The 70,236-nt window shown below is 49.0% G+C and overlaps 3 protein-coding genes and 1 non-coding gene across 4 annotated transcripts in view; 2 read left to right on the top strand and 2 right to left on the bottom strand.

Moving 5' to 3' along the window:
• The window catches only part of CUNH6orf52 (chromosome unknown C6orf52 homolog), a 4,725-nt gene extending 2,653 nt beyond the window's left edge, over positions 1-2,072 (top strand). The window contains exon 3 of the mRNA XM_040983993.1: positions 1,770-2,072. Coding sequence (XP_040839927.1) covers positions 1,770-1,912 — 143 coding nt within the window. The 3' untranslated portion in view covers positions 1,913-2,072. The remainder of the gene's footprint in view (positions 1-1,769) is intronic.
• A 9,098-nt stretch (positions 2,073-11,170) lies between these two features.
• LOC121158983 (N-acetyllactosaminide beta-1,6-N-acetylglucosaminyl-transferase-like) lies at positions 11,171-26,381 on the bottom strand. The gene is made up of 3 exons (XM_040983967.1): positions 25,508-26,381; positions 13,811-13,903; positions 11,171-11,901 (listed from the first exon to the last, which is right to left on the bottom strand). The coding sequence occupies exons 1-3, from the start codon at positions 26,379-26,381 to the stop codon at positions 11,702-11,704; spliced, it is 1,167 nt and encodes a 388-aa protein (XP_040839901.1). The 3' UTR covers positions 11,171-11,701.
• Positions 26,382-28,187: 1,806 nt separating this feature from the next.
• LOC121159111 lies at positions 28,188-28,320 on the top strand. Its single transcript, XR_005884315.1, has one exon. It is a non-coding gene; the product is annotated as a U11 spliceosomal RNA (small nuclear RNA).
• A 10,425-nt stretch (positions 28,321-38,745) lies between these two features.
• On the bottom strand, positions 38,746-68,831 carry LOC121159085 (N-acetyllactosaminide beta-1,6-N-acetylglucosaminyl-transferase-like). Its single transcript, XM_040984133.1, has 3 exons — positions 67,703-68,831; positions 46,777-46,869; positions 38,746-41,037 (listed from the first exon to the last, which is right to left on the bottom strand). The coding sequence occupies exons 1-3, from the start codon at positions 68,625-68,627 to the stop codon at positions 40,847-40,849; spliced, it is 1,209 nt and encodes a 402-aa protein (XP_040840067.1). The 5' UTR covers positions 68,628-68,831; the 3' UTR covers positions 38,746-40,846.
• Between the last annotated feature and the right edge of the window lie 1,405 nt (positions 68,832-70,236).

Below are 70,236 nucleotides of genomic sequence, written 5' to 3'. Positions count from 1 at the left end.
CACTAGGAAGCCACCCACACAAGGAATGTTATACCTTCTAGTAGGCCAGTTCTAAAGAAGAGAAAAATCCAAGAGACAAGTACAATTTTAATACTTCATCTAATCCATCCATTACCAACTAAATGTTTGTGTCCCCTAAATTCGTGCTGGCCCGAAGCCCCCAAGGTGAAGGTTTTGGGAGATGAGTTTTCTGGAGCTGAGCAGGGTAAGATGAGGTGGTGAGGCTGGAGCCCTCGGGAATGGGATTGGTGCCTGCATAGAAGCCACGAGTGTGCTGTATACTTTCAGAGGGCTCCATCTGGGGAGGGCGCAGCATCCAGCCTGTTTGTACCCAAAAGGCCTTCACCAAAGCCTAACCATGCTGGCACCCTGACCTTGGCAACTGTGGAAAGACTGTGTCCTGTTACTACTTTTTTTTTAAGGTTTATTTAATCTTATTGGAAAGGCGGATTTACAGAGAAAAGGAGAACACAGGTCTTCCATCCACTGATTTACTCCCTCAATGACTGCAACGGCCAGAACTGAGCCAGTCCAAAGCCAGAAGCCAGGAGCTTCTTCTGGGTCTCCCACGTGGGTGCAGGGTCCCAAGGCTTTGGGCCGTCCTCCACTGCTTTCCCAGGCCACAAGCAGGGAGCTGGATGGGAAGTGGAGCAGCTGGAACATGAACTGGCACCTCTTTGGGATGCTGGCATCCCAGATGGTGCTCAACCCACCGCATTGCCGGCCCCGTTGTCTCAATTCTCAAGAGGAAATACAGAAGGCTCCTGCACACTTGGCTGGGCCTACTGTGGCTCACACAGTCTGTTTTCTCACAGTTCTTGGGGGCTGGAAATCTCCATTGACCCAATTTCTGGTAGATTTGGTGAGGCCCCTTCTGGGCTGAGAGCCCCACCTTGCTGGGCCCCCTGGGGACTTCTTGGTATGTGTAGGCTGGAAAAGAGAACTGAGTTTCCTCATGGAATTCCATCATGACCCACCCTTATGAAGGCCCCCTTCACATTGGAGGGCAGGGCTTCCACTGGGGAGTGGGTGGCAGTGGGGGGCTTGGGACACACACATGTGCACCCCGAGAGGCATGCAGATAAACAGCATGAATCCTCCACAGTGTTAGGAAGCAAATTGTCATCCCAAGTGGATTAAGGCTCACCGAAGATGTGGCTTTTTCAGTTATGTCCAGATCTAGGAGATGAAAAGGTAGATTAAATACTTTAAAAAAAAAAAAAAAAGACCTGGGGACCTTTGGAAATCTGCCAGCTTGAACTGACAGTCACCTCTACTGCCTTCTTGGTAACTGCACACCAGCCCCTGTCACAGGGCTTCAAGTTCAAGTTTCAAAGATAAGAGGCCAGGTCCTCCTGTTTCTCAATTACAACAGGTGTGTGAACCAAGCAGCTAGTCTTCCAACGGCCAGCCCTAAGACCCCTGGTGTGGGCTCAGTGTTTGGACCAACAGATGCCCCGAACTTGAAGCTCATCACCAGCTCTCCCCTTCATTTTGTGTTTTCCCTACATTGATTTCATCTCCAAGGCCTCTCTTGGATCTGCTTGCTTTTCTCCCTCCCTGTCAGCACCTCTGTGCTTCTGGGGCCGTGATGCCACTTCCTTCACGGCTTAAGTCTCTCTTTTCAAGAAGCCTTTTGGAAACACAACATTTACACATGTTAAATGCCTCATATTTCCTGCTAAGGCTAGTCCAAAAGTCTCGCGTTTGGCCCATTCCAGATGGCCAAATTCTGGTTTCAAATTCATGTTGGTCATTGGCTTCTACAGATCCCAACCTTCATTTGAATGTGGAAGCATTAAACAAAGAATTTATGGCCAAAAGTGAAGAACTCTACGATCTCCTCATGAACTGTCACTGGCAGCCTCTGGACTCGGTTGAGTCGAACATCCCGGACAACAGCCTGGAGTGAATTCGGGCATTCATTAAACTCCCCAGTGGTTGGATTCTTTTTTTTTTTTTTTTTTTTTTGAGGGGGAGGGAGTTGTCCCAGGAATATTCTGGATTCTGCAAATAAATATAAACTTCCTAGACTCAAATGTGATTGACATGATAAAATAGTATGTGAAATATATTTTGTCACTTTTTTTTTAAGATTTTTTTTTATTACAAAGTCAGATATACAGAGAGGAGGAGAGACAGAGAGGAAGATCTTCCGTCCGATGATTCACTCCCCAAGTGACCGCAACAGCCGGTACTGATCTGAAGCCGGGAACCAGGAACCTCTTCTGGGTCTCCCACATGGATGCAGGGTCCCAAGGCTTTGGGCCATCCTCGACTGCCTTCCCAGGCCACAGGCAGGGATCTGGATGGGAAGTGGAGCTGCCGGGATTAGAACCGGCGCCCATATGGGATCCTGGGGCATTCAAGGCAAGGACCTTAGCTGCTAAGCCACGCCACCAGGTCCAGTAATTTTTTTTTTAAAGATTTATTTTATTGCAAAGTCTGATATACAGAGAGGAAGATCTTCTGTCCAATGATTCACTCCCTAAGGGGCCACAACGGCTGGACTTTAACCACTAGGCCGCCACGCTGTTTCACTGTTAGAAGTGTATTAAGTCAGTTCCAGAGCTCCTGTGACTCATGGGGAATGTGCTGGGCTGTAAGACATTAGAGGATATGTTGAGTGAGTTGGGTTTGAGCTGAGTCCACTCGGGCCTGAGCTACCCTGGTGTTCCTGTGGTCGGGTGACACAAGCTCGCACGTGTCCTATCTGGAAGATCCGAGAGCTTTCAAAGTTGAGAGCTGTAGTGCTCTCCTCTGTTTGCTCACTCCCCCAGTTGTCTCTAGGGACTGGAACTGGAGTCGGCCAAAGCTGGGAGCCAAGGCTACAGTCTCTCTCCCATGTGTGCATCAGGGCCAGGGACCTGAGCCATTGTTGCCTCCCAGGGTCCACATTAGCAGGAATCGGGAATTGAGCCGGGATTTGAACCCAGGTTTTCCAAGTGTGGATGGTGAGTGGTCCAAGTGGAAAATATTTGCCTGTTTTACATTTTGAAAAGACAGAGATGTTGATTTCCTGTCAGCTATAGCACTCTCCAGTTGCCGGCAACAGGTAGGGCTAGGCCAGGTCAAAGACAGAAGCTGAAAACTCCATCCATGTTCCCCTCATCCCCCCGGTGGCAGGAACTCAAGTGCTTGGACCATCCCTGGCTAGCTTCTACAGTGCCCGTTAGCAGAAAGCAGGACTGGAAGCAGGATACTTAGAACTTGAGCTAGCACCCAATATGGGATGTAGGTTCCCCAAGCGAGAACCCGACTCTTATACCAAATGTTTACCCTTGAACTGGAAGTTTGAGCTCCATTTTCTGACCCTCCAGTATGCTCTGTGAAGTAGCTCTGCAGGAGGGAAGAAGGGACAGTGAAGATGAATTGTCTGTACTGAATGTGAATCTTGTGACTTGAAGTCTAGAAGACCAGAAGTAGAGTTGATCGGACTGTGTACACTGAGAAAGCCAGCCTTCTCTTCTGAAGGTTGCCTGACCGATACTAACCCTTGGGCTAATGGGGCTCGAGCACCCACATTCCATGTCGAGGGCTAGGTGGCCTACGGCTGCCAGAAAGTGGCTTCCTCTGCCTGATGGCATGGACCAGGTCTCTGCCAGAAAGTGGCTTCCTCTGCCTGATGGCATGGACCAGGTCTCTGCTAGAAAGTGGCTTCCTCTGCCTGATGGCATGGACCAGGTCTCTGCCAGAAAGTGGCTTCCTCTGCCTGATGGCATGGACTAGGTCTCTGCCAGAAAGTGGCTTCCTCTGCCTGATGGCATGGACCAGGTCTCTGCCAGAAAGTGGCTTCCTCTGCCTGATGGCATGGACCAGGTCTCTGCCAGAAAGTGGCTTCCTTTGCCTGATGGCATGGACCAGGTCTCCCAGTCCCGGCACTAGTTGCTTTTTGGGGCCCAGCCAATGCCTTCCTCCCAGGACTGTCTTGAGCATGGTCCTGCTCTCTACCCACTAGATGTCAGTAGCATCCTTGTACCCCTGATGTGACAACTAGAATGTCTGTGGACAGTGCCCAGGTCCCCCGGAACCACTGGAGTAGGGTTAGATGTTTGGATGTTTTTCAAACTGGATCAGAATCTTTCGGAAACCTTGTGATGTGTATGTTTATTATACATTATAAATATATAAATAAACTTGTGTGTATGTGTGAGTATATGTGTATACCTATAGCTAGTTAGGGAAAGGCTGAGTTAGAGATCTTCCGACCACTGACTGACCTGCCTTGCATGACCACAGCAGCCAGAGCTGGGCCAGGCTGAAGGCAGGAAAGCCAGGAACACCGTGCAGGTTTCCTAATTGGGTGCCAGGTCCTAAGCCCTTAGGCCATCTTACCCTGCTTTCCCAGAAACAGATTCTTAAGCATCTTCCTGAAAATTAGATTCAACCGATGTGGGGTAGCACCCAAAGATTTTCAGTTCTCTAAAATGTTTCTGAGCAGTGATGCCGCTGTTGGTGTAGATACCGCACTGTGAAAACCACAGGCCCAGGGAAATCTTCGACTAGCTTCGTTTCGCTCTATCTAGGGCAGCAAGATGAACTTCCTGTTTCATGTTGCCATCCCTGACGTACAGTGTGCAAGCACCCCCTTTCCCCAACAGCACCCCAAAGCTCTGACTTACCAGGGATCCACCCCCCTGCTCCAGCCATGTGTGTGCTTGGAACCCAGGCCCAGCCCAGGCTGTTCCTCTTCGCAGGGTCTGAGCTCTGCTGCTGGTGATCAACATAGAGAAAAGATACTGGCTATGAACTTGGAGGAGAAATTTTCCCCCTTGGCTTTCAAGGAAGAAACGAGACAGTTGTGTTCTATTCTGAGGATTGAGTTTAAATGTGAAACCTGGCGATGTGGTGGCTAGTTTATGATTTTAAAATGCCAGCGCTGCAGGTGTGGCAGGAGAGAAAGGTGGAAAGGACCTGAATTTACCACATCGGCGTTGAGCTGTGGAATTAGCCAACTTTGGGGGCTTTCTGCATCTCGACTTGTTAACACACAGATGTTCCTCAATTCACAACAGGGTTCCATCTCCAAAAACCCTTCGGTACATTAAAAATACAAGTTGGGAAGGAGCTCCATGTAGCTGACTTACAGACCACCACAGCTCAGCAGGTCCCACACATGCTCAGATCTCCTAGCCTGCCCATGGGAGAACTTGTTGAGTAGTTCACTGACACACAGATGGGCAGACATGGGCAAGAGTTTGCAGGGCAGGACTGTTTTCAGAAAAACAGCGGCAGCACCACATGCTGCAGAGCAGGGGTTGTTGCTATCCCTGGTGACCCTGGGGACTGACTGGGAGCCATGGTCACTGCCACTGCCCCACGGGGTTACGGAGGGTCAGACTGCCTGGCGCTGACAGCCCTGGGAAAGATCGCAAGTCTGACCTAGCTGGGCTGGGCTGGGCTGGGCCTAGCAGTTGAAATTCCTGCATTGTACATCAGAGTGCCAGCGGTCCATGCCCGCCTCTGGCTCCTGACTCCAGCTTCCTGCTAATTCAGACCCCAGGGAAGCAACAATTGACAGCTCAAGTGACTGAGGCCCCCCCACCCCCCCATGTGGGATGCCTGGACTGAGTTTCTGCCTCCCAGCTTTGACTAGCGCAGGCCTGCTTGCACGGAGGGCAGGGGGAGGCATCAGTGGATAGGAACTCTGTCTCTTTGCTTCCCAATAAATAAAGCTTTAAATTCAACATTCTAAGCCTAGCTTCTACATCCTAGTCAAGCGGAAAGATTGTAAGTCAGATCATCCTCATTTGGGCACGGTTTCTATTACCTTTTTAAACTCTTAATTTTTGTTCCTGGTAGCAAAAACGTCCCAACAGACATACATAGCATGTGTACAAAGGGGTTCGTGCCCTTAAGAGAGCTGTCTCTGTCTGGGGCTGTGAATGAATTAAGCCTTTTTTAAGTTACTTCCTGTCTTACATCAGACACATTTCAAACGCTTAATCCCAGAAGCAAAAAGGAACTACCAAATTAGGACACACGCTGCACCAGTATTTCTGTTGTAGCAGCCTTGAGTCGCACTAATAGATCAGGACATGGGGTCAGGTTAGTTTCTTATCCTTTACCCAGTCACTTTTTCCCCCATCCTCTCCTCCATGACCTTTTAAAGTTCATTTGCATCTATCTGAAGTGCAGAATGCGGGGGAGAGAGAGATCTTCCATTTTGCGTTTCACTCCTCAAATGGCCACAACACTCAGGCATGAATTAGGCGGGAGCCATGGGCTTCATCGGGGTCTGCATGTGGGACGCAAGTCCTTGGGTCACCTCGTGCTGCCCGCCAGGGTGCATGTCGGTAGGGAGCTGGACCAGAGGTAGTGGAGCTAGGCAGCTGCTTAACCCACACGCCTGCACTGCCCATACATAAATATATAGATGCTTATATATTTATTTGTATAAATATATATTTATGTAAGTAGATATTGTATAATCTGTATGAGTATACTTGTATGAATATATACATATATACTTATGCAAATATACACACTTATTGAAATTATGCTATACCTTCCCTGTCCGCTCCGACTCAGCTGAGTAGCTGGGCTGTTGAACCACGTTCCAATACGGTCCCATATGGGATGCTGGGTGTGCAAGTGGCAGCCTCGCCTACTGTGCCACAACGCGTTACTCTGTCACAAGCCCACCCTCACCCTCACCAGGCTTTTCTGCTGTCTGATCGGACCCCCAGGCTCTCTTGTTGATATTACCCTTTCCATTAGCCCTGCCCCCTCACCTCACCAAAAAAGAAGAAATTCTCTAACTGCCGTGGCCTGAGTGCGCCCGAATGAATCGCCTGAGCGGCCACGTCCTTGCACAGCCCGCTGGTGCCAGGGCTGAGGCTGGCTCCCGCAGCTGGGAGGCCAGCAGAAGCCCACGCAGGAGTTTTGCCATGGGCTGAGTGGCTCATCACAGCATTTCCAAAGTCAGTGATGTTCTCAGAGCGAGAGGGAAGCTGAGGCAGGGCACTGTAGGAGATCAGCGTGGTCGCCTCCCCCAGGGGCTCCAGAAGTTCATGGAAAACTATGAGAAACCAACAAAACCTCTGTGGAGCTCCTTCCGTTTCTTTTCTCCCGAAGCTGCTGAAGTCCCCTTGTATTTTTCAGTTTTGCCAGCTGAAACTTGCAAACTTGTGGCAATAGCAGACCCAGGGGGCGCTCTGCCGTACTTCACTGTTGTTGGTTTTTCATAGTACTCAGTGACTGTGCCTTTCAGATAGACACCGTCAAAGCTTAAGTGAAGTTCTGCTTTTCTCTTTCCTCAGAGGCGGTAAAGGGATAGCAATCTTTCCTGCCCTGCGGAACTGTCGGGGGGCCTCTAGACCTCACAGGGATCCCAGGAGAAACCTGCCACTGCCCAGGCTCACCCCGAGCGTGTTGCCGATCCTACTGAACCCATCTTCAACATGGTTACGCTAGGATTTGGCAGTCAAATGGAGGCAGCAGAACCAAAGCAGCAGGGAAAACATTTGAATCTAGTAAAGCAAATATTAGAGAAATGTTTTCTTGCGTACTTAAACAGCCAGTGTAATGTGCGTTAACGTTCTCAGCTCTTCTCCTAGCGTGCAGAAACAGCCATAGGCAATGGAGAAATGAATGAACTTCACTGAGTTCGAACAAATTTTTATTTACAATAATAAGAAACAGATTTGGCCTGGACGGTCTTTTTTTTTTTTTTTTTTTTTTTGCCGATCCTTGGTCTACTGGGATGCCCTTGAAAAGTTTCAAATAAAAATTGTAGTTGTAGAAAAACTTAGTCAAAACTTAGCCAAATTATGAGTATTTCTTAGTGCACAAAAAACCTAGAGGGCACGGTCAGTGGTCTTTCTAGAGTCAATAAAATATATAGATTTATAAGGGACATGCATTCTGAATGAATACTTACAAGTTGGTTGATGAGTGATGGTGCTTCCAAAATTTTAGGCAATATTGTAATTTAAGTTTGGTGAGGCAGCAGTATACAGGAATGCTTTCAGAAGTTCATGGAAAAGGGAGATAAAGGATAAATTTACAAGCCAGTGTGGTGGTGCCCCCGGCTGCAGCACTGGCTGTTCCACTTTCAACCCAGCTTCCTGCTGATACCTGGGATGGCAACAGTGGGTGACCCAAGTCCTTGTGCCTCTGCCACTCACGCGGGAGACTAGAATGCAGTTTCAGGCTCCTGGTCTGGCTGATTGAGAAGCAAACCAACAGACAAAAGTTCAATCTCTCTCTCTTTCTCGCTTCCTCTCTCTTTCCACTCCTTCCCTCCCTCTGCTCTCTGTCCCTCTGTCTTTCAAACAAATAAATAGATCTTTTGTTTAAAATATCTGAATGGGTCAGACTCATGCACCAGCCCACATGGCAATCTGGAGTTAGATTTGTTAGCATGGAACATGGCTGACCACCTCACGCCAGTCCTAGACCTTATGGAGCTGTACCATAAAATTCAAATAAATAAATAAAGAAAGAAGGGTAGGGAAATCCCAAATACTATAGAATTATACCATAAAATTCAAAATAAAATAGAAAAACCTTATATATACTAAAAAAAAAAAAAAAAAAAACCCTGCCTTTGCTTCTAATCCAACTTCCTGCAAATGCACCAGGCAGGAGCAGGTGGTGCCTAACTGCCTGGGTTCCTGCTCCCCATGGGAGAGGCCCAGGTGGAGCTCTAGGTTCTTGGCTTTGGCTGGCATAGACCCAACTGTTGCATAGACCCAACTGTTGGGAAGTGAGCCAGCAGAGAGAAGACTCTTTCTCTGTGTGTCACTTTGCCCTTCAGATATGTACATATATAACTACATATTTCTAAATGCAAAAGCAACCTTGTATTCATCACAATGGATGACTTATGCCCAGAAAAATGTATTTCTGGTGGAGATCAATTTTACTGTATTAAGAATGAGAAAAACCATTGAGCCAATAGGATTCAATCCCACTTCTTAGGAGGTGAATTTAGGATTGTGTGAACCAGTAGTTAATAGACACTTGCTTATGGCTGAGTAACCATTGGAGAGGCGGCTGGGAGGATTAAGCTGTTATGATTAAAGAGATCGAGCAGATGCTGGGGTGTAGCCGGTTAAACCCTAACCGTAACCCTATAGCACCAACAGCCCATTTGAGTCCTGAGTTTGAGCACTACTGCTGTACTTCCAATCCAGCTCCCTGCTGGTGTACCTGGGAAAGCAGTAGAGCATGACCCAAGTGCTTGAGCCCCTGTACCTACGTGGGAAATCCAGGCCAAGTTCCAGGTTCCTGGCTTCGACTTGGCCCAGAACCAGCCATTGTGGAGTGAACCAGCAGATGGAAGATTTCTCTCTGTGCATAACTCTTTCAAATCCATGAATAAATCATTTAAAAATAAGAAGAAAAAGTGCCGAGAACGAATCCACTGCGTCCTTCAGGCAGTGCGCTGTAGTGTACGCACACTGACGATGCAGGATGTTTTGGGATCCATCGATGATATACTTCTGGTCCTGCCTGGATTTTAGCTGGCATCTGAGCAGCATCCATCCTGGCCTAGCAGGAGCCCTGAGATGGGATCAGGTTTAGAGACAGAGTAGGGGGGTGTGTGCGTGAGACATGGTATCATGGGTTAAGCTGTTGTCTGCAATGCCAGCATCCCATATGAGCACCAGTTCAAGTCCCAGCTGCTCCACTTCTGATCCCACTCCCTGCTGATGTGCCTGGGAAAATAGCAGAAGATTGCCCGAGGGCTTGGGTCCCACTCCTATGTGGAAGATAAAGAATGGAGCTACAAGGTGGTGAAAGCAGCTGCTCTCTACAGAGAAGGTCTAGTCCAGGTAGGGTGTCGTAGGCCCACCCTGCCCCCTGCTGTGGTTACCCATATCGGGCTTGGAAAAGCACGCTTTTGAAGCAACTTGATCGTTTACATTTCTTGTGTTGGTAAAATAACATGAAACTGGTCATTCCGACTGCCACCGAGTGTACGGTTGCGTGGCTTGCTGTGTTTTCACGTGACCGTGCATCCTTCGTCACCATCCCATCTCCCCAACTCTGTCCCCTTCACATGGTGACACCGCATTCTCGTTCCCCCAACCTCAGTAAGTTTGAGTAAGCATTCCATAGACGCAGAACCTTGTATCATTTACCTGACTGTGAGGGGCTTATTTCACTTAGCACCACATTGTGGAGGTTCATCCGTGTTAGATTATGTGTAAGCTCCCTTCATCTTTCAGGATCAATCGTCTTGCCTTGAACGCATCTACCACATTGCGTGCATTCATTCATCTGATGGTGGAGGCTGGGGTGATGGCAACCTCATGATTATTGCAAGAAAGGATGCTGGGCTCGAGCCCCAAGCACTCTAAGCCATTACTGCTGTCACTCATCAAGGTGCCAGTTGGTCATGCGCAAGGCCAGACCTTCACCAGCCCAGAAGCCAGCTCCTCTGTTTCTTTCTACTCTGGTGACCACAAAGCCAGACTTATTTCCAGAGATTTCTCAAGATTTCAAGTGTTTGGGCCAAGCATGGTAGCCAGGTGCCTAAGGTCCTAGCCTTGCTTGCACTGTGATCCCATATGGGCAGTTTGTATACTGGCTGCTCCACTTCCTGTCCAGCTCCCTGCCTGTGACCTGGGAAAGCAGTGCAAGATGGCCCAATGCCCTGGGACCTTGACTTGCCTGGGAAACACAGAAGATGATCCTGGCTCCTGACTTCAGATCAGCTTAGCTCCAGCCATTTTAGCCACTTAGGGAGTGAATCAGCAGATGGAAGATCTGTCTGTCTCTCCTCTGTAAATCTGACTTTCCAATAAAAATAAATAAATCTTGGGCCTGGCATGGTGGCCTAACAGCTAAAGTCCTTGCCTTGAATGCTCCAGGAACCCATATGGGTGCCGGTTCTAATCCCGGCAGTTCCACTTCCCATCCAGCTCCCTGCTTGTGGCCTGAGAAAGTAGTCGAGGACGACCCAAAGCCTTGGGGTCCTGCACCCATGTGGGAGAACTGGAGGAAAGTTCCTGGCTCCTGGCTTTGGATTGGCATAGCATCGGCCGTTGTGCTCACTTGGGGAGTGAATCATTGGATGGAAGATCTTTTTCTCTGTCCCTCCTCTCTGTATATCTGAGTTTGCAATAAAAATAAATAAATCTTAGGAAAAAAAGTCTTAAAAAAATTTTTTTTCAAGTGTTTGGTTTAATCTTTCTCACAGGATAAGGTTCTAAGCATTCCATCCTTTTGTGGCTTTTGGATTTTAAGGTACTTACGTGTCTTTACCTACTTATGAAGTAGCTGGACTCCTCACTGGAGGGACACTCCTTTATTGAAATGCTGCACAGGAGATGCGTGTGCCTACCTCTCATTGGGTTCTATGAAGCAGCCACTGTGGATTGAAAGTGCCAACTACAGCAAACTGAGCTTTATTCTAAAGTCATTTATCAAGTAGATTTTGGGGACACACTGCGTTATGCCTGCGATGCCTGGCTCCTGACCCCGTCCGTCCTGGCTGTTGTGGCAAGTCAGAGAGTAAATCAGCTGATGAAAGATCTCCTCTCCTCACTTCGTAGCTTGGCCTTCCAAAGAACAGAGTTTAAAGCATGTCATTTCTCTTCCAGTGACCTGACATGCGCACTGAGAGTTCACAGGCTGCTCACGGTTCCGCAACGTGTCCTACGTGACATTTATGAGTGCATACTCCAGAGTAAGAGTCACCGGGGTCTTTTATTGTTGACTGTTTGTACCGGTCTTCCCAAAGCAGCTCTTACTTTGGCAGCAGATACCAGTCTAGCTGCACTGGGACCTCGCTCTGATTGAGCATTCGCTCTCGAATCCTTATTTCCAGGCATTCCACTGTAAGTGGGTATGCCTCCAGCTGAAGCTTGTTAGCAAACATGCTGGGAGACTCGTACAGCCACTTGAGGTCCCCAGGTCCGTAGACACACATACCCTGCCAATAATGGCCTGCAGGAAAGATAAGATATCAAGTAAAACGAAGGAAAACAATAAGCAAAACCCAACACATCTGACATCCTTGGGAAACAAGCCCCTTTAGATCTTCTCGGTATTTGAACTCTCAAAGCACGAATGCTTACTGTGTAAGTCATGTGGCTTCAATTTTCCAGGAAAAGATTATTTCTTAGCAACAGCAACAAGGTGAGTCAAACAGAGTTTGGTGGGAGAACGAAAGTTTTTCAAGCTGAGAAACTATAGATATTTTTTTTTAAAGCACGGCTTCATTTGATAAACAAATGCAACCGCAATAGGGCAGACTTGCAAGATGAGCCAGGCGTCTGCTAGCTCATTGAGAGGCTCACAAGCTAAGGAGAGCTGCTTAAAGTACGAGAAGAAACACTGCAGACTCTAGCGCCTGGGACTGTGGAAGTTAGGAGGCCAAGAGAGGGATAAATCCATATGTGAGGTAGTCACTTTTCTTAATTGCCTCAAACAACAACTTAGTTGGATCCACCTGCTTGTCTGAGCAGCCGCCCGGGGGGAGTCCGGATGGCCTGTGCATGCTGCGAGGGACTTTGCTTCCGGCCATTGGTGATTTCTGCATCTTCCACAGAACACAGCACTACGTGGGGAGTTGAGGACTCACACTTCTCCCCGAGGGGGTCTCCTCCTCGACTCACAGTCCCTCCCCCAGGGTGCAACACCCAGAAGCCAAGCGCTTCTCACTTCATGGCTTCCATGCCCTCCCCAGCGCACCCAGAGACCATGCTGGGGAAGCCTAATCAGGAAGTTTCTTCCTGTTCTGTTTCTATTATCATCTCTCTTGCAGCTTTAGCTGCCAAGCTGCCTTGGGGAAGGAGGGGGCAGGGTGAGACACAAGGGATGCGTGGAGCTAGCTGTGCCAGTGGGGAGTGATTCGGGGGCACAGGATCTGGAGGCACAGGGCTGGAGAGGGACTCTGTCTTAGAAGGATCTTTTACTCGCATATACACAGAGACCAACTTGAATCATTTAGCTAAAGACTTCCATTCTCACTTCTCTGCTAGAGGCTAACGTGGAGTTGTCAGCAGTATTACGGCAAGGTCACCTGTGACGTTCAAAAAGGGTTGAGGGGCTGGGGCCGCACAAATGGCTCCATTGGCTAATCTTTCATCTGCAAGCGCTGACATTCCCTGTGGCACTGGTTCATGTCCAAGCTGCTCCATTTCCCACACAGCTTTCTCCTTGTGGCTTGGGAAAGCAGTGGAGGACGGCCCAAAGTCTTGGGACCTGGCATCCATATTGGAGACCCGGAAGAAGCTCCTGGTTCTTGCCTTTGGATCGGCTCAACTCTGGCTGTTGTAGCCACATAGGGAGTGAAGCAACGGATGAAAGATCTTCCTCTCTGTCTTCCCTCTCTCTGTAAATCTGGTCTGTCTTTCCAATAAAAACAAATCTTTTTAAAAAACCCACAAGAAGGAAATACCATCTCATGCCCTGTGTTCATTCCCATGGTGAAAATATCATCCCGACAAGGGGAGAGGGAAATGAGAAATGAAGGGGGCCAGCACCACGGCAGGTAAAGCCACCAGTTGTAGTGCTGGCATTCCATAGAGGTACTGGTTCAAGTCCTGGCAACTCCACTTCTAATCCAGCTCCCTGCTAATGGCCTGGGAAGGCAGCAGAGGATGGGTCAAGTCTTTGGGCATCTGCATGCATGTGGGAGACCTGGGGGAAGCTCCTGGCTCCTGGCTTTTGACTGAGGCAGCTCCAGCCATTTCAGCCATTTGGAGTAAACCAGCACATGCATGATTTCTCTCTCTCTCTCTCTCTCTCCTCCCTCCATCCCTTTCCCTTTCTACCTCTCTCCCTTTCTCTTTCTCTCTCTGTAAATATGCCTCTCAAACAAAAATAAATAAAACTTGCAAAAAAATATTACCATGGCAACCTTTGTGCGTCTCTTCCTGGAACATCCACTTGACAGCTCTAAGGCTTGCAGCTGGGACTTCTTGGGCCATGGATCCTGGGGCGTCTGCGGAGTTGAGGAGAAAGAGACAAGGCACAGAAATCAGTCCCCAGACTTACATGCTGCCCGCACCCGGACCTAGGAATCGCGAGCTGCCTTAGCTGCTGCCCTCCGTGGACTCTCTTTCACGGTGGCATTGTGCTGTAGCGTGACTCCACATCCCCTCTCAAGGTTGCAGTTCTCAGACCAGCCACCTCTGGTAGGCAGAGCCTCTGATGGAGCATCCTGCAGTGCACCTGCGAGGCAGCAGACACAGCACAATTCTACCGTCACACAGGAGACCCAGACGGAGCTCTGGCCTCCTGACCGAGCCCTGCCCTGGCTGCTCTGCCTTTAAAATAAATCTTTCTTGTTTCTGTGTTCTGTTTGCTTGTTTTTAAGGCAGATTTACAGAGGAGCTAGTGAAAGAGCAAGATCTTTCATCAGCTGGTTCATGTTCCCAATGCCTGCAATGGCCAGAGCTGAGCCGATCTGAAGCCAGGAGCCAGGAGGTGTGGGACCCTGCACCTGCATGGGAGACCCAGAGGAAGCTCTTGGCTTTAAATCAGTTCAACTCTGGCAGCTGTGGCCACTTGGGAAGTGAATCAGTAGATGGAAAATTTCTGTCTCTCCTTCTCTCTGTAAATCTGGCATTCCAATAAAAATAAATAAATCTTTAAAAAAATATGTTGGGCATGGTGCAGTAGCCTAATGGCTAAAGTCCTCACCTTGCACACACCAGGATCCCTATGGGTGCCAGTTCATATACTGGCGGCCCCACTTCCCATCCAGTCCCTGCCTAAGGCCAGGAAAAGCAGTCGAGGATGGCTCAAAGCCTTGGGACGCTGACCCTCATGGGAGACCCAGGAGAATCTCCTGGCTGCTGGCTTCAGATGAGATCAGCTCCGGTCATTGTGGCTGCTTAGGGATTGAATCAGTGGGTGGAAGATCTTCCTCTTTGACTCTCCTCCTCTCTGCATATCTGACTTCCCAATAAAAATAAATTACATATATAAATATATGTTTACATAAATATAAAATATATAATATATATAATCAAGTATATGTATGTTCCTTGTATGCATTTGGACGTGCTATGCACAGTACAGACATCAGCAAACGAGGAGGCCGAGTCCCAGTATTTGCACTCCAAGATAGGTCATCATATCCTATCATTTTTCATTGTGGCCAGGGTCTGAGTCCAGCAGTCTAGTTGGTAAGTCCCTAAGATACCTCACATGGGGTGACCTCCAACTTGACTCTTGTGCCCCAGCCAGTGTAGGGTCAGGTGGGGTCTGTCATCTGCACCAGCCAGTGCACATACAGGTGGATTCAGCTGCCTCGTCAGTTTCACCCCAGCCCCATACCTCATACATACCAGACCATGTCATGGCCTAGTTAACCCATATCCCATCCAGCTCCCATGCACACCCATGGGTACAATGGCTTAACTCAGTCCACCATTGCCTCATTCCTGACTGTCACGTGTCAGGTGCTACTGCCTTGTCCAGCCTGGCCCACCCGTACTGGTTCTTGGGCTCACCAGTGATAGATACGGGGGAGTGCCCATAGGTCCCATGCCAGGCCTATTCCCAGTCCCAGATCTTGTGCCCGCCAGAGGGTATTACAGGCAAGCCTTACCTGACTCGCACCCAGTTCTGACACTTGCCAGCTGGTGCTGCATCCTACCCCGGCTGGCCCACACCCACTCTGGCTGTCGTGACTGCCAGAGGGTGAAACAGCCTAGCCCAGCACATTCTCACACTCACCTCTGGAAGCAGCGGCGCAGCAGGAAAGTCCTAAAAATTGCCTACTAGACTCTCTCGCTGCTCCGTGTCATGCACGTACCAGCTGGCGCTACAGCCGTGTCTAAGATGGCCTGCTCCCAAGTCTTGGCATTCAGTAACAGGTACTGCAGTCTGACTCAGCCCAGCTCAACTCTTGCCAGCAGGTGCAGCAGCCTAGCACAGACTGGTCCACTCACAGAGCCAGCCCTCATGTGAACTGGCAGGTGCTGCAGTCCAGCACGGCCTGACCTGCACCATGTCCTGATTCTCATTCATGATAATGTGTGCTGTGAACTGGTCCCACTCGCCCTATCTCCAGATCTGGCTCACACATATGCCCATGGGTACTGCAGCCCAGTCTAGTGTGGGCTGCATGCAGTCCGGCTCTTGTGCTTACTAGTGGAAGCTGCACTGGTAGAGGAGTTACCCTGCAGGTCCACTCCCAGCGATGGATCTTGTATGTGTTATTGGGTGCTGCCGTCAAGACTGACAAGACTGGCCCTTGGCACTCAGCAGCTGGTACTATGACCTAGCCCCACTGATCCACACCCATTCTGGCTCTCTGGGTGCTGTAGCTGAGTCTGGCTGGTGCTCCCTCAGACCTGGGTTTCATGTGACCCAGCAGGTACCACAGCATAGTCTGGTGTGTCCCACACTCATTATTATGAGAACTACAGCTTGTTGAAACCTAGCCCAGTTTGGCCTGCTCCCAGACCCAATCCACATCCATGCTGATGCGTGCCGTAGCTTTGCCCAGCCTAGTCAGCTCACAGTCCTGGCTCTCGCAACATACTCACCAGTGGGAGCTTTAGTTCAGCAGAGGAGTCCCCAGAGTTCCCCTGCCAGGCCCACTCCCAGCCCCAGGTCTTGCATATGCTTATGGGTGCTCCAACCCAGCCTGGCATGGCCCACCTGCAGCCTCAGCTCCTGCTGGTGGGTGTTGTAGCTTAGCCTAGCTGGGCACAGCCCACACTCTGTCCTGGCTGCTTGTGCATGCCAATGCATGCTGAGACATAATAGAGGAGTTCTCCAAGTTCCCCCACCAGTCTGCTCTGAGCTCTGGCTCCCATTTGTACAGGTGTGTGCAGTGGCCTGCCCTCAGTCCCTGCCTTTGCATATGCTGGCAGCTTGTCCCACCTAGCCTCCTCCCATCCCCAGCTCCCACAAGTGTCAGGTAAAATCTGTGGTTTAGCATGCTCGGCCAGGTGAGTTCTGTGGCCCAGCTAGCTTCAGCCAGTCATTCTCTCCAGCTGTTTGCATAAGCTGGTAGGTGCTGCAATCCCAAAGAAGTGAATCCCCAAGTTCCCTACAGAAATCTGCTCCCATATCAGCTCCTTTGCATTCTTTGCAGCCTAGCCAGCCAGGCATGACCTCCAGTTTCTGCGAGCACTAGTAGGCCGCGGGAATGCTATTTAACCTGCCCATGTCTCCCACGTGCACAGGTGCTTGGCCTGACCCAGACATGCCCTCTGGTTCCCCCTACCCCCGTTTTAAACCACTCCATCTTAACCCCCTCGCCCATCTGCAGGTGCAGGGTCCAGTCTGTAGGAAACCCCGGAAGTCATTCCTCCCCTGTCAATCATGCCCTCAGCCACTCTCAGTCCAGTAAGTCGCCTGCCCCTTTCCCTGGGCAATCTGCAGGGTTGCCCCTACCGCCGACCTGGGGGCCAGGATGGCATATCCCAGCGGCATTCCCAGCCTTCTCCAAAAAGAGCAAGCACTTCAGTACAAAGTTAATATAAATGTGGCATTAACCAGGACCAGAATGCCCACCAGCCATTGGCTGCTTTTCTCCCAGCATTGTAACATTTGCCTAGGTACAAGGGAACCCAGGCAGTTGCCCACAGCTGAGGGTCTTTTCATTCTGTATTCAATGAGATTTTGAAGTTTTAGACATTAAAGTTTCAATTTCTTAAAGGTTAATTTTGCACATTTTTTTTTTTTTAAAAAAAGAGCTATTCATATGAGGGCCCGACGTGACAGTGTAACGGTTAAAGTCCTCGCCTTGCAAGCCCGGGATCCCATATGGGCGCCGGTTCTAATCCCAACAGCTCCACTTCCCATCCAGCTCCCTGCTTGTGGCCTGGGAAAGCAGTCGAGGATGGCCGAAAGCCTTGGGATCCTGCACCCGCGTGGGAGACCCGGAAGAAGCTCCTGGCTTCTGGTTTTGGATCAGTTCAACTCTGGCCGTTGTGGCCGCTTGGGAAGTGAACCACCAGACGGAAGATCTTTCTCTCTCTCTCCTCCTCTCTGCATATCTGTCTTTCCAATAAAAAATAAATAAATCTTAAAAAGCATAGAAAGAGCTATTCACGTGAAAGGGAGAGTTACAGAGAGAAAGTTTGGGAGAGAGAGAGACAGAGAGATCTCCATGTGCTGCTTACCCCCCAAATGGCCACAGCAGTCAGGGCTGGAAGAGGCCACAGCTAGGAGCCAGGGACTCCATCCAGGTCTCCTGCGTATGTGGCCCAAGCACCTGGCTCATCTTCCACTGCTTTCCCAAGTGCATCAGAAAAAATAAAAACTTGTTTATTTTTATTTGAAAGGCAGATGAAGAGAGACAGGAATAACAGAAATCTTGTATCTGCCGATTCACTGCCCAGAAGCCCACACTGGCCAAAGCCGGGCTTGGTCCTAACCTGGAAGCCAGGAGCTTCCTCCCAGTCTCTCACGCGGCTGCATGGGCCCAAGGACTGGGGCTGTTTTTGGCTACTTTGCCAGGCTCATTGCAGGAAGCCCGATTGGAAGCAGAGCAGCCGTGACTTATGGGAGGCCAGCACCTCAGGCAGCAGCTTTACCTACTGTGCCATGGCGTCAGCCCCTTTTGCAAATATAGTTTAACTGTGGTAGGCTGAGTCTCCAGAGAACAAGCTGCTGATATGCACAACAGACAGCATTAGCATTTGCATGTGATTTAGGATCTGTAGTGAGGATTCAAATAGATAAATTACTTCCCTGAATTTCTTTCTTAAAAAAAAATAAAGGTAGTGGTGGGGAAACGTGCAGGGTAGCCTAAAGGCTAAACTCTTTGCCTTGCACACGCCAGGATCCCATACAGGCGCTGGTTCTGATCCCGGCAGCCCAGCTTCCCACCCAGCTCCCTGCTTGTAGCCGGGGAATGCAGTTGAGGATGGCCCAAAGCTTTGGAATCCTGAACATGAGTGGGAGACATGGAAGAGACTCTGGGCTCCTAGCTCTGGATCAGCTCAGCTCCAGCCATGTGGTCACTTGGGGAGTTGAATCAGCAAATGAAAGACCTTCCTCTCTGTCTCTCCTCCTCTTTGTATATCTGCCTTTCCAATTAAAAAAAAATCTTTAAAAAAATAGAAATAGTTTTATTCGTGTGTGATTGACAAGTAACAGTGATACAGGTCTAAGGTTTCCTATTTGATATTTTGATACACATTTTCCTTATAAAAGAAACTGACCTTCACCTCGTTACGTAGATATTTTTCTTCCTTCTCTCTTTTCTAAGTGATATAAAGTTCAGCTTTAAGCAACAAACTCAGCCTATGTGGACAGCACTATTGTAAACCAAGATAATCCAACTGATCCAAAAGCAAATACAACTGATAAGAGAATCAAGCAAGATTACTGGGTATATCTGAATGCATCCAATTAACATAGCAGTGTGTCAGAAGGAAACAGATAGGAAATGACTTTAAAAGACATAACACAGGTCGGGAAGTTAATATCCACAGAGAAATTGAGACGAGGAAGAACGAAGCTAGGCAATATCTTCACATATTCTTTCAAAAGAAACTACAAGAGTGTGTAATACCTATCAGTTTAAGATTTAAAAATTTTTCAATATCAGCATTTTAATTTGATTAAAGATCTACAATAAGGACTCAAGCATATAAACAATTTCTTTTTTCAAAAAATGTTCATTGTGTATTTGAGAATCTTTCATCTGCTGGTTCATCTGTTAGATGATTGCAAAGTCAGGACTGGGCCAGGCCAAAAGTCAGGAACTTACAACTTCATCCGGGCTTCCCACAAGGGTACAGGTGCCCAAGGACTTGAGTCACATACTGCTCTCACAGGAACACTAAGAGGGAGCTGGTTGGAAATGGAGCCATTTGGAAAGAGAACCAGTGGATGAAAAACCTCTCTGTCTCTTTCTCTGTCTGCCGTTCAAATAAATAAATGTCCAAAAGATCAAATTTCTGGGGCCAGTGTGGTGTCATAGCATGCTAAGCCTCTCTATATTAGCACCAATATCTAATATGGGCACTGATTTACGACCTCGTTGCTCCACTTCCGATTCAGTTCCCTGCTTATGGACTGGGAAAACAACCAAGGATGGTTTCAGTTTTTGGCCCTTGCACCCATATGGTGGGCATGGATGAAGCTCCTGGCTCCTGGTATCGAATCAGCTGAGCTCTGGCCCTTGCAGCCAGTTGGGGAATGAACCAGCAGACAGCAGGCCTCTCTAGGTCTCTCTTTGTCTCTCTGTCAAATTTACCTTTCAACTGAAAATAGTCTATCTTTTAAAAAGTGATGAAATGTCTAAGGACAACTTTTAAATTCAGTATTATCTATAAATGAATCTTTCAAGAGTTGAAGACAAACACAGAACTCAAATGACTTTCACTGCTTTAAATCATTACTCAAGAATGTACTCCATTTGCATCAAATATTCATCTAGGAAAGAGATAAATGGCTTTTTTGGGGGTTAGAATTGCCATCTTCCGGGAACTGGCCTAAATGATCAGTGTGAAAGAAGAGAAGAGAAGCACTCAACTGGCCTTCCTTAGGCCTCTTAGGGAATATGGATTTGCTTCTTGGGCCCCAAAGCATGTGAATCTGCTAAAAGGGTGATATTGTAGAAATTTAGAGAAATGGGTACTTTCAAAACAGAATGCCCATTAACATTCCCATGGCAACACAGCAGAGTCCCAGCTTAACCCAGCTTGCTGCTGCTGTTATAAACACAAGGAATGGATTCTCTCACCACGAGAAGGAGTGCGCATGTTTGAGTACGTTAAGCATGCTAAGAGCAGAGCTGGCATGCAGAAAACCATGAATGAAAACCCATGGGACCCAGGGAAGCCAGGGAGAAGGGAGCTGCAGCCCAGCCTGCTCTGCCCAGTGAAGCCTGCCTCATCCAACACTGGGACTGACGCCTTAGGAGTCCATGGTGCAAAGGCTATAAAGATAACACGGAAAAAGCCCTCTAAATGCATATGTCTTCACTGAGTAGAAGTGTGGTGTCCTTTCCTTCAAATGTTAATTGTGTTTAAAAATAAAAGAGTTGAATATATCCAAACACCTGCTGCACGAGAAACCTACATGCACCCCCCGTGTTCATAGCAGCACAATCAATAATTGCAAAAACTTGGAAGCAACCGAAATGCCCATCAACAGAAGATTGGATGAGAAAGCTATGGTTCATTTACACCATGGAATACTGCTCACCTATTAAAAAACAAAAACAAACAAACAAAAAAAACAAAACAAAATGCAATTCTTTGTGGCCAAATGGGCCCAACTGGAAACCATTATGCTAAGGGAAATGAGCCAATCCCGAAAGGTTAGATACCACATGTTTGCCTTAATTTCAGTTGAAATGCTGTCAATCTGAACAATGGTACCTGTAAAATTAATATTATTTCAACCTCTAACAACAACATATTATGATGTAATCAATGAACCATCAATGTGAGGCAGACTGCTCATGATCTACACCAAAGAACTGTAGAACTGAATGCACCTTTAAGACCCTATGCTTCTCAGTAGTGGGGCAGGGAGAGCAGAGAAATCTTCCATCTCCCTAGAATGTGTGAGGCAGATGTAAAGCATAGCCTATCAGGAACATAACAGGAACATAACATAACATGTAGCCTATAGACAACAGCCTCAAATCAGCATTAGACAATAGTAAAACCACAAAGACATGGGGGATATCAGGAGCGATCCTGACAACCTCTTAACAGGAGGTCACATGCACAGAGCAAGGGGGACCCCAGAGTGGAGCAGGGGGACAGGAGGAAGCTTGTATCCCAACCCTGGAGACTCCCGGATCCTCACCAAGGACTACCAATACAGACACCAAGGATTACATCCCAACTGCCAACGAGACCATGGGGAATCGGAGTGCCTTCGGAGGCCAAGAACTCTGAGGTCACCCACTCCCATTTGAATCTCCCACATGGGATAGAAGAAATCCAAATCCCTCCTCACAGGGCCTAATGTCATTGGGACAACAGCCAGGAGCCCTGAGCGGACTACAGAAACAGAAGAATAATAAACTCTCTTCAAGACCAGGGACAGGAGCTTTCTCTGGACCTTACTTAGTTCCAACACTGGATCCCCACCCTCTCTTGCAATGACCATCAGGGTCGCCCCGGAGTTCCCCCCAAAACAAAACAAACAACAACAAAAAATTGGAATAGACAGAGAACAACAAGGAAAGCTTAGAACTAGACAGGAAACGATCAGGGGGGACTCACACATACCTTACTAGGTAGGACCCAAGAATGAATTACTCCTAACTAGGATATGGAGGATTTCTCTGCACACCCCTCCCAACAGTGTTCTATGCCTCAACTGGTGACATATGCCTTGTTAAAGCCATAAGCCAGTATAGACTATCCTAAAATCTGCCAAGCTCAGTAAAAATTACGCTTCAATAAACTGCTAAATATTAAAATGAAAATAGACATGAGACAGCTGAATAGTATGCTATAGCCATTTTAAAGTAGATAGAAGCCAGTTGGGCCTGGCAGCGTGGCCTAGCGGCTAAAGTCCTCACCTTGAACCAGGATCCCATATGGGCGCTGGTTCTAATCCCAACAGCTCCACTTCCCATCCAGCTCCCTGCTTGTGGCCTGGGAAAGCAGTTGAGGACGGCCCAAAACCTTGGGACCCGGCACCTGTGTGGGAGACCTGGAAGAGGTTTCCTGGTTCCCGGCTTCAGATTGACACAGCACCAGCCCGTTGCACTCACTTGGGGAGTGAATCATCGGATGGAAGATCTTCCTGTCTCTCCTCCTCTCTATATATCTGACTTTGTAATAAAAATAAATCTTAAAAAAAAAAAGCCAGTTGTATACAAACTAAAATTGAAATGTTAATGAAGTAGTCACAAGATGTGATTAAGAACCTGCATTTTCTAACTTATCAGTCACTCAATACCATGTTAATTTACCCCATAATGTTGAAACTGTTGTTGATGTTAAGTTATGGCTTTTAATTGATCAGAACGATATTCTGCCAGCTCTGCCTTCAGACCAGAGTTGGTCTCCACAAGAAACTGTTGAATTGATCTGGACAATAAGATGCTGGACTCTATGCATGGCACATGCCTGCAATGAAAAGAAATAAGACTGGATTTGAACTGTAATACTGCAATAAGGTGGAGCAATCCACCATGGGGGGAGGGCACGGAGAGGGGATGGGGGAACATCGGAGCCTATGAAACATTGTTATAAAATGAAATGCAATAAAAATATATATAATTAAAAAATAAAAGAGTTGGATGGAATATGAAGAAAAACAGCCAGCAGAGGACATTGCCGATTGCTGATGGCACTGCTTGGAGCTCGGTGTAACTGGAAGAAACTTTCTCTTCGCAGTAGAGGCAACTTTGCGTTAACATGCTGTGTCTTCCCTCCCTGCCAACATTTCTACTTTGGACAGAGAAGATTTCTTTTCCATTACTTGAACTTTTTTTCCCTTTGATGTCTACACTTCCTTTACAATTTTGAGTGTAAGACTGATAACAGGCATCTTTTTAAAAAAATATTTATTTTTATTGGAAAGTCAGATTTACAGAGTGAAGGAGAGACAGAGAGAAAGATCTTCCATCCATTGGTTCACTCCCAAGTGCTCACAATGGCTAGAGCTGAGCTGATCTGAAGCCAGGAGCCAGGAGTGTCCTCCGAGTCTCCCACGTAGGCACGGTCTCTCAAGGCTCTGGGCCATCGTCAACTGCCTTTCCAGGCCACAAGCAGGGAGCTGGATGGGAAGCAAAGCGGCTGGGGTACAAACCGGAACCCATATGGGATCTTCGCGAGGACTTTAGCCACCAGGCTACTGCGCTAGGCCCCAGGCATCTTTTATAGACATGATACACATGTATATTTAAGATTCACTTACTTATTTGACAGTGACAGAGAGGGAAAGGAAGAGACAAGTGGCCTTTCCTTCATCACTCCACTCTCCGGGTGTCAACGATCGCCCTGATTGGACCAGGCTGAAGCCAGGAGTCCAGAGCTGCATGGGGCCCCAAGCACGTGGGCCATCTGTCTTCTGCTGCTTTCCCAGGCGCATCTTCAAGGGGCTGGAGGGGAAGTGGAGCAGCACTCCGCTATGGGGTGCTGGCAGCACGCACACAGCAGCTTACTCCTCTGGGCCGCAGCACTAGCCCCCATTACAGGCTTTAATAGGATGCTTCTGAGATAAAACACATTTGAGGATAAACACCTGGCCTAGCCATGACCATGCCCGTGTTGTGCATGTCAGTGCCTGGGTTCCACGCCCACCGTGCGGCATCGAGCCCCAGCTTCCTGCCACTGCAAAACTTAGCGGGCGGTAGGTGATGGTTCAGGTAGTTGGGATCTTGTCAGTCCGGAGGGTGACATGGGTTGGAGTCTTGCCTCTTAGATTTGTCCCAGCCAGTGACAGACCTTTGGGGAGTGAACTAGTGGATAGCAACTCGCTCTGTCCCCCCGATTCTCTCAAATAAACGGAATTTTGCTAGAGATTTTTAGTAGGTCGTTTTAAAATCACCTTATCTGCAAGATTTCTGATTTAGCTTTGCTGTGTGCGTGCGTGTGTGTGTGTGTGTGTGTGTGTGTGTGAGAGAGAGAGCAAAGCAGGCACACGTTACTGCGGCTGCTTCAAGAGCGCTCCTCTCAACTGGTGTCGGGAAGTGGGGCAGATTGGTTTTGTGTATCCGGGAATTTCCACCTTCCACCCCCTGGAGAAATCTAGCTGACTGGCACTTTCAGAGGCTCTCAGAAAGGAGCGTCTCCAGTTGGCTTCGTCCCATTATGTGCTGCTACTTAACCCTGCTCAGAAAGCTCTCCACTTTTATCAAAGAGCTTCAGGGATGGCACGGTGCCAGCATGCTGAGCCTCCCTCTATGGTGCCAGCACCTCAATTGGGCCCTGGGTTCTAACCCTGGCTGCCCCACTTCTAATCCAGCTCTCTGATTTTGACCCAGGAAAGCATCCTTGGGCCCTGCAGCCCTGTGGGAGAGCAGGAAGAAGCTCCAGGCTCCCACCTTCAGATCAACTCAGCTCCTGCTAGTGCAGTCACCTGCAGAGTGAACCAGCACATGCACTGCTGCCTCTTCTCTCTGTAAAAATTAAAAAAAAAAAAAAAAAAACAAAAAACTTTCTTTTAAAAAAAAATATTTATTTAAAAGGCAGAGCTACAGTGAGAGAGAGAGAGATCTTCCATTTGCTGGTTCCCATTATGAATGACCACAAGAGCGAGGGTTGGATGACTGGTACCCCCAGGAGCCTGGAAGCCCGTCCTGTGCTGCGGCCAAGGACTGCCTTCCCAGGATCTTTAGAAGGGAGCTGGATGGAGAGCAGAGCAGCAGGGACTTGAACCGGGCCCTCTGATGTGGAATATGGGCGTTGTAAACGGTGGCTTAATCCACTGCACCGCCATACCCTCACCCGCAGGAGAAACAGCTAAAAAAGGCCATGAGACTTTTGTTCATTTGTACTGCCCGTGCACAGAGGCTGGGCCCAAACCCACAGTTCTTCCTTGGGAAGACGGCTTTTGATAACACGCGGGCTTAAACCCACACTCCCAACAGTGCTTTGACTGAAAAAAAATAAAAGTTGGCAGGCCAACAAGCCACAGGACAGGCAGCCGCACTCACCGGGGAGCTTGTTGAGTGTAATCCAGAAGTGTTCGTCGGGGCCGTAGGTGTCTTGGGACCAGGAGAGCAAGTCAGTGGCTCTCTTGTCAAAAAGCGCGAAATGAACGAACTTCCTTGTGAGGGCCACGTACATGGAGCCGAAGTGGAGCTGCAGCTCTTCGGGGGGCGGGCTCTTCCTCAAGCGTCTCTGGCGGAGGAAAGCGTGGGAACGCGTCCTGTGCGGCCTGTGCACGTACCTGACCCTCGTGGCCAGCTTGTGCACGGGCAGCATCCGCGGGGTCACGTTCTGCCCCTTCAGGGATTTCAAATAACGCACGATCTCGCGGTTGGTTTTCAAGGGGAAATCGTGGCCACACGTGTTGATGACGTAGCGCCACTGGACTTGGGACCCTAAGAGGTCTTTCATGCAGGCCAGCACCGCCTGCAGCCGGGATATGCCCCCGTGAATAACGTACTCCGACTGCGAGGACAGAAAGGTGTTGGAGAAGCAGCCCAGCAATTCGATCACAGACATTTTAAACAGCAGGGGGGCCGCCTTATCTATGTGGACGCAGTAGACGTTTTGGGGCATGTAAATGGCTCGGAAGAGCCGTTCAAACGTTTCAAAGTCTTCGCTGATGGCCATGGCATACGCTAGAGGGAAGGCGGCTTCTTCTGGAGACAGGGGAGCTGTGATGTAGTGGTTTTCCATGACGTAGTAAGGGCAGGAATCTAATCCAAAGCTGGTGGACAAGGTGTTCGGCCACTCCTGGACCATCCTCCCCTCCAGGGCTGCCTTGCAGGCTTGGTCTAGGGACACGATGAGCTCCACTTTGGTCCCCTCTTCCACCTGAGCGTCGCCCTGCGGCCAGAATAGCTGCGTGTTATACAGCATTGTGACAATGATGATAACTTGGACAGCGATGAGGCAAATATAACAGCTCCAAAAATGCATATTTGTTTCGATCCCTTGGGATGAGGGTGCAGGGAAGGAGTCCTGAAGAATTCAAAGAGAGAGAAAACAAAAGAAACAGGGACGCGGGAACTCCGACCGCTACATCGTCTCACTACTCTTGAAGCGTCTGGGTTTGGCGACCATGTAAGTGGCACTGCCTCCTCCAGACGCAGTTGGCTGGTTTCTCTCCCGTGGTCTGATGCCAGGCCATACCCAGCTGAGCACCATGCTGGGACACTTCTGACCTGTGGTCCTGTGTGGATTCTGTGGGTCAACGCCCGCTCCCACATTCCAGTTACCAAGGCTGCTGAGGTCACACACCCTCCTTTGTGTCCTGCGTGATGCCGCCCGGGAGACGAGGTGAAGACTATAGGTCGTAACTGCGCCCCGTGGCGTGCCTGGCTGTGTGTCACACACCTGTTGGGGCCGACGTCTCCTGAGTATAACGGTTCTATAGGTGGGGGAATTTTTCCAGGTCTCTGTCCTTTGAAACTCGCGTGCCCCATCAGGCAGGGCTGGGGCCCAAGGTTTTTGTTCATCCTAGTACAGAGCTCACGTGAGCACTCGGAAGGTTATATAATGAATGCTTGAATGGGATGACTCACCGCTCCCTCTCATTCATTAAGCGCTGAAGGGTCCCCGGTCATTTTGGGTGCAAAAATTTCTCCCTAACCTGCTGTGGAATCTGGGGGAGACAGAACCCCCATGTTAGCGGCCGTAGATTGTGCATGTCTGCGGACCTTGTCATTCGTCCATATTGCCGAGGTCATGCGTACACATTTGTTAAGCTTTTGCCTTCAGAGAGATTTACCTGGCATTGTGAAAATGTTGTAAATCATTTCAATTCATTTTTTAAAAGATTTATTTAATTTTTATTGGAAAGGCAGATATACAGAGAGGAGAGATAGAGAGGAAGATCTTCCGTCCGATGATTCACTCCCCAAGTGAGCGCAACGGCCGATGCTATGCCGATCCGAAGCCAGGAGCCTCTTCCGGGTCTCGGGAGCAGGGTCCCAAAGCCTTGGCCCGTCCTCTGCTGCTCTCCCAGGCCACAGGCAGGGAGCTGGATGGGAAGCAGGGCTGCTGGGATTAGAACCAGCGCCCATATGGGGCATCCATGTCTTCCGCTTTACACTGAGCTGTGAGGAAAGACGTTTCATGTACAAGTCCAACGAACGCAGATGTCAAACCAGGGTCTTCCTGATTCCATAGCCAATGGTGGAATGCTTAAAGGCAACCATGCAACCAAGCAGAGTGAAAGATGAACTAATCCAGCTTTTTTTAAAAATGTATTTGAAAAGCAGAGACAGAGCTAGCTCCTATCCGCTGGTTCACTCCCCGGATACCTCAACAGACAAGACTTGATGGAGGCTGAGGAAGCAGAGGGCAGAGAGCAGGGACTCGATCCAGGTGGCCCGTGCAGGTGGCAGGAGCCCATTTCCTCGAGCCATGGCCACTGCCTTCTGATGTGTGCCACGGAGGGAAGCTGGCATTAGGACCCCGCACCGGATAACACAGCCAGGTTCTCCGACGGGTCAGCGGGCATCTTAACCATGAACGCCAAACACCTGCACCATTCCAGCCTTTTTTTATTTTAAAAAAACGAGTCAGATGTTTTTCATCAAAGAGGAACATGTGCATTTGAATTCTTATCTCTGGGACTGCGATCGAAAATGCGAAGTAAATGGACAGGGCTGGCAAACTGCTCTTGCTGCGTACTTACTTGTCTTTTAAAATATTTTTTCTAATAAGGGCTTCTGTTGTGAGTGGTACACGTAGGGCGGCTCTGCTTGCTCTTCATGCGGGATCGACATCAAGAGATTTTGGAAACAATTTATTGACTTCTGGGCAGTTGGTGATCATTGGTCCTAAATTTTTTTTTTTATTGTTGTCTCTTAAGATGGTTTATTTTTATTGCAAAGTCAGAGAGACAGAGAGGAGGAGAGACAGAGAGGAAGATCTTGCATCCGATGATTCACTCCCCAAGTGACTGCAACAGCCAGAGCTGCACCGAATCTGAAGCCAGCAGCCTCTTCTGGGTCTCCCACGCAGGTGCAGGATCCCAAGGCTTTGGGCCGCCCTCGACTGCTCTCCCAGGCCACAAGCAGGGAGCTGGATGGGAACTGGTGCCTATATGGGATCCCAGTGCTTTCAAGGCGAGGATTTTAGCCGCTAGGCTACCGTGCTGAGTCCCTGTTGTTTCTTTGAAAGATTCAGAGACAGAGAGATCCCATCCACTGGTTTGCCCGCCCCCAAGCAAATGCCTCCAACAGCTCCTACTGAGTCAGGCTTAAGCCAGAAGCCCGGGACTCCAGCCAGATCCCCTACAGGGATAACACTGACCCAAGCGCTTGAACAGTCACCACTGCCTCCCAGGGTGCACACTGCAGTCAAGTCAGATTGGGGCATGGAGGCAGGTCTTCAATCCAGACGTTCCAACACGGGCTGTGGGCATTGCAGGAGACACCTTCACCACTATGGAACAGCTCGTTGCGTCACTGCCTTTTCAAATACTCTCCACCCAGGAGACAGTAGCACTAGACTTCTCTCCAGCAATCCTGTCCCCCAGTGCACACGAAGCCTCCCTCTTCTCCCTTTCAGCATCTTGAACATGCCCTGTGGAAGCTCTCACCTGCAGCAGTTAAGTTCCCTCCCCTTTAGAACTCAGGTCGCATTTCAACCAAAAGTTTTCCCTTTCCCACAGTGACCTGGTTGACGGGCTACAGCACAGAGAGGAGCAGGGGCTGTCCTTTCGTGGCCAGTCACCCTTCCTCGCCTCAGAGTGATACTGCTTGCCGATGGGGCTCTGTGGGTGGTGGCCAACCGCAGCCCGGCAGACCACCAACGGGCTGTCTGTCAGGGCCTGATGGCAGAGCCCAGCGGCCTCTCACTGACCACGTTCACTGACTTGGGAGCTTGACCTCTTCCCCAGCTGGCTGGGTGTCCCTGCAGGGTGCTAGAGGCTGCAAGTCCTGCTCAGTCCATCAGCGCTTATCAAGCCCCATGTCCCTTCCTTTGGGACCCCCGGAGGCGGAAGAGTCGCTGCTCCTCTGCCTACTTGGCCACATTTCTGCCCCGCCAGCTGTCTCCAGGTCTTCTCCTTGCTCACTTGGAAGAAGCACAGAGCCAGAAACTTCACCCTGTGGGCAAAGAGCTCAGCAGAGTAGCAGGTGCCAGTCTCCCTCCCCTGTGCACACACTCTCATTCTCCCCTGATGATCTCTCTGCCTCCTCACTTAACTGGGAGTGGTACAAGGGGAGGTCGCGGCAATTCTGTAAAAATGACAGATGTGGAGCCTGGTGTGATGGCCTAGTGGATAAAGTCCTCGCCTTGAAAGCACCTGGGATCCCATATGGGTGCCGGTTCTAATCCCGGCAGCTCCACTTCCCATCCAGCTCCCTGCTTGTGGCCTGGGAAAGCAGTTGAGGGTGGCCCAAAGCCTTGAGACCTGCACCCATGTGGGAGACCTGGAAGAAGCTCCTGGCTCCTGGCTTCGGATTGGCTCAGCTCAGCCGTTGCACTCACTTGGGGAGTGAATAAGTGAATGGAATATCTTCCTCTCTGTCTCTCCTCCTCTCTGTATGTCTTACTTTGCAATGAAAATAAATAAATCTCAAAAAATTTTTTTTAAATGACAGACGTGAAGTCTCTTGCAGCCTCTTCAAACTAAGGACTGTCTTCAGATCAGCCCTGCTCTGGCTATTGCAGTCCTTGGGGAGTGAATCAGCTGCTAGAAAATTTGTCTCTCCCTCTCACTCTGTAACTCTGACTCTCAAGTTAAATAAATAACCCAAAAATTAAATGACCCAGAAAGCCCCCCAAATTCCTCTCTAGTCTTTTGCAGAAGTTTCCCAGAGGACCTGGCGCAATGGCTCAGTGGCTGATCCTTACAAGTGCTGGATACTGGTTCATATCCTGGCTGTGTCATTTGCCATCCAGCTCCCTGCTTGTGGCCTGGGAAAGCAGTCGAGGACAGCCCAAAGCCTTGGGACCCTGCACCCATGTGGGAGACCCGGAAGCAGCTCCTGGTTCCTGGCTTTGGATCAGACCAACTCCATTGTGGCCACCTGGGAAGTGGACCAACAGGTAGACAATACTTCCATTTCATCTTCTCTCTGTAAATCTGCCTTTTGAATAAAAGTAATAAATCTTTTTATTTGGTTACATATATACATGTGTGCATATATTTAAATAAATGCATATATACATACACACACATATGCATGTATTTGTAGGTTACTATTTTAATTATTCAACTACAATTCAGCCCTTATGTTGATGTTCAAGTGTTTCATATTTGATTAGTGGGAACTCCTTCAAGGTCACTGCTTTGCCATTTGGTGTGTTTCTCATTCTCGCTTCCTGGTGCAGCAACATACTCCCGGATCCTCTTTGACATGCTTTGCCAAGCTTTATCATTGTCTTCCAAGGAGCCCTTGGCATGGATGGATTTTTTTTTTTTTTACCAACACTAGGGAAATGTTACATTTCTTTTCCATTATTTTATTTTACTTCATTTTCAAAAAATTACTGATTCTTTTTGTTGTTGTTGTTGGAAAGGCAGATATACAGAGAGGAGGAGAGACAGAGAAGAAGATCTTCCGTCTGATGATTCACTCCCCAATTGGCTGCAATGGCTGGAGCTTAGCCAATCCAAAGCCAGGAGCCAGAAGCTTCTTTTAGGTCTCCCACATGGTACAGGGTCCTGAAGCTTTGGACCATCCTCGACTGCTTTCCCAGGTCACAAGCAGCAAGTTAGACGGGAAGTGGGGCCACCGGGATTAGAACTGACACCCATATGGGATCCCGGCGTGTGCAAGGTGAGGATTTTAACCACTATGCTATCGTGCCGGGCCCTACTGATTCTTTTTTAGAAGCTTTGTTTTTTATTAGAAAGGCAGATTTGCAGAGAGAAGCAGACACAGAGAAATATCTTCCATCCGTTGATTTATTCCCTAAGTGCCTCAACAGCTGAAGCTGCGCCGATCCAAAGCCAGAAGCTAGGAACTTCTTCCAGGCCATGCACTTGGGTACAGGATCACTAGGCTTTAGGTAATCCTCTGCTGCTTTTCCAGGACACAAGCAGGGCGCTGTATGGGAGGTGGAGCAGCCAGAACAAGAACTGGTGCCCATATGGTATCACAGCACTTGAAGTTGGAGGATTAGCAAGTTGAGCCATTGTGCTGGGCCATTATTCTTTTGAAAGTGAGAGAAAGAGCTTCCATTTTCCAGTTCACTGCTCAAAATGCCCACAAAGCCAGGGCGAGGCCACGCAGAGGCCAGGTACTCCATCTGCTGCTTTCCCAGGCGCAATTACCAGGAGCTGGGTTAGAAGCCGAGCAGCTAGGACTTGAACCAATCCCTGATGTGGGATGCCAGCATTGCAAGAAACAGCTCAACCCACACTGCCATAATGCTGGCCTCTGTTTATTTTTGTTTTATTCAAGAGTCAGCGAAATAGACAGAGACCCTCCATCCACTGGCTCGCTCCCCAAGTGCTCACAAAGGCCACAGTTGACCCAGGATGAAGTCAAGAGTCTGGAACCCAGTCTGGGTCTCCCCCTTGGAAGGTAGGAACCCAAGCACTTCACCTAGCACTGCCATCTCCCTGGCGCACACTTGCAGGAAGCTAGATTGGAAGTGGAGCAGCCAGGACTCAAACCAGGCACCCTGGCATGGGTTGCTGGTGTCCCTGCTGCTCCAGGTACCCACAGCAAGAGAAACGTTAGTAAAGTCAAGTCCTTATGTGCAGCCACAGCTGTCATGACTCCTTGTGGGTGCCGAGACGGGTCTGGAAAAAACTACCTCTATAGTGACAGCCTAACCCAGACGAGTGGCATCCCTGCAACCCGCCCCCCTCACCCCTGCCCCGTGTGCTGATCTACCCAGCCATGCCCACGTTTACCGACCCAAATTAATTTACCTTTTAATTCCTCTTTCCATGAACTTAAAATAGTTGTGTACCACCAGACTTCGCTTTATTTTTTTTCTTCTCAGCACTTAATCACTTAAATTGTCTTGTTTGCTTATAAATTTTTCTTTCCTTTCCACTGCAATATGCGGAACAAATCGGCTTTTGTGCTTTATCTTTGCATGGTGACACGCGAGGAGAGGTCATGTTGGAGCTGCTTCAGGTAGAGAGCAGGGAATATTTTAAGCACAGGTCATTTAGAACCCTTCACGTCTTTCTGTTAAAAAAAAAATGCAGTAAAGTTCTTTAAAATTCACAAAGATACACTAGTCCTGAGTTTCCAGGAGGGCAAGCCTTTTACCTGTTAATCTTCAACAACCACCTCAGTGCCTGGTTACTAACAGGTACTTAACTATTTGCACGTGAGCGAAATCGACACGGGGCTTTCTGAAGACGTGAGTCAAACAGAGTTCTGAAAACAACGCTCGCGGCTGGTAAATATTGACCGCTTTGTCAGGTGCATCAGCCGTGACTGGGTGAGGCCACGCCAGTCTCAGTACCTAGAAGCGTATCTAGAAGCTGGCCTGATGTGTTCAACCATTGACGGAAGCAGCTGCGTCTTTACCCACCCCCCCGTTTGGTGTTTGTGGAACTTTGTCAAATGACATTTCTCCAGACTCCTACCATTCCTTAGAAAGGTCCCTTGATTATATATTCAGATGGGAAAGTTCCTACTCCATGTTCGTGGTTTTGTAAATTTCCTGTATTTTGAAATACATTCCTCCATTCTCTCCCAGCCTCTTGTATTGAAGTCTTTCTGTTGCATTTCGTGTGTGTTACCCTCAAACACTTTTCTATAGATGTTAACCAATTTCTGATAAATAACCCGGATAGGGGCCAGCACTGAGCCATAAGCTCCCATCCACAGTGTCAGCATCCCATATTGGTGCAGGTTTGTGTCCTGGCTGCTCCACTTCCAATAAAGCTCCCTGCTAACAACTTAGGAAAGGCAAGATGTGGAAGATGGCCCACATATTTGGGCCCCTGCTACCCACACAGGAGTCCGACCTGGAAGAAGTTCTTAGCTCCTGGCTTTGGCTTGGCCCAACCCTGCCTGTTGTGGCTATATGGGGAGTCCAACAGGGCTGGCAAGAACTCATCAACACTCCAGCCATTCCTGCTGCGTGCATTGCCTTGGCTTCCCTGCTCAGGGGTATGCAAAGAGGATTGCAGAAGGCGTGAAGCGCCAGAGCTCTCTGTGACTCATCAAATCTAATTAGTCAGAAACTGAATTTGAGAAAATGGATCCGAGTCAGCGAGGCTGTCGGATAAACAGTGACGTGTCAGTCGCCAGGCACCTGCTTCTTCCTCTACCTGTTCACCCACAGGATCATGCTCCTGCTCTCCCTACTTAGCCTCTCCTTTCCACCTTGGTTCCACAGTTTGGAACAGAGTTCTCATTTTCCTTTCCACGCGTCAGTCCTTTAGGATTACGGTAACAACAAAAATACTTTAAACCGAGTTACATACCGACAGCAAAAACATAGCATAGTTCCGGAGGCTGGGAAGCTGCTGGTGCAGTTGGTGTCTGGTTCAATGCTGACAACTTCTTGCTGTGTTTTCACGCCATGGAAGCGGCGTGCTCTGAATCCCTGATCGCTTCTTCAAGGCCCCACCTGCTAACATCAGCTCCTTGGCGATCAGGCTCCTGTGGCTGGATACAAGCACTCAGATGGCTGCGCTGCAGAGCCGCTGTCCTCAGTCCCTCACTGTCGCGGAGTCTACCATGATGACCCTGCTCGTCACAGGGACTCGGCTCACCCATCTGGCCCACCCTGGGCAAAGGCAGTGTCAGCTGGCCTTCCCACACAGCCAGTGCACAACGAAGAACAGAACAGAACTGGTTTTGAACCTCACTTATGGAAGATGTTACCATAAGGAGATGAACAAGAACTCCCTGTACTGATTTTGTAACTTTTCCCTAAGTCGCAAATTCTTTTAAGATAAATTTTATTTTTTAAAAAAATCCTCTAGAATGTAGGTTTTTGCCTAGCTTACAGCTATTGATCTGAACTTGAAAGAACTCATGCTGCTTAACTTCACAGCCAGGTTTTCCACTCTGGGTCCTAACACCCTCAGCACCCCGCAGGCCACATTACGCCTGAGGTTTGCACCTGCAGGCTGACATTGATGTGGCCGTTGGTCAGCTTCTGGATGATGCTGTCCTCTCTCAGGTGTCCTTTCCTTCTGGATAGTTCTGCCCACCTGTCAGAAGCAGCTGCTAGGATCCCTCCTCTGATGAAGGTCAGATGTTGTGACTCCAACAGGCCCCGCTGCAGCAAGTATGGCCGACAGTCCCTCGGGTACCCGCTACCCTCAGAGGCAGGCCTCATGACAAAAGCACAGTCCGCATCCCCTATCCAGTCTCCCAGGAGAGTGTCCGTTGGTGTTTTTCTCATTAAATTTTTTTTTATTTTATTGGAAAGGCAGATTTACAGAAACAGATACAAAGAGAACTGTCGCTGTCCTGCAGCGATGGACTTGGTGCACGGAGCCGATAATGACACGTGTGGACCCTGACTGATGGTCAAAGCCAAAGTTTATTAGGGGCATCAGACCTTATACACTGAGAGTCCGTACTGTTTCCCTCTCTTGATTGGAATTCCTTTTGTTTTGTTTATTACCCTAGGTGTTCTCATTTACATGCTGTTTATACCAAAGGTAGCCATTTGGTTGTTGTCATGCAAATACTGTCCAATGAACTGCAAACCTGTGCTCGCTGACCTTCCAGGCTCACAGTGTCCTCCTACAGAGAACCAACTTCATCCACTGGTTCACTCCCCAAGTGGCTGCAAGAGCTGAGCCGACCCCTTCAAGTGCTGGGATCCCATATGTGCACTGGTTCGTGTCCTGGCTGCTCCACTTCCCATCCAACTCCCTGACTGTGGCCTGGAAAAGCAGTCAAGGACAGCTCAAAGCTTTGGGACCCTGCTCCCACATGGGAGACTTGAAAGAAACTCCAGGCTCCTGACTTCTGGTCATTGCAACCACTTAGGGAGTGAACCAGTGGATGGAAGATCTGTCTCTCCTCCTCTCTGTAAATCTGCCTTTCCAATGAGAGAGAGAGAGAGAGAGAGAGATGACGTCAACATTCATTTCACAATTAAACAGGAGCAGGTAGGAAGAGTAAAGAAAATGTAAGTGAAGCTTTGCACCGTGTCCGGGTAGGGACCAGGTTACAGGTAAGGCTCTTCAGAGGTGACGCTCTCACATGGAGATGAGTATTTGGGGAGCACTGTGGGCTTGGGGGAAAGTGAGGGACTCAGGACTGGGCAGGGAAGTCAGGTTGTGATGCAGCCACAACCAGTTGACCCTGCAGGGAGCTCAGAAAAAGCAGTGTGTCGGGATGGGGCAAAGGCTTTCGGTCCCGTAACCCCACCTTCCTCAGGCTCACCCCCAAACGATGTGATCTTATGTTGAGGTGCTGTCCTAGGCTACGAGTGTTCAGGTCAAGGCTTAGGTGTTCAGGTCTGCCAGACCTGCTCTGTGCCCCTGTCTGCATGGTGCACCTCCATTCCCTCCTGTTAGTTTAGCAACCAGCGCCTCTACTTGGAACAAACCCCGAAGGACGAGTAGCTTGCGTTCTCCTTCCTCAGTTCCCATTGCAGGTGCCACCTGTTGCCTGTGGGCACCACTGCCCGTCTGCACGGCTCACTGGTGAAATGATCCAAGCCCTCCTCCCAACGGTGTAGGCCTCTGCTCACCATAGACTGTGGCTGCTGCACTTGTCTTTCTAGTCTCAAACCCGATGAGAGAGCACCCAGAGCGCCTCGGGCCGCACATCCTGTGATGCCAGGAAGGCATCCTGCCCAGGAAGAGACCTCACACTGACAGGGCATGTCAGAGGCACCAGGAGCCAACTGAGCAACCAGGGGCCAAAGCTCAGGCAATATCGGAATCAGTAACCAAATACAAAAAAAAATAAAATTATATCTGCATTAGATTCTAACCTAAAATAGAAAATGTATACAAACCTGAGCCTAGTGGTAGCCTAGTGGCTGAGGTCCTCCCTTTGTATGCGTGGGGATCTCCTGTGGGTGCCAGTTTTCTAATCCTTGTGGCCCCATTTTCCATTCCGCTTCCTGCTTGTGGCCTAGGAGAGAAGTCAAGAATAACCCAAAGCCTCGGGATCCTGCACTTGCATGGGAGACCCGGAAGAAGCTACTGGCTCCTGGCTTCAGATCAGTGCGGCTCTGGCTGTTGCAGCTGCTTGTGGAGTGAATCAGCGAATGGATGTTCCTCTTGGTCTATCTGACTTTCCAATAACACGAAATAAATATTTTTTAAAATGTGAAAAAAGAAAATACATACAAACTTATGCAGATAAAAGTAGATGATTGCGGGGCTGGCTCGATGACTCAACAGCTAATGAATTCTCTACCTGCAAGCACCAGCATCCCATCTGGGAGCCGTTTGGTCTCCCAGCTACTCCGCTTCCCTTCCAGCTCCCAGCCTATGGCCTGGGAAAGCAGTAGCAGATGGCCCACAGCCTTGGCATCCTGCACATATGTGGGAGACTGGAAGAGGCTCCTGGCTCCTGAACTAGCTCCTTCAGATCAGTTCAGCTCTGACCATTGTGGTCATTTGGGGAGTGAATCAACAGATGGAAGATTTTTCTGTCTCCCCTTCTCTCTGTAAATCTGCCCTTCCAATGAAAATAAATATAAAAATCTCAAAAAAAAGATGATTGAATAGAGGCAGAGTCCCTGAGCATCAGACAAAAAAAAAAAAAAATCCATTTGGAGTCATTTTCTAAAACTAGTTATGCCTCCCAACTGTCGAGGGCATCAAAAACAAAGCAGGCTGCAGAGGAAGTCACAGCCTCCTGGAGACAATGACTAAATCTAACAGCACGTCCCTGATGAAATCCTGGAGGACGTCAGGGACGAAGTAACGGAATTTGCATGAAATTTGATGTTTGCTCAGTAGGAATGTATCACTGCTGATTCCTCTTCCTGCCACACAAATCGATTCTTCTAGATCAGCTTCTGCTTCCAGGGAACCCAACCTGAAATCTGTGAATGCGAGAAGATGAGGTTTTTGACCCTGAGCGTGCATTGCCTGGCGGGGAAAGGAGCTGGCCCTCAGTGGGGGCAGGTGGAGGTCAGGGAATTGCTAAAACACCAGTGATGGTGGGAGAGGGATGTGGTAGCGGCTGTTGTCACCTGGAGCATCTCAACCTCGTGCAGGAAAGAAATGAGGGCCGTTGATGAGATGGGGCTGATGGTGGAATACACCACACACACACACACACACACACACGCGCGCGCGTACACACACACACACACGCGATACCCCTTGTAAGTGATAACCTCTAGAGACCAAAGTTCACTCTTCCTGTATTATTTCCACTTTTATACACAGACATTTGGCACAGTGATAAAGAAAGGGATACGGATATTCCATATGCCGAATCCTTCCGCAAACAACAGCAACAAGCCAGGATGGAGACTGACCAGAGCCGGGAATCTGGAACTCCACCTGTGTCTTTCACATGGACGGCAGAGACCTGAGTCTCTGGAAGATCTTCTGTTCACTGATTCACGCCTCAAGTTGCCGCAATGGCTGATGCTGAGCTGATCCAAAGCCAGGAGCTAGGAGCTTCTGGGTCTCCCACATGGGTGCAGGAACCCAAGGCTTTGGGGTCATCCTGGACTGCTTTCCCAGGCCACAAGTGGGGAGCTGGATGGGAAGCAGGGCTGCCAGGATACGAACCAACGCCTATATGGGATCCCGGTGTGTGCAAGGTGAGTACTTTAAGCACTAAGCTACCGTGCTGGACCCCTACCTCAACTTTTGAAGCAGCTGTTTCTAATTTATTTTCATCCTCTTTCTTGTCATTCTCAATTATTCTCCAAACATCTGACAAAGGAAAATTATTTTTCAGTGATGCATGTATGAATGTATTTCTTCTTCTTTTTAATGGTAGAACTGCCTTGTAAAACTTCTGGGCCCAGTGTGTTGCTGGCTCAACTGTTTAATCCTCCACCTCCAAGCACCAGGATCCCAATGGGTACCCGTCTGAGTCCTGGTTGCTTCCCTTCCAGCTCCCTGTTTATGACCTGGGAAAGCAGCAGAGGACAGCCCACAGCCTTGGGTCCCTGTACTCACCTGGGAGGCCAGAGGAGGCTCCTGGGTCCGGGCTTCATTTCTGCTCAGCTCCAGTCATTGCGGCCACTTGGGGAGTGAACCAGCAGATGGAAGATCTGTCTTATCATCTCTCTGTAAATCTCCCTCTCCAATAATAAACAAATAAATCTTTTTCAAAAAGATGAAAACAAGGTCTTGAGTGGACTTTTAACCATCCAGTAGCAAAACACAACGGCCGCAAAGATGGAAAATAATTTATTTCCAAGAAAACCACACAGAACATAATTAAAAACAAAGATACAGTAGTTACAGGGCATCCCCGTGAGCTGGAAGAAATCTGTGAGCCTAATGCTGTGTTCTTTCAACACTAAAGCCTTGACGACGTGGGTGAGATGACCAGCAACGGACATGTAAACATCAATTCTAGAAAAATCCCTCATGCTAGTGGGAAAATCCAGTGTAATGTGTTTTTTTCTTATGTGCTATCACTTACATTGTATGTTCGAAAGACACAGAGTGCAGACTTCAGTATTGACCTTGGCTGTGTTCCATACGGGTCAACCCCTCACTGCCCAATACGATCCCATGGGTTTGTTTGTTGTTGTTGTTGTTGCTTTTTCAGTAGCTGGAGAAAAGGATTCACTTCAAAGCCATTCCCTTTTAAATAGGATTAAAACATTCAACAGATACAATCACAAGAAAAAAAATAAATGTATTAATTTAGGATCTCATCAGTTACAGTCGTCGGTTTTCATGAGAATAAATAAATATTACACAACCCAGCGGATGCGAGGAATACTGCAGGAGACTTCAGATTTCCCGGACGTGGACTTCTCAATAACACTGAGCCCACTCCTCACACCTGCCCCGTTAGGGACACTAAATACGGCTTGACTCCCCGCCTCTCTGCAGTCCATCTCGGGAAATGAACGGAGAGGAGCAGGGAGAGTCCCGGGTCCCCGCTGTGGAGATCTCATTTGCCCACATGGTCGTGCCCCTCTTGGCCTCAGCAGCTTCACCTGCAGAGCGAGGGTGATGACGTGCGCGAGCCCTCGGGAGTGTGGTGGGGTGCCCAGGAAAGGAGCAGACAGGAGCGCCCACGGGACTTCCCTCTGCCCCCTCCCCTTTGATCCCACTTGGTAACTACTGAGCTACCGGGCCTGAAATCCCCATATACAGTGTCTAAATAATCACAATATAACTTCCTGATTGTGCCGAACGCAATGATTCTGCAACACGTTCCCTGCCAGGCTCTCCAATTTTAACGTCATTGCCAAATGGAAGTTCTGTTTTGCTACCTGTCTCAGCATGGGTGTAGGAGTGCATGACGGGTGGGTGGAAGAGTGGCTGGATAGACAGCTGGTAGCGGGCGGGGAGATAGCCGACAGACAGTTGCTTAGAAATGAAGGCACTCCTGGGGTCAGTAAAGTCCCTTGGGAGACACTGCCGTGTGGCTCTCAGCCTTGTAGGAGAGAACTCAGTTTTACAAGTCACGTCGCACCGGGGCTAGGGAGAGGGGGTAGGGAATTCTAGCTGCTGGGAGTGATTCAGTGTGAGGGGCTCCGGCCGCCACAATGGATTTGTGCAACGACACCTCTGCCACAGATGCCTTCACTTTTTGCAAGGACTTTGAGGTTGACACAGAGGAGAATGGGCACAGTGCGGCAAAGGCAGGGGGACGTGCTATTTCCCTGGGGTCCTTCTGCTGGGGCAGCAGACAGTGGGGTCTAACGCGTGGATGGGCTCGTGTTCCGACTTTTCACCACATGCAGAACTCCGGACACGGGCAATCGGAAACGCCACTGTTGGAACTCGGGCCGATTTTTCAATTCCAGGAGCTTCAGCTTTAACAAGATGGACGAGTTGCCCGGAAGAGCTGTCTGGACACCCGTCTGCGGTTGAGCAGGGAGAGGAGAAAGCACAGCTGCCACTCCCAGTGCCTGGGTCCTCTTTCAGCAGGCCTAGTTGAGAGCTGACAATGTGTGATAAGAGACTTCCTTTTGTTTTTTTCCTTCAAAGAACTCAAATTCTTATTTTCCTAAATACTATTATCTACTCTTCGTTTGCATTAGAACATGTTTATATGACGACCGGGTGCAAAGATCTGACAGCATTTAAATTTAACCCCGGTCAAAACAACAGCCTCCTCTCGTAGAGTTATCAAGAAAATTGTCAGCCTGGCTAAGGTGCCAGGATAACTCAACTCGGCCATCGTGCAGTGTATTTCAGAGCTTCTCAGCGTACAGTTCAAGTCCAGTTACCGAGCCAGGCCCTGAAGCCTCCCACACAATCTAGGCTCAAAAGCTTCATCTGCAACTTCCCTTCCATGCCGGGCTGTTGTGGGTCAGAAGTACCAGCTGGGCTGTACTGCGGTTTCGCTCTGATTGAGGGTTCTTTCGCGAAGCCTCAGTTCCAGGCATTCCACGGTGAGAGGGTATGTGTTGAGTTCAAACTTGTTGGCAAACAGGCTTGGCGAATTCATCAGCCACTTCAGGTCTCCATTTCCGTAGATGCAGATGCCGTGTACGTAGTGGCCTGCGGAGGACAGAGCAAGTGACACGGTGAAGGCAGGCTTGGGCTCAGAACTGGGCCAGACTTGCACTGGCAGGGCTTCCGCCTGTGCCAAGTGTTATGAGGTTCCAATGAGACACCAGCCATCTCAACCCACAAGGAAATGAAACTCCACGAGGATAGCAGGTACCGTATAATAAAGTGAGACTTAAATGATGCAAAGCAATAACAAGGAGCTGTCATAAATCAGTTGCTCACGGAAGGAGCTCTAGACTCAGTGGATGTGATCATGGGGGGAGAATCAGCAGGTGAAGATTTCTGTCTGTGACTCTGCCCTTGAAATCAATAGATTAAAAACAAATTTTAAGATTTATTTTTATTGGAAAGTCAGATTGTATATAGAGGAGATAACAGATAGAAAGATGTTCCATCCACTGGTTCACTCCCCAAGCAGCTGCAACGGCTGGAGCTGAGCCAATCCGAAGCCAGGAGCTTCTTCTGGGTCTGCCACCTGGGTGCAGGGTCCCAAGTCTTTGGGCCGTCCTCGACTGCTTTCCCAGACCACAAGCAGGGAGCTGGATCAGAGTGGAGCAGCCGAGACTTGCGCCATCCCCCCATATGGGATGCCAGTATAACAGGTAGAAGCTTAACTTTCCGCAACACTGGCCTCCAACTCCTCCTCTTTTTACTTTAGTGTGTATTACCAGCTGACAGAGTTCAGATTCCTGGCTTCAGCCCGGTCTAACCAAGGCTGTTGTGCCAGTTGGGAAATGAGTCAGCAAGGCAAGATCTCTCTCTTTTTCCTCTTCCAATGTCATCCTGCCTTTCAAACAAACAAATCTTTAAAACAGAAAATACTGTTTTGTTAATTATCTTTCCAGACAGCTGCGTCATCTTGCTCCCCAAACCATTTTGTCTGCTTCTGCATCCTCTATCTAGAACAACGCCCAGCAAATGTTAGGCTATGGATTAGCAGGTGTCGCCTCCAGGGCTGGGGGGGGTGTCGATGAATGCCGTGTCAGAGAGCGACTTGGCACAGACTGGAGGAAATGCCTGGGGAAAGTCCAGAAGTGGCAGTTCTGTTGGAAATAGCTTAGAAACAAGAATGAGCGAAAGCTGGAACTATTTTCCAGTGGGACAACTTTTGGTCAACTAGCTTAGACTAAAGGGCTGGATGTTTCAAGTGTGTTAACCTCAAAGATTTTTTTTTTTCCAATGAAGAATCAAGTGATGAATTTGATTTGAACATGCTTAAATTTGTGAGGTTCATTCGAAACCAAGAGACAGCAGCAACAGCTGGAAGCTTGTTCAAGAGAAGGCGGTGATGAATGGCCAACGGACATCTGCTGGCTAGTGCAGCATGGCCAGTAGGAAGCATGAGCCAGAATTCTATTAAGTCAATGACTGGGAGATAGCTGGCAATCAAAGAGATTCCAAGATAGGATGTAGGCTTTAAAACATTTAATATATGACTACTTCTTAACAGTAAGTCTTAGTCCCAAAGTTAGTTTGAGGGCGCGTGGATTGTTTGTTTGTTTGTTTATTTTGACGGAGTTACAGAGAAGAGGGGGAGAAAGATCCTCTATCCGTTGGTTCACTCCTCAAGTGGCTCCAACGGCCCAATGTCTCAAACCAGAAGCCCAGAGTTTCCTCCATATCTCACACTTGAGAGCAGGGACCCAGGGGCCTGGGGCATCTTCGGCTGCTTTCCAGGGACATCAACAGAGAGTTGGGCTGGAAGTAAAGCAATAGGACTCGAACTGGTACCCATATGGGATGTGGTGCTGCAGGCAGAGGCTGCAACAGTGGTGGCCCTGACTGTAGGCTCATTAAGGACTTAACTAAATGCCTTTGGTTTATCCAGTGATTCTCTTATTTTAAATGCATGTATTTCAGAGGGAGAGAAAGAGTGAATCTGAAACAGCTAGGGATTGACTGGGCTAGACTGGGAATTCAATGTAAGTGTCCCACAGGATAACAGGAACTCAACTACCACCGTCTTCCCTGACCCGCAGGAGCAAAAACGGAAGTGAGAAGATGGAATGCACACGAAGCCCAGGCACCCTGCCGATCTCAATTCAAACAAACAAAACATTTCAAACAACAACATGGTTTGGGCGTGGGGAATATAACAATGCACAAACCGTCAAAACGTCCAGCTCCCTTGGAACACTTATATTCTGTTCCAGAAAGAAAAAGCAGAGCAATATATTGTACGGAAACTAGCAGCAGAATGAAGAGATGAACAATCCGAAATGGGGCCTCCGGGTTCTAGTCCAATCTAAGGACGGATGTACTGAAATGGCTTTGGCTTCCCTCCAGGCAAAGGAAAAAGGACAAGACTGTGTGAGCATCGCACTGCGTTGGCATGCAGTATTTACCTATGAATCATTTGCTTTTGCCTATACAATGGTTTGGAGAATTTTAATGCATTTAACTGCATAAAGATATCAAACGGGGCCCGGCACAGTGGCGCAGTGGTTAAGGTCCTCGCCTTGCACGCCCGGGATCCCATATGGGCGCCGGTTCTAATCCCGGCAGCCCCACTTCCCATCCAGCTCCCTGCCTGTCGCCCGGGAAAGCAGCAGAGGACGGCCCAAGGCTTTGGGACCCTGCACCCATGTGGGAGACCTGGAAGAGGCTCCTGGCTTCGGATCAGCATAGCATCGGCCGTTACGCTCACTTGGAGAGTGAATCGTCGGACAGAAGATCTTCCTCTCTGTCTCTCCTCTCTGTATATCTGCCTTTCCAATAAAAAAATAATAAAAATAAATCTTTAAAAAAAATAAAGATATCAAACGTGCACTGGCATGATAGACGTCTGGGAAATGAGACATTCATCCGAGAGGAGCAAGCTTTGAATATTGGCTCCTGGCTAGAACTAGCTGTCATGGCTCCCCCATGTGTCATGCCATCAATAAGGGTTTCTGCAAAAATGCAAACTCTTTGGGACAGGTATTTGGTGCAGTGGTTGAGAATGTCCAGTCTTCGGTCTGCTTGCAGTCTAGCTTCCTGCTTTGCATACCCTGGAGGCAGCAAGTGATGGCCCAAGTACTAGAGTCATTATCATGCACTCGGAACCCGGATGCAGCAGCGCCAGGTTCCTGACTGCAGCCTGAGCTAGACCTGACTGTCCAGCTCATTTGGAGAGTAAACCACCCTCCAGATGATTTCTCTCGGTTTTTCCACCTTTCAAGTAAATAAAAAATAAAAATTTCAAGCTAGGCAAGCCTGTCTAGCCTGCACCTTCTCTACTGGGGTAGATGTGGGTACAAGTAAGGCCATGACCCTGGGGTTCAGTCTACATGTGGGGGGAGAACTTCTGTGGTGGGGAAGGCCAGAACTGTAAGGTGGTAATGTCACGTGGGTCCCTGTGTGCACAGGGTAAACCTCAAGGTTGAGAGTGGTGAGCAGGTGGAAGGCAGGTCAGAGGGCAAGTGCATGAGACAGTGGCAGACAGGAAGGATGTGGGGAAGGTGACACAAACAGCGGGCCTGGCGTGAGGTCCCAGCAGCCCAAAGGGCCAAGAGCAGTCTCCCCTGCCATCCTTCCACAGAGAGGTCAGGCCAGCATGGAGAAGGGGGCAGAGGTGCTGCCTTCTGAGGGACACGTGGGGCCAGTGAAGGCAACTGTAAGGCACACGCTGAAACCTCCGTGCAGGGATGCAAGGACACGGCCTTGCACAGGGGAGGGAACTAACTGGACACTGAATCATCGGTGGAGAATCTTAGGGAGGCAGCACTGTGGAGATGTGCATCTGAAACCTCAGGAGCACAGAAGACAAACTAATAAGCGAAACCCTACATGGCACGGAAGACAAAGCCTTGTGAGCAGAGAAAGACAAAGCATACACATTACTGTTTCACTCATTCCATTGGCTACATCTTTATTTATTAAGATTTATTTACTTATTTAAAAGGCACCAAGACAGGCAGAGAGAGAGGAAAGAAATCCTTCAAGAACTGGCTTATTCCCCACATAGCTACCCTGGCTGGAGCTGGGCCAAGCCAGAGCTAGGAGCCTGAAGTTCCCTTGGGGTTCCCCAAATGGGTGGCAGGGGCCCAGTGACTGTGTCACCCACCACTGCCCCAGGCACATTAGCAGAGGCTCGATGGAAGAGTGAAGCAGCTGGGATTCAAAGTGCTGTTCCAGTATGAGATGCCAGTATCATAGGCAGTGGTTTAACTCACTGTACCACAATGCCAGCCTACTGGGTAAACACTTAGTGCAGACTGACTTGCGTGCAGCTCCAAATTTGCATGTTAAATCCTAATACTGGGCCCAGCACAGTAGCTTAGTGGCTAAAGTCCTCACCTTGCATGCACTGGGATCCCATATGGGCGCCGGTTCTAATCCCAACAGCCCAACATCCCATCCAGCTCCCTACTTGTGGCCTGGGAAAGCAGTCGAGGACGGCCCAAAGCCTTGAGACCCTGCACCTGCGTGTGGGAGACCTGGAGGAGGTTCCAGGCTCCTGGCTTCAGATAGTCACAGCTCTGGCTGTTGCGCTCACTTGGGGAGTGAATCATCAGATAGAAGATCTTCCTCTCTGTCTCTCCTCCTCTCTGTATATCTGACTTTTCAATTAAAAAAAAAAATAGTAAATCTTTAAAAAAAAATCCTAACATTGGTACTTCAAAAGGGAGAGAGGATCTTTAAAAGATAATCCAGTTAGAAACTAAGCTGAGTGATTGGCCATATGCAGAAGACCATGACAAGGCAGTCACTTGCAACCCAAGGGAGCGTCCTCAGAAGGACTTTGTGCGGCTGACACCTTGACCTTGGATTCCCAGCCTCCAGAACTGGCAGAGCCGTTTTGAGCCGCCCTGTCTGTGCTGCTTGCTTGTCCTAGCTGTAGGGACTCATCACCTGGCTGCCTGCTGAGTGCTGGGCAGTGCTCGGTGTGGAGCGGATGTTACGTCACAGCTCCCTGAGGTTCTGGAGAAGTGGAAATGACTTCATGGCTTCTGGATCACGTCCTCTTGCAGAATAACCTTCTCTCACCAGCCACCTTTGGGGGAGCTGATGGGTGCTGCTCCATAGTGGAAGCACACCATCTTTTTCTTTAATAGCCAGCAGGAGGAAGAGATGCTGAGAAAGCTGGAACTAGTGGTGGGGAGCGGGGGGCCTTGTGCTTAGGGTGCTGCTCAACACGTCATGTCTCATCCTGAACCTGATTCCAGCTCTTCTATTTTGTTTTAAACTAGATTAAAAAAAGAGATTGATTTATTCTTATTGGAAAGGCAGATCAAATTGATGGTGAGGGGAGACAAAGACAAAGATCTTTTCCACCTGCTGGTCCATTTCCTAGGTAGCGGTAACGGCTGGAGCCAAGCCCAGCTTCCTACCGATGTGGACCATGGGAGGAGCGGGTGATGACTCCAGTTACTGGATCCTGGCTACCCACATGGCAAATCCGGACTAAGGTCCCAGCTCCAGGGCATCGTCTCCCCACCCCATCGCAGGGATTGTGGCCATGTGGCCCCGCCAATGGAAGCTTTTGTCTCTTTTCTGAGAGTGAGCGGGCGCAGAAACCAGCAAGAAGAGAGTATAGTTACAATTTGGACTTCGACATCTCCCTTGGTGACTGCTGGGGAGACAAGGGGGAGACCTTTGGTAAGTCTGCCTGCCCTCCTTAGCAAGCAGCAGGTTGGTCTAAACAGATCAGCAGTTCTGCATCTGGGAGAACCTGCATGGGCCACGACTGCACGGATGCCATCAGCGACAAGCAGCCTGGCCTAAAAGCATGTAACCAAACCTCACCATGACAGCCTCCGTGCTGATCCTCCATGTCATTCCACTTCACCGCCCTGAGGTTCCCGGTCCACGAGGCGTTGGGCATGGAGCCAGGGACATCTGAAACAAAGAAGAAACACAGAGATGAGAAGCGCAGGGGGAAGGGCCCCAGCTCCACCAGGGCGGCCTCCAGTGCTAACGACTTCCTGTCACATTTACAAAGACCACACATGGTTTGTTTCTTCCAGTTAATCTGATTGAAATAACGAGTGGCTGACCCATTATTTAATTAGCATAAAAAGATCTAGGTCAAGTAATATGTGATCACAATTCCAATCAGTAGGCTAGTATCTGATCAGTAGTTAGTTCTTAGTACAAGGGACTTCAAAAGTTGGTGGCAGGGATAGGCGGCATTGCAAGCAGGTAAAACTGATTGGATTGCCTACATCCCAATCTGGACCACCGGTCCAAGCCCCAACTCTGCAGCTTCTGATCCAGCTGTTGTCTTGGGTCAGCGAGGGTGGGATGCTTCGGTGCTCTGGATGCTTTGGGCTGGCTAATCCTTGGATCTGGGGGCCTGGTACAAGGTTTGGCAGCAACCCTAGCCTCTACCCCCCACCTGCTAGGAGCGCCTTCTTCCCGGCATGACAACCAAAGTATCTGCCAGCATTGTCCAAGGCCTGTGAACAGACAAAGCACTGCGTCTGAGAAACACTGAGCTAGCTCTCATCAGCTCAACCCATTTTGAAGCATCACAAAGATTGAAAGCGTTGATTTAACCACCCAGGGGAATTATACCCCAAGATAAGAATATACTAATCACGACTGGAAAAGGAGCATGGCAGCCCCTGCTGAGCTATGGGGGACACATTCTAAGGCCTTCCCAAGGGATGGATGAAACTGCAGAGTACTCAGCCTCATGCCTGCTATATTTTTCCTATTGAGCAAACCTATGATAAAGTTTAATTTACAAATTAGACACAGCAAGAGTTGAACAACAGTAAATAACAATGAACTAGGACGATTCTGATAATGTATAGTGATAAAACTTATGGGAGGGTCTGGCGTGATGATTCAGCAGCTAAATCCTCGCCTTACAAGTGCTGGGATCCCATCTGGATGCCAGTTCATGTCCCAACTGCTCCACTTCTACTCCAGCTCCATGCTTGTGGCTTGTGAAAGCAGTAGGGGATGACCTAAAGCCATGCATCTGCGTGGGAGACCCAGAAGAAACCCCTGGCTCCTGAGCTCCAGCCATGGAAGCTACTTGGGAAAAGAACCAGTGGACAGAACATCTTTCTCTGTCTCTCCTTCTCTCCATAAATCTGATCTACTTTTCCAATAACATTAATAAGTTAGGTGAATGTGGTCTGTCTCTCAAAACACCCTGTGTCTTTTCATTTCTTCACCTAAAGACATCTCCTTACAGCTTCTCCTTGGCATCTTTCAATTGCCAACATCACTGACCCTGTGCTTTGGGGCCATTATTAACTGTGACACGGATGACCTGAACACATACACTGAGACACCATGACACTCAACCTGATAATCAAAGTCACTACTAAGTGCCTAACGTGAGGGTAGTATATACACGCAGATATCCCAAGGGATGGAGCACCACAGCTGCAAGATGCGATTGGGCTACTCAGCAGGTTGTGCAATGGAAAACGTAGGAAGTGCTTATTTCTGCAATTTTCCCTTTAATATTTTCAGATTTTGGAGTTGATTTTGGGTATGTGAACCGAGGTGAGGTATGGATGGGCAAAGGGGAACCGCTGTTTCTGGGAAGACCATGCAACGCAAAGGAAAACTCTGCTTCTAATGTTGGTTAGAAATTAGCCCTTGTGTTCGAAAGGTGCCTAGGGAGAAGCAAGCACCTGCGGAATGGAATGTAGCAGCAAGCCCTCCTTGGACGCTGCCGGTACTTGACGCTACAACGTGCTGACTTTATGGAAAGAAGCCCCAGCCCGAGGCCGGCTACCCAGGCTGACACCACTGGGTAGGAGAACCCTTTGTCTGGGAGAAGAGGGCAGGGGGGGCAGAAACAGTGGGGAGAAGTGGCCACCATACCTACACAAACCCCAGCCTGCCTCCGGACTGCTCGCACGGTCTCCAATCCCTCCAAAGAGACGCTGAGCCCTTCCGCTGGATGTGCGACCTCATGAAACCTCGTCATCTATCCACTGGTACCCTGTCACATGACTGAAAGTCTTCCCTCACCGGAAGACGCGAGTCTGTATCCCAGTCACCCACGCCAACACTCTCAAGCCCAGCTGCGGCCCAGCACCCTGACGGGACACACACTGGCTTAGGCATCGAGGAACTTTGTTCTGACCCCAGCTTTGCCTCAGGAAATCAGCTGGGTACCCCTGGGTGTCATTAAACACGTCCCAACCTCATCTCTCAAACCAAGTAGGTAGATTACATTAGTGGTCTTCCATTTACACAGCAGCCCGCTAGGAAGAAACAGCCCCCTTGTTTTCAGTTTTCTAAGTCCAGTTTTATTTTTAAGAGTTTAGTGACAAGCTGTGTATGAAGTGTGACAGGTGTTTGGGCCAGGGGAAAGGCCCTCCTTGGGGGGTCTCGGGTCTGAAGTGTGACAGGTGTTTGGGGGGAGGCCCTCCTTGGGGGGTCTCGGGTCTGGAGTGTGACAGGTGTTTGGGGGGGAGGCCCTCCTTGGGGGGGTCTCAGGTCTGAAGTGTGACAGGTGTTTGGCCCGGGGCGGGGGCGGGGGAGAGGCCCTCCTTGGGGGGGGTCTCTGCGTTCTCCATTGGAATGCCTGCTTGCGTCCCAGCTCTGCCTCTCTGATTTCCGCTTCCAGCTACTGCACGTGACAGGCAGCAGTGAATGACGGCTCGGGTTCTCAGGCCCCTGCCACTTCCCCAGAGATCCTGGAGTGAGTTGCAGACTGTTGTGGGCGTTTGGGGAGTGAACTCACACATAAAAGGTCTTTGTCTCTCTGTCCTTCCAATGAATGACAGTAATACATTTTTGTGAAAAGGATTAAAGTGATTCCTGTTCCTGCTAATGGCGCACATTTGCTATTTGAAAAATACCACTTCTGATTCTAGCTATTGCTGCGCTGCCTCTCAGGGCTGTCGGGGGGCCATGGGATATGTGAGTTACCCTCAGGTCACAGGGATCCTCCGAGAGCCCATTTTTCATCATTCCAAAAATGAGGTTTAAAAAAAAAGAAGCTGCCAATATTATCAGAGAAAACATTTTAAAACTACAAAACCCGATTCCCTCATTTGCTCTTCCTAGGTTTATGTAAGCAAAACATTTGAGATAAAGTTTACACAGCAACCAGGAATGTTTGCCTTGGAGCTCAGCTTTTATGAAACACGTAAGTCAATTTGTTAAATAAATGAACATGAAATGCAAGCTGTATTTAAATTCTCTTAGCTTCCTCCTTATGGCTCTTACTGATTCGGTTTTACTTTGGGAGGTCTGAATGTGGTAACAAGTTCCAGCAATTGTTTATGATGTAAGCTCTGATAACAAGATTTTTTAAAAAATTACTTATTGGGCCTGGTGTGGTAGCCTAGTGGCTCAAGCCCTTCCTTGAATCCCATGTGGGTGCTGGTTCTAATCTTCCGGCAGCTCCACTTCCCATCCAGCTCCCTCCTTCTGGCCTGGGAAATCAGTCAGCCCGAAGCCTTGGGACCCTGCAACCGTGTGGGAGATCCAGAAGAAGCTCTGGGCTCTTGGCTTTGGATTGGCTCAACTCCAGCCGTTGTGGCCGCTAGGTGGAAGATCTTCCTCTCTGTAGATCTGACTTTCCAATTAAAAAAAAAAAAAGTAAAAATGTAAAAAGAAAGTATTTGTTTGAAAGGAACAAGCAGTGAAGAGTGAAAGAGGCATCTTCCACCTGCTGGCTCACTGCGCCAATGGCTGCAGTGGTTGAGGCAGGGGCATCCTGGTGCCTGGAACGCCATCTGGGTGTCCTGCATGGGTGGCAGGGGCCCAAGCTCGGGGGCCATCACCTGCTGCTTTCCCAGGAGTAGACCCTGGGATTCACAGGGGCATTCAGATACAGATGGAGGCATTGCCTAAGCCCATAGCACAGGGCTGGTCCCAGCAATTTTGTTCTCAACCATCATTAAGTGAAACACGGAATACGTAGCGTTGTTTCTCTCCTTCTAACGATAGGGCTGTAAGTTGGCACAATGGTGGAACATCCATTTGGAAATCCATAGGGAAAAAGCGCCATGACTGACCTTTCCCTTTGTTCCTTTAATTAAACATTCTCAAGATAAGATAAAGCAACCGTTTTTAAAAGTCAGATTCCTATAATAAAGATGGCAGGCACTATTACACGTATAACTAATAACACAGATAAGGTTTTTTTGGTAAGACTTATTTTTATTTCTTCATTGGAAAGGCAGGTACACACAGAGAGAAGGAGACAGAGAGAAAGATCTTCCACGTGCTGGTTTATGCCCCAAGAGGCCGTCACGGCTGGAGCTGAGCTGATCCGAAACTAGGAGCCTCTTCCGGGTCTCCCATGCGGGTGCAGGGTCCCAAGGCTTTGGGCCGTCCTCCACTGCTTTCCCAGGCCACAAGCAGGGAGCTGGATGGGAAGTGAAACAGCCAAGATACGAACTGGTGCCCACATGGGATCCTAAAGGATGTGAGGTGAGGATTTAACCACTAGCCTATCGCACCGGGCCCAGAGCAGGTTTTCAAGTTAGACAGCAATTCAAATCCCCGTCTTTGTTACCAGCTCCATGGTGTTGGTTACTTAATCTATTTACAACATGGTGTATGAATGTTTAAGACCTCTCAGTATTAAATAATACACGTGGTGTGCTTGGTAATTAGCTGTTCAATAAGTAATCCACAAAGTTTAAACAAGGTAGAGATCCAAAGGTTAAAATCGCGCAGACATTATATCTAGAGGAGATACTGCTTCTTTCCTATCTTAAACAACTGCCCAAGCTTGCTAGCACGCATGCTCGGTGGGGCCAGGGAATTCTCTGTGTGTTGGAGCGGCATGGAGCCGGGAGCACATCCTATGTTCTCCAGGCTGTTTAGCAGGATCCCTGGCCTTAACCCAGTAGCAGTCTCCCAATCCCATTTGTGAGAACAGGAATATATTCCAGATATTCCCAAATATTCCCTGAGCATAACATAACCTCTGGCTGAAATGAACTAATAATCTAAAGTTAAAACAAGAGTATGAAATCATATACTCTTTTTAAAAATATATTTTTATTGCAAAGTCAGATTTTCAGAGAGAAAGATCTTCTAGCCACTGTTCACTCCTCCAAGAGGTCGCAAATACCAGAGCTGAGCTGACCCGAAGCCAGGAGCCAGGAGCTTCTCCCAAGTCTCCCCAACGCAGGTGCAGGGTCCCAAGGCTTTGGGCCGTCCTCGACTGCTTTCCCAGGCCACAAGCAGGGAGCTGGATGGGAAGCGGGGGGGGAGATGCACTGGCATCAATATGGGACGCTGGCCATTGTAGACAGAGGATTAGCAAGTTGAGCCCTCGCGCTGGCCCAGAAATTGTACACTGTTAAGCCAGGAACAAATATTTGCATAGAAAATTTTACTGGAGGAGATACTGTTTATTTTTCTTTGCTTATAAAAAGTTCTAAAGTGTTGTTTTTACTTTTATATACTTTTAAATTTACTGACACATCTGAGTCTTCCTTGCTTCACTGACTTGGTAATTACGGCTGAGGATTTAATTCCACAAAAGAAACAATTGCAAAAATGCAGCATTAACTAATGACAGGGAAAAAGAAGTGTTACGCATCTTACACCGTCTTTTTCTGAATAATTTCATTTTTTAGAAATTGAAGACATAGATTTGTTTTCCCATGCTGTTTATTCATTACTCACTTAGAAGTTGTAATGCATGAAACTTAAACCCTTTACTCAAAACTTGCTGGGACATTCTTCCAGTTTAGACTAGGAAATCTAAGTGGTCTCTCTCTCTCTCTGTCACACACACACACACACACACACACACACACACACACACGGATGCAGTCCCGGGCCCAACACAGTTCAGCTTTCTTTGCGCTCTCTCTCTCTCTGTCTCTCTCTCTTTCACACAGTTCAGCTTTCTTTGCTCTCTCTCTCTCTCTGTGTCTCTCTCTCTCTCTTTCACACAGTTCAGCTTTCTTTGCTCTCTCTCTCTCCGTGTCACACACACACACACACACACACACACACACACACACACGGATGCAGTCCCAGGCCCAACACAGTTCAGCTTTCTTTGCTCTTTCTCTCTGTCTCTGTCTCTCTCTCTCTTTCACACAGTTCAGCTTTCTTTGCTCTCTCTCTCTCTGTCTCTCTCTTTCACACAGTTCAGCTTTCTTTGCTCTCTCTCTCTGTGTCACACACACACACACACACACGCCCAACACAGTTCGTCTTTCTTTACGATGCTAACCTAGATGTTGACCTTGCCCCATTGGCTGCCTGCCTATCTGTGTCTGCCTGTTTATCACTCTGGCTCTTGTCAAACACTCCTTTAATTAAGTCAGACTTTCCTGTGGCAGCGCAGGCCCTCTGCCTCCCTAGGCTCAGGCACCTGGCAACTGCTCTTCTTTCTTCTATGAAGCTGTGATACTTTTTGCGAAATTCTTCACTCTGAGGAATCACCTAACTCCGCTGGCTAGCCCCTTCCAATTGTGGCTCTTAGAATCTCGCGTAGTACAAGAGCCCCAGACTGACTTTCAATCAGCTAGCAGCCCCTCAACTTATTTGGTTTTTGAGAATCTTGTTGTCCCTGGCTCATGCCATCTCTGGCCAAGGCTGTGTTAAGTGTGGACAGGTGGAGCTCTCCGGGTGCAGTCTGCCGGCATCGTCAGCCGTGCTCTGTCACTGGAATCGGTTCCGCTGTCCTCCGTTTGCGGGCTACTTTGACCAGCTGGCCAGTGTCTCTCCTTGAAGCCAGTCTGAGATGCCCACAGCTCCACGGGCAGCCACAAATGGAAGCAAATGTGTATTTGCCATCACGTGGACCACACCTATGGACGCCCGTTCTGCCTCACAGATCTCTCTTCCAGCTCCCCCTTGGACTCTGTCTAAACCCAGTTCTGTTATTTCTTTGTTCCCATGGGTCACTAACCCAGCAATTTGCCCCAGGGCTGCTCCTCAGAGCTAGCCCCTCCCATCACCTCATTTTTCTTTCTCTTTTTTAGCTCCTTCCTTCCTTCCTTCCTTCCTTCCTTTCTTCCTTCCTTCCTTCCTTCCTTCCTTCCTTTCTCTCTCTCTCACTCTCTCTTTCTTTCTTACATTTATTTATTTTTATTACAAAGTCAGATATACAGAGAGGAGGAGAGACAGAGAGGAAGATCTTGCATCCGATGATTCACTCCCCAAGTGACTGCCATGGCTGGTGCTGCACCGATCCGAAGCCAGGAGGCAGGACCACAAGGGTGCAGGGTCCCAAGGCTTTGGGCCATCCTCGACTGCTTTCCCAGGCCACAAACAGGGAGCTGGATGGGAAGCGGGGCAGCCACAATTAGAATCGGCGCCCATATGGGTTCCCGGAGCACCCAAGGCAAGGCCACCATGCTGGCTCAACCTCATTTTCAAGGTCTTAGTCAGTCCAGGGGGACCAACATCCTGACCATGGCATGCAAGGGTCTTCACAATTGTGTCCACAGAGTACCAACAGCAGAAGCACGGCCAGCGGTGACGGGCGCCTCCCTGGTTTGGGATGGTGACAGCCCTGCCAGACGGACTGCTCACGAGCCTCTGGACTCCCACAGCTTTCCCGTCTCCCAGTTCCCCTCCAGAGTTGCCCCACCTTTGCCTACCTGGCCCTGTGTTCAAGTGGGGTACAACCCTGGTGCCAGGCCTCATCTTCCATCACTGTCCATCTTCTCATTCATCACAGTCCAGATAGACCCAACACACACCTGGGAATTCCTAACTGGTTTCACATTTTCACATAGGTCTCAATACCCGGGCTTATGCAAATATGCAGTGAAAGAATACCTGCTTAATCTTGCTAGGAACCAAAAGAACAAAGTGAAAACCCTGGGGCCAGCGTGGCGGAAGAGTAGAGTGACCTGCTGTCTGGAATGCCAGTACCCCATATGGGTGCTGGCCCAAGTCCTGGCTGTTCCACTTTCTGATCCAGCTCCCTGCTCATGTTCCTGGGAAAGCAGCAGAAAAGAGCTCACGTGCTTGGGGCCCTGCACCTACTACATGGGACACTCAGAAGCTCCTGCATTTGGCCTGGCTCTTTCTTTCTTTCTTTCTTTCTTTCTTTCTTTCTTTCTTTCTTTCTTTCTTTCTTTCTTTCTTTCTTTCTTTTCTTTCTTTCTTTCTTTCTTTCTTTCTTTCTTTCTTTCTTTCTTTCTTTCTTTCTTCCTTTCTTCCTTTCTTCCTTTCTTTCCTTCTTTCCTTCTTTCCTTCCTTCCTTCCTTCCTCTCTTTCTTTCTTCCTTCCTTCCTTCCTTCCTTCCTTCCTTCCTTCCTCTCTCTCTCTTTCTTTCTTTTTTTTAAGATTTATTTATTTTTACTAGAAAGGCGGATATACAGAGAGGAAGATCTTCTGTCCAATGGTTTACTCCCCAAGTGACCGCAACAGCTGGAGCTAAGACAATCCGAAGCCAAGAGCCAGGAACTCTTCCAGGTCTCCCACATGGGTGCAGGATGCCAAGGCTTTGGGCCGTCCTCGACTGCTTTCCAAGGCCAAAAACAGGGAGCTGAACGGGAAGCGAGGCCCCCGGGATTAGAACGTAGGATCCCAGTGCAGGCAAGGTGAGGACTTTAACCACTATGCTATCCCACCAGGTCCTGGCCTGGCTATTTCAAGGGAGTGAATCAGCGGATGGAAGACTTCTCTCTATCTCTGCCTTTCAAATAAATAAAATAAATCTGACCAAAAAAGAGAGAGAGAGAGAGTGATGTTTCTTGAAGCTAGAGTGACTGCATAGGGAAAAGGCCAGAAGATGCCAGGAACTTTGACATCTGAGCGCATCCAGCCGGGGCAGAGCCGGCCTGTGGCAGAACTCACTGAATTACATCATCCTTTCTTCAAGCCGCTACATTTAGAAAGTTCTTTAAATCCCAGCAAAGTCTTAGCTTGTTGTTTTTATTTATTTTTTTCTTTTGGAAGTAAGCATTGACTGCAAATGATTTGAGAAGTCAATAATAAATTCCATTCTTTGATTTTTATCTCTAACTCCAGTCTTAGGTCTCCCTGCTTCCTCAATCATCATCCATGGAACTTTTATAATAGGTTAATTACTAAGCCACGCCTCCTGGGTATTCTGAACCCTTGGGTCAAGAGTGAGGCTTAGGCACTGTGACTTACTGGACTGCCTTACCTGATTATCCTAAGTGGCCACAGTCGGAAACACCTGTTCTTTGTAAAAGCCCCTCATTTGCTGCATGATATTGATGGTATAATCAGTTTTACATGTCCATGGCCAACGAGCGCCTTGCCATGCTGATAGCGCAAATCAGAGCCCGAGCCGCTCCACCTCTGACCCAACGCCCTGCTGACGCATCTAGGAAAACAGCAACCAATGGCCCAAGTCCTCAAGCCCCCCGCAACCCCTGCGGGAGGTCTGGGTGCAGGTCCAGGCTGCTGTTTCAGCTTAGCCCAGCTGTGGGCATTGTTGCCACCTGAGGAGTGAGCCAGCAGATGAATTCTCTCCAGCTTTGACTTGCATGTCAACAAGTAAATTTTTTTTAAAAAAAAATTCACCAATCTACAAAGCATAAATATAAAAATGTTTTAAAAATGTATCTGCAGGTAATAATTATTGATACAGCAGGTTAAATTATAGGCCCGACATGCAGGTATGCAATATGGACGCCGGTTCGAGTCCCAGATATTCCACTTTTGATCCAACTGCCTACTAATATGCCTGGGAAAGCAGCAACCCACGCCACCCACCGGGCAGACTGGAACGTTCCAGGCTCTCGGCTTCGGTATGGTCCAGTCCCAGTAATTACAGCCACTTTGGGTGTCAACCTGTGGATGGAACAATGCACTGTCTCCCCCTTAATGTGATTTTACCTTTTAAATAAAAAAAGATATTTTAAAAAATTATTTTGAGCAATGGAATCAAACAACAAGTTTATAAGAAAAAAGGCGGGGAGGGTGTGCACACGCTCAGCTTGGAGGCGTAGTGGGTCAAGCCGCCGCTGTCCCGGAAGGTGTTTTGTCCAGGCTGTTCCATCTGATGTCTTTGTTCACAGTTTGAATTAGGTATTTTGCATTTCAAATGGCATTTCTAGGCTGTGTGTGACCTTCAAGTTCAAGTACAATATTGATTTATCTTCAAGGCAGAGTCTGCCCTTATTGAAACCGACAGAAAACAGCCTGACCCAGGACCGCCTTGTTCACGGCCATCAGACAAATTTTCATCTTGTTCTGACCGAAAGTACTTTCCTCACCTTCAAAACAAGGCACTGGGCTACACACCCAGCTGGAGGCAAGTCAAGAATTCATTCTCATGTTGTAAAACCTCCCCTCCCAGCCCCTGTAAAAGCAGCCAAATTAAAAAGCTTACTTGGTAGAGTTGTCTAACTTTAACCTCTACTTGCAACCCAACTCAGAGCACAAGTTGCTAAAAGTCAGAGATGAATTCCCGTGCTGGCTGCACGTGCTGGGATATATATATATATATAGGCTGCCAATTCTGGGAAGAAAAGTTCCCGTCCACCAGAGGCCCAGCAGCTCTGTTTACAGTGCTGTGCAAATATGAGAAACTCCTAAATAAACTGAAAGAGGAGAGACGTGGGCGACGGGCTCTTGTAGAATGCTCGGAATTTGTGGGCGTCTCTCCCCCTTCCTCTGAACTCCGTAGGGAGTGCAAAACGACAGGACACCTAGACCTAGCCCTATCCTCCAGGAGCATTCATTTAGCCTGAACCTCTGGGCGGACTATCACACTGTAAAACAAAGCAAAGCTAGCGTGCGGGGTTAGGATCGCTGTTACTCGTGGAAGTGATGGCAGAGGAAGCTGTGTGTTTTGGGGGTGGGGGGCTCCTCTAGGAGCAGGCTTGTACGGTAAGGGGGCACTGGGAAAATCTAGCGGAAACAGATTGGCTCTGATAGGTGCGCGGCTCCATATGTATTCGTGTTATCCCAGTAAAAGGTTTAGGAAACCTACGAAGTGGACAGAAACACAATCGCGACAGACATTGGTGAAGTCAGACGGGACAGTACAACAGGCAGGTGTCCACCGAAGCCCCCCGAGCGTTGATGCCCGCATCTGTACATTAGGCTGTTTCTTATTTTAGAAATACCAAATATCTTCAGCTCAAGACCAATATCTAAAATATTCCACTTGTGGGGCTGGCGCTGTGGTGTAGCCTGTAAAACTTCTGCCTGCGACACTGCCATCCCATGTAGGTGCTGGTGCCTGCCCTCCCTGTCGGCCTCTTCTCAAACCCCAACTCCCCGTTAAAGTTGACTGGGAAAGCAGTCGAGGCTGGCCCGAGTTCTTGGGTCTCTGCACCCACATGGGGAGCCCCACTTGGAGCTCCTGGCTCCCAGCTGCTGCAACCACTTGCGAAGTGAACCAGCAGATGGAAGATCTGTCTCCAATCTCTCTGTAACTGTGCCTTTCAAATAAGTAAAATAAAAAAATAAATAAATAAAATCTTTAAAATCTTCTACTTACAGGAAAACATGAACCTTTGGTCAATCTCCTCTAGCCTGAGCCTCCTCTGAAGGGGCTCTGATCCACTGGGAGACGTTCAGTAGGGTGCTTGTGTTGGCTCTGATGGGAAGGGGCTTGGATGGGGGCTTCAGAGACTATCTTATCTATTTCTTTTCTTTTTTTAAAAAAAAGATTTATTTATTTATTGGAAAGTCAGATATACAGAGACGAGGAGAGACAGAAAGGAAAGATCTTCCGTCCGATCATTCACTCCCCAAGTGAGTGCAACAGCTGATGCTATGCCAATCCGAAGCCGGGATCCAGGAACTTCTTCCGGGCATCCCACATGGGTGCAGGGTCCCAAGCATCCTCGACTGCTTTCCCAGGTCACAAGCAGGGAGCTGGATGGGAAGTGAAGCTGCTGGGATTAGAACCGGCGCTCACATGTGGGATCCTGGCGTGTTTAAGGCTAGGACTTTAGCCGCTAGGCCACGCCGCCAGGCCCAATCCTATATATTTCTGAAGCAAAGGTAGGACACAATTTGTCACTCTTGTGTTGTTGTTGTTGTTGCTGTTAAATTCTCAGACCATGATCTGCTGCTCTACAATCACACAGCTAGGCTGGAGGTGTGGGAGAGCTGGGACTCGGGCCAGGCAGGGACTCGGGTGCAGGGTGTGGGTGACTCAAGTGGTGGCTTCGCCGGCTTCACCGCAGGGCCCACTTCCCGTAATATTATCGCACTTGGTTCTTTCTTCAAAGTTGCTTTGTTTTTTATTTATTTGAAAGGCAATGCTACAGAAAGAGTGAGACCTTTTACACGCTGGTTCACTGTCCAAAAGGTTGCGACAGTCGGGGTTAAACCAGGCCAAAGCCAAGTGCCTGGGGTATCCTCTTGGTCTCCCACGTGCAAGGGTCCAAGCCACCTTCTACTGCTTTCCCAGGCACATTAGCAGGGAGCTGGTTTGGAAATGGAGCAGCCATGTCTCATACGGGTGCCCGTATGGAAGGCTGGCATTGTAGGCGGTGGCTCACCTGCTATACTGCAGGGCCAGCCCCTACAGTTTTCTTCTAGTATCTAGAACAGTGTGGAAAGAAATTGTGAGAAGCACTAAATATATAAAGGCACTATAATGAGACTTAAAATTGCCATCCTCTTTTATTTTTAAAGTCATGCATTGACATTTATTTATCTGAGAAGGAGACGGTAGAGAAATCTTTTTCAGTCACTACTTCACAAGTGGCTACGACCACCAGGTCGGTCTGGGTTAGGCAGAAGTCATGAGCTGGGAACTGCATCCGGGTCTCCTACACAGGCGGCAGGGGCCCAAATACCTGAAGCATCTTCCACTGCCTTCCCAGGCACAACAGCAGGAAGATGAACTGGAAATGGAACAGCCAGCATTCGAACTAGCACCTAGATATTGGATACTGCCATTACAAGTGTTTGTTTAACTTGCTGTGCCACAGTGCTGAGCCCAGAAGCCCCACTTTTCCGACTCAGTTCAGCTGCTAAAATCATGTGATACAACAAATCATTTCATCTCCTTGGGCTTGGTTATCGCTAAAGTATGAGAATATCCCTTCTAACTCCAGCAGGAAATTACCCATTCCATTTCATAAAATTATTTTGCTTTTCTTTCCATTTTTATTTATTCATTTGAGAGACAGGGCTGTTTTCTGCTGGTTCACTCTGTAGGTGCTTGTGATGGCTGGAACTGGGCAAGGCCCAAGTTGAGCGCCAGGGAACTCTGTGCAGGTCTACCTTGTGGGTGACAAGGGACCCAGGGAGTGAAGTCATCCTCCGTGCATTAGCAGGAAGAGAGAGCCGAGCCAGGGCTGGGATCCAGGTGTTCAGTCACGGGGTCCAGATGCTCCAACCAGTATCTTCTGGGCTATGCTAGGCTAAGCACCTGCATCCCTTTTGCGACTTTCAAAGTAGCCTGTCTGAGGCTGCCTATCCTCCACTCTAGGCTTTGGAGCCCATTCCCCCACCCCCCACAATGAGGATGGTACTTGTCATGTCTCGGACGAGGAAACCAAGAGTGAACAAAAACTGGTCCCAGATCGTAACAGAAGACACAAATATAGGGTCCAGCCTTTCGGAAGTGGGGTCCTTCTTCTTCATTCATTCTGCCCTGGTTCTCAATTCCATGTGGCCATGTGACACACTTCCCTGCTGCCCTGGCCTTGCTGGACACAGTGCCTGCGATCTCCCAGGGAGACGGGCAAGATGCCGCACACTGGGCACCTGTTACAGGCAACTGCGGCAGGTGCGCCTGCCCATTAAAGTGGAAACAATACTACATTATTTACTGAAGCAGAGAGAGAGAGGGGGAGAGAGAGAGAGAGAGTACACAAGACTGTGGCCTTTTGTGTTTGTTGGCTAGCACACAAATTGATGCCCCCGCAAACACTGCTCAAGGTTCACCTGATCCCACTCACTCATCAGTGAATTTTCTCACTTATTCTGGTCCCACCATTTCCCAGGGCAGAGGGAACCGTATGGAAAGCTGAGAGAGCAGGGAAATGCACGTTAATGTATGTCTCAACTCTAGAAAAATCTTCTAAATCCCTACTAAGATTCTCAGACATGTCTGTATTTTACAGGATTGTATTTCCTCTCCTCCCTGTGGCCTCTTCGGAGCAACTGGGTAGAAAAAAAAAAAAAAAACAAAACAAAACTCCAGGCACCATGCTAGGCGTGAGAACACAGAATTAGTTCACAGTGATGGATTCTATTCAATGCCCACTTTATAAATATAGCAAATGAGGTTCGGAGATAGGCCCACTTTTTCTACAGTCACACACACACTGCTTTGCAGGAATCGGCAAGGGTGGCAACTTAAAAATTTCCAAATTCCCTTCAGTGTCAGCCCTGAGTCCCTAAGACACGCCCGTGGTAGCAGTTAGCATCCGGGAGCAGGTGTGGTTATGACAAGAAGAAACATTCACTACTGGCAGGCCATTGTACCTTGGACCCCACCGGGCCCAATAATACATGAGGGAGACGGAACAGGGAGATTAAGATAACAGATCCAGTAGCAGCTGAGCTCACGGCTGTCCCTGCATTGTTTTAGAAGCCCTCACAACATCCTTACAGTATCAGTATTGTCCCCATTTTATATTTAAATAAACTGAAGCTCCCCTAAGACCGCTTCACGGCACATGATCTTGCAGCAGATAATCGCAACTTAAGTCTGTTTCTGAAACTTTGGCTCCCTCCACTACTGCTTCAGACTTAGAGCAAAAGAACAAGGGGCCGGCACTGGGTAAACTGCAGCCTGAGGCCCAAGCAATGGTCCCTGCTATTGCACTTTGGATCCAGTTCCCAGAACTGCGCATTGGAAAACAGAGGGACCGGCCCAAGCGCCTCGATTCCTGCCACTTCTGTGGGGGAGCTGGAGGTAGTTCCTGTCTCCTGGCTTTGGCCAATCCGTTTGGGGAGTGAAACAGTAGATGGAAGATCTCTCTCTCTTTCTTTCTGTTCATGTCTCTGTAACTTTACCTTGCAAATAAATCTTAAAAAAAAAAAAAAGAACTTCGGGCCTGGCATGATGGCAATTACTAAATCCTCACCTTGCATGCCCTGGAATCCTGCACGGGTGCTTGTTCTTGTCCCGGCTGCTCCACTTCCCTGCTTGAGGCCTGGGAAAGCAGTAGAAGGTGGCCCAGAGCCTTGGGACCCTGCACCTGCATGAGACCCAGACAAAGCTCCTGGCTCCTGGCTTCAAATTGGCTCATCTCTGGCTGTTGCTGCCACCTGGGAAGTGAACCAGTACATGGAAGACCTTTCACTCTGTCTCTTTTCCTCTTTGTAAATCTGATCTGTCTTTCCAATTTTGAAAAAAAGTTTTTTAAAAAAATACAAACAGGCATGTCGCTGTAGCCTAGTGGCTAAAGTCCTCACCTTGCATGCGCCACGATCCCATATGGGCGCCGGTTCTAATCCAGAGAGCTCCCTGCTTGTGGCCTGGGAAAGCAGTCGAGGACGGTCCAGGGACCCTGCACCCCCCTGTGGGAGACCCGGAAGAGGCTCCAGAATCCTGGCTTCAGATGGGCGCAGCTCCGGCCATTGCAGTCACTTAGGGGCTGAATCATCAGACAGAAGATCTTCCTCTCTGTCTCTCCTCGTCTCTGTAGATCTCACTTTCCAATAAAAATAAAATAAATCTTTAAAAAAAAAATAGAAACAAATGGAAAAAATCCCAATTTTAGGTGAGGGTATCTAAGTCATCAGCCTATAATACACGGTCCGGTGGCTGGACTTTGGGACAATTACAAAAAAAAAAAGGAAATAAAATATCCCTACATGGAGCTCATGATCCGTGTGCTTACTGTCACACTCTTGCTCGCCGGGTCGTGTGAACTGCTTCAAATGTCAGCGTTCTGGAATGACTGTTCCAGTGTGCGCTGTCTGCTGACGCCGCCAGGACCACCAGCTGCTTGCGGCCCCCGGAGGATTGCTTCAGCCCTCCACAAACATCTCCGAAATCTTAGCAGGTCACAGGCACTGCTGTGGGAGTCGCTACGTGCCAGAACTATTTCAGATCTACTCTGTGGGGACAGAGCTGAACTGAAAACAATCCCGACTTTTGAATGCATTCTCAAGCCCCTCCCCCAGACGTTCTCTGGCATCCTGAACGCGACACTGGCTGAGGCTTGAGCTGGTCAAATAATTGGCACAGTGTTAGACAAGTTGCTAGGGGCTAGGCTGTGCTTCAAAGCACATCTCTTCTACTCCAAAGGCCAGAGTTGGTCCCCACACCGCCCCGGAAGCTCAGCGCTTGGGGCATCTTTGAATGTCATGGGAGAAATAAACAAGATTGTTACAACAGAGAAGCTTGTATAAGAGTACATAGAAATAGGGCCTGGCGCGATAGCCTAGTGGTTAAAGTCCTTGCCTTGAGCGCGCTTGGATCCCATATGGGTGCCAGTTCATATCCTGGCAGCCTCACTTCCCATCCAGCTCCCTGCCTGTGGCCTGGGAAAGCAGTCGAGGATGGTCCAAAGTCTTGGGACCCTGCACCCGCATAGGAGACCCAGAAGAGGCTCCTGGCTCCTGGCTTTGGATTGGCTCAGCTCCAGCCGTTGCAGCCGGTTGGGGAGTGAACCAGTGGATAGAAGACCTTCTTCTCTGTCTCTCCTCCTGTCTGTATATCCGCCTTCCTAGTAAAAATAAATTTAAAAAAAGTTTAAAAAAGGAGTACATGGAAGTAGAAATAGAAATATATTCTGCTCAGTTCCATATAGAGACACAGTGGTTTCATAAACAAACACACTCATGAACTGAAAAGAACGTGTTTAGCCCCGTGCTAAGTGTTAGGGTGGGGAAAACTTTATGAGACTCCTTGGTAGCTCATGAGGAACTTGCAATATTATCATTATAGGGTCAATATACTGTCCTGGAGAAATACCAGCAGCTGTAACCAGCACAGCGAGTCTTCAGAGTTCCAATGTGCGTGTCATAGAGAAACTACGTGTGCATTTCAAAAGTTTTTGCCACAAATGAAACTTTTATTCTAATTACATTTTCCATGAACATTTTAAACTGTCCTTATCCCTTCCGAAATTCCTATGATCTAACACAGTAAGTCTACTTCATGGTTAAAAAACAAACAAACAAACAGAAGAAAAAACATACAAGACATATTGGACTCAACAAAAGAACTCAAGGCTTTCAGCTCAGCTCCCCAGCTCCATTCACCTCTGCCCTTAGTCAGATTCCCTCCCATTTCCCTACAGAAAGACAAATCCAAGAGAACGTAGCCCCCAGCGGTAATTCCTATTCTCACCAGAATTTGTCTTTTCATGGACCAAACAAGGGCCACTGTGACATTGCCCTCAAGCCACAACAAACAGTGTGATTGTGGCCCTGACTGTTGAGGTGCCAGATCATTAAGAGAGCACTCCAGCAGCCCGTCCCTGTTTCTGATTCTCAGTCCTGGAGACAATGGACATGGCTGAATGCTCCCATTGTGGTTCTAGAAACTGCATTCTCAATCTGGGCTGATGGACACCCAACACAACGTATACTTTGAAAAACACTGGGATGGACCCAGCCACGCCCAGGCCTGCGGCCCCATAACACCTGTCTTCCAAATAGCTCAGTGTTTACGGTGAGAACTACACCTGCGGGGGTGTTTTAGATTTCTTTTTATTGTTGTCTCTCGGTTTAGCCTTTCATATTCTTTTATTTCCCTAAGCCTTTAGATCAAATCAAGCCGGAAGTGCCCGCTGTAGGAAATGCAAAAACCCAAGAAGAGTGCCCACAGGAGGGGTGACTGGGTGGGTGGGCGTCAGGTGTGCCAGAAGCTCAACCAACCCAGGAGCACACAAGGCAGAAAGGAACTGGGATGCCCACGGGTGCTGCCTGCCGAGGATCCCTATGGGCATCGGGTGCTCCCTACAGATCAGGCTCCCGAGCAGGACTGTCCCAAGCACCTTGCATCTGGAACTTTCTACAGAACTTTTACTTCTTGGCCAGGTGACAATGGAATTCTAGCCCCAAGCAGTCATTTACCTAATTCTGTTTCTCTTAATTCTTACCATCGAAATTTACCACTGCCTCTCTGCCCCGCCCCCGCCAAGTTCTGGACGTTTGTACCTGTTCCTCCTCCTCCTCCTCATCGTGACCCAGCACATTCCTGCCCCTCCCCACACGCCAGCCCCAACTGTCCCACGCTCTGCTTATCCTCACAGCAGGCAGGTACACAGAAATGGCAGACTCGGGACAGAGATGGGACACACAGGGACAGCTGTCCCTTTACTTGGCCCAGGCATTCAGCCACCGAGGAAGGAGCGTTCCTGCTGGCATTAGCAACCCGGGGACACAGAGCTGAGCACCAGCTACCTGGGAGGGTGCTGGTCGGAGACAGCTTCTGGAGGAGGGGACACTCAAGGTGGGTTAGAGGAGGAAAAGGAGTCGGAAATGCTTCTTAGCAAAGAGAACAGCTGCAAAAAATGTATCTTAAAAAATGTATTATTATTATTTTATTGGAAAGGCAGATTTACAGAGAGGAGAGACAGAGAGATCCTGCGTTCGCTGGCCCACTCCCCAAGTGGCAGCCATGGCCGGAGCTGAGCCAGTCCGAACCCAGGAGCCTCCTCAGGGTCTCCCATGTGGGTGCAGGGTCCCATGGTTTTGGGCCATCCTCCACTGCTTTCCCAGGGCATAGGCAAGACAAGGATTTAGACAGTAGACTACCACGCCGTGCCCCACCGCTCCCCTGCAAAGATATCTTTAAAAACCAGAAAGAAGGGGGAAAAAAAAGGAAGGGAGGGCGGAAATGATGAGACTACGGAGGTGGGTGGCGACAGGTCATACAAGCCAGCAGCCACACTTAAAAGCCGAGACCTGGCCTTGAAGCTGGGCCAATGCGACTGAAGTGTTCCAAGCAAGGCTGGCAGTGCTCTGCCAGCTGGAGTTCTGCCACAGGCTGAGCCAGAGACCCAGCCTCACAAACTTCCCTGTCCTTAGCTCTTAAAACAGCTCAAAATAGGAAAAGGTTGCATTTTTACATGAAGAGCAGTCTGCGAGGCCTCCACACAGCATCTACTTAGATAAAATCACATCTCACGGCAGTTTTGACTCTCACTCACAGACAACAGTATACCTAAAATATTTTCCATTTGCTGAGTTATTTTTGGGGGGATGAGATTTTAAAAATTCAGGTGCAATGTTTTCCACTAGGTGTTTAATTAACGTCATTGCCAAGGAATGTAGTCAAATGTTCATAGATGAACAAGCATTGAGTAATATCATAAGGAGGTGATGGGGTACACGTTTTATGTATATATATATATTTTATATATATATTTTTGAAAAGCTGATTTGAGGGACTAGCACTTTGGCATAGCCAGCTAACCCTCTGCCTGTGGTGCTGGCGTACCATATGGGTACTGGTTCATTCCCTGGCTGTTCTACTTCTTTTCCCAGGCCATTCACACAGAGCTGATCCTGACCTAGGAGTTCATCAACCCAGAGTGACGAGGCAATGATTCTGGAGCCATGGGGGCTTGACTACCTATGGCGAGTCCCTGCAGACTTCCAGAAACAAGAAAGGATGAGCGTGGTCACGCTCAGAAATGATGTGAAATACCACACATCTGCCACAAACCCTGCCGAGAAAGCCAACTTCAGACACCACGTGCGGAATGTTTCCACGTGCTCCAAACAGGTAGTTGCGAAAACAAGGTTAACACTCACCGGGAGGGGCAGCTTTCCTTCCTGATCTGCGAATTTGGCATTTGGTGAAAATCACCTGCTCCCGTGACAACACGCAAGCATGTCGGTCCTCCACCACCGTGTCTGCCTCTAAGTGGCTTCCTGACCACACCTACATGTAGGAGTGATTAGGAACCCAGACCGGTCTTACTGCTTGGCGCCCACCTCCAGATATCAAGGTGGCCCCAAGCTGCACTTCATCGCATGGCCAGATAACAGCCCAGCACACGAGAGCCAGGAGTTATTTGAGGAATGGCAGTGTCGCCCTGGCAGAGGACACTCAGCAGCACGACCGTACCAGGAGCAGTACTGGAACAAGTGCAAAGCCGCAGCAGGCGCCAGCCCCCCCAGGACACGCAGACTTCTGAAAGAGGACCTTGTGGGTACTTTCTCTGTCTCGAACCTGACACACCTTGACCCCTTCTCCAAATGATCAGAGATACAAAGCTTTGACAAAAAAAAAAAAAAACCTGCCCAACCGCAATGTCTAAGAAAAACCTGTGAGCTAAAAATGCAGGCACCTTTTCCAAGGAGCTCCAGCTAGTACCTCCCTCTGGATGTTTCAATTCAGTCACCCACTCCTCGAAGAAGCAACCCCGCAGGCTAAACAGAGATGAATGAAGACCCGGGTCTTTGTTCTGCCCTCTACCCAGAGATACTTAAGCTGAGTGCTGATCTGTGGCCAGCCAAAGGGATTTCCAAACTTCTAGAAACAGCCACCAATATCAAAGAACCCCACGGATTCTGAACCAAAACATAAAGACATCTCCTCAAAGGAAATAACAGCTCCATCAGTGCCCGAGTTCTAGGATGCTGCTTCAACGAGCAGTGTCCTAACAGTGCTCATCAGGGACTGGAAGGGTAAGAAATCAAAAGGCTGAGTTAGAAGGCAGCCGCTATGGGACACACCAGGGCAGTCCGGCCAGAACAACTGAGCTCAATATTGCTAGATCATTGAGTCACCAATCTGTAAGCTGCTACGTCACCAATCAACAGCTTTGGCACCAAACTGTCACTAAAAGCCACCAAATCACGAATTTCCCAATTATTTTTCCCCCCTATATAATTTCAAAGGAGTCACCTCTTGGCAAACTCAATCGGTCACTAAAACCGACTGGGAATGGAAATTGGTTCCTACCTGGAATCCTATTGAGCGTCACCCAGAAATGTTCATCGGGACTGTAGGTATCCCTGGACCACTGGAGCAGATCAATGGCCCTTTTGTCGCTGAACACAAAGTTGACAAACTCCCTGGTAAGGGCCACGTAGGCGGAGCCAAAGTAGACAGTCAGCTGATGTGGAGGTGAGGTTTTCCGAATATAGGTGTTTTTCACGAAAGAACCCCCTTTGCCTCGACACTCCCTGTGGCTGTATCGGGTCCGCCCCACGGCATGAGCTGGGGGCAGCACCCCCGGGGTGATATTCTTCCCTTTAAAGCCCTTCAGGTACTGAATGATTTCCCGGTTGGTCTTGAGGGGGAAATCTTGCCCGCACGTGTTGATGAGGTATTTCCAGGGCACTGTGGAGGCCACCAGGTCCTTCATGCAGTTCAGGTCGGCCTGGAGCCTGGAGATGCCTGCGTAGACCACGGGCTCCAGCTTGGAAGCCAGGAAGGCGTTGGGAAAGCAGCTCAGTAACCGCGACACGGAAAGCTTGAACTCCGAGGAGGCTTTCTCGTCCACGTGCACGCAGTAGACGTTCTGGGGCATGTAGACGGCCCGGAAGAGCCTTTCGAAAGTGTCAAAGTCCTTATGGATGACCATGACGTAGGCCAGGGGGAAGGCAGCTTCCTCTTGCGACAAGGGGCTGGTGACGAAGTGGTTCTGGACCAGGTACTCCTGGCAGGGGACCCTGCCCAGGGGGGCTGATGGTGCTTTGCCCCACACGAAAGCTGTCTTGTCTTCCAAGGCGTAACTACAGGCATTGATTCTAACAGACCTCTCCCAGGACCTGTTCCCCTTCTCATAACATTTTGACAGGCTTAATTGGCTAGTGTAAAATATCACTACAATAACCACGCTGAGCAGAGTGAAAGCAAAAAAGTAATTCTTCCAAAAGTTCATTATTTGCACTTGCCTGGGAGGAAGGGAACCTCTCTGGCAGGGATCTGAGGAACAAGATGACCAGTGTGCGCGTTTGGCCAGTCTGGGATGGCCACAGCTCCTCCAGCTGGCTGGCTTTCCGAGTCCTTTCAGCTTCAGGGCGTCTCGTCCATCCTCCTCGGGTTAGGCTCCAGTGATGCTCTCCCAACAGCTCAGGCCTGCCTCCCAGCAGTCTGAATCCGAGCTGCTCACCCAGGCACACCGACCGCTCCACCCATCCCTCCCGGAAGCATCCTCATTTGCATATGAGACGTCAGTGGTGGATGTCTTAGGTTCTGGAATGTCCTCCCTAGAACCTGGATTTCTGTGGCTTTAACTCTCCTCTCCTCCTTCCGTCCAATCTATTGTAATCTCTCGGGCTTCCCAACCCAACCTCATCCACCTCTACCACGCTTTCCAGAATAAATGGCTCTAAATTTGGGGGGGAGAGAGGGGCTGGCTCCACTACCTGCTATCAGCCCCTGGATGCCTCGGTTAGGACAGCAGCCCCTGGGGTTTCACTTAGTCTTTTCATGTAAGTCTTATTTCTACCTTTGCACACAGGTAAGGAAACACACACACATGTCGTAAGTGGGGGATTTTCAGAAGCAGAAATACCTGTGATGGTGAGTTTTCTGGATGAAATCTGACAGATTCTAAAGGGGTGACAAGGCATATTATTATGCATCTTGCAGGCTTACTGGGGAAGAAGGCGGAGTCTCGCCCCGGAGGGCCGGGCAGGCGAGGAGCACAGAAGCAAGCTGAGTGACTCTGCACATGAAAGGGTCAGTGTTGATGATAAATAATGCAGTAAACACACTTTAGCTTGCAGGCAGGAGGGAAAGAGGATCGCCATTGTTCCCAGAGGGCACAGGCAGCTCCAGTTTCCCAGACCTGCGCTGTGGAGGAGATGTGTGGCGGAACCGGCCGTGGGTCCCTCTGGGACCCTGACAACTACAGATCGGAGGTTTTATCCCAGAGCTGGCAGGGCTTTTTTTTTTTTTTTCCAATTCTCCTTCCCACCCACTTCTTCCCCACCCCCCACCCTATACCCTGAGGAAACAACAAAAGCTCCTGGGCTGGTGCAAAATTCCTGGAAGTTTCAGTGAAATCCAGGGGAACCAGGAAGAGCAGGTTGGGTCACATTACAGCGGGGCTCTCCGAGCTCCAGGCGGCACAACCCAGAGGCTCTGGGAGCAGGTAACTGGTCCAGCAGAAGGGTGGGCTGGGCAGCCCTCCCACCCCCAGGTGTGTTACACTCAGCGTCACCCAGCAACCCTGCCTGCCGGGGCAAGACTGACAGCTGCAGGAAAACAGCAGGTGCCTAATGCAACACTCTCCCTCGCCTACTCCCCACCTCACACCAGCCCTTAACTTCCTGGAGGATCACGGGAGGAACCACTGGCAGCAGTGGCAAGGACGGGATGGATGTTGATTTGGATGTGGGAGTTTGCACCTGATGCAACCCCTTACCACGTGAGGAAGTTGAGGCTAATCAAAATACTCTTTCCAGAGTCCTCAGTAAGATGGAACCCGGGGCTCCTCAATCTACAAATCGGAGTTGGTCACTTTGGCTCAATCCCAGGAGGTC

This window comes from Ochotona curzoniae, unplaced genomic scaffold, assembly GCF_017591425.1.
Source record: "Ochotona curzoniae isolate NIBS_2020 unplaced genomic scaffold, NIBS_Ocur_1.0 contig_4064, whole genome shotgun sequence".
Lineage (NCBI taxonomy): Eukaryota > Metazoa > Chordata > Mammalia > Lagomorpha > Ochotonidae > Ochotona > Ochotona curzoniae.
Note: the sequence above shows the minus strand (reverse complement) of the source record. Positions and strands in the feature narration are given on the sequence as shown.

What these genes read in the sequence shown, in the direction of transcription:
- LOC121158983 (XM_040983967.1), bottom strand. Translation starts at nt 26,381, where the DNA reads ATGCTGTATAACACGCAGCTATTCTGGCCGCAGGGCGACGCTCAGGTG. An exon ending in TACACTCAACAAGCTCCCCG is followed by an intron (nt 13,904 to 25,507) that starts GTGAGTGCGGCT and finishes TCAACTCCGCAG; the next exon opens with ACGCCCCAGGATCCATGGCC. An exon ending in GACGCACAAAGGTTGCCATG is followed by an intron (nt 11,902 to 13,810) that starts GTAATATTTTTT and finishes TCTTTCCTGCAG; the next exon opens with GCCATTATTGGCAGGGTATG.
- LOC121159085 (XM_040984133.1), bottom strand. Translation starts at nt 68,627, where the DNA reads ATGAACTTTTGGAAGAATTACTTTTTTGCTTTCACTCTGCTCAGCGTG. An exon ending in GACGCTCAATAGGATTCCAG is followed by an intron (nt 46,870 to 67,702) that starts GTAGGAACCAAT and finishes TCTTTGTTTCAG; the next exon opens with ATGTCCCTGGCTCCATGCCC. An exon ending in TCAGCACGGAGGCTGTCATG is followed by an intron (nt 41,038 to 46,776) that starts GTGAGGTTTGGT and finishes TGTCCTCCGCAG; the next exon opens with GCCACTACGTACACGGCATC.